Source organism: Hippopotamus amphibius, chromosome 4 (assembly GCF_030028045.1).
Source record: "Hippopotamus amphibius kiboko isolate mHipAmp2 chromosome 4, mHipAmp2.hap2, whole genome shotgun sequence".
Lineage (NCBI taxonomy): Eukaryota > Metazoa > Chordata > Mammalia > Artiodactyla > Hippopotamidae > Hippopotamus > Hippopotamus amphibius.
Genome location: NC_080189.1, coordinates 92,864,206 through 92,936,294, shown reverse-complemented (window position 1 = coordinate 92,936,294; position 72,089 = coordinate 92,864,206).

Sequence of the window (72,089 nt, the reverse complement as noted above, 5' to 3'; positions counted from 1 at the left end):
TTTTTTTTTAACTTTTTAAAAATATTCTTTTAACTTTTATTTTTCTTCATGAAACACTGATGAAAGATCAAGGAATATGACCAAAAAAGCTGGTATAAACATTAATTTTAAACCCCCCACCCCCTAATAAAATCGAAGCCTGCCATTTTGTATATCTGACTACTTTGGCTATTTATCTGTGGTGATTTAATAAACCAATGACAAATATCAGGCAAGTTTATTAATTTACATACATCATAAGCATTAAAATGTGTGAAACATGCCACAAGGGAACAACAAAGCACTACTGAGTTTTTGAGAAGGAACCATCACATCCTCATGAAATGATCTATGGTTTCAGGAGGTTAATTTGAGTCGGTCGCACAATCTTGAGTAGTATTTTGGTATCTTGTTTTTGCTTTTGTTTGCGTTTCAAAATCTAAAATAATGCTTGTTTTTAGCAACCATGAGAATGCGCCTCACAGACCTCCAACTGTGGAGCATAATTGACCAGGGGCCCAGTGAATGTACTCTGGAATCTGTCAGTGAGTATGTGTGTGCCCAGCCAATGACTGAAGGCAGCAGGGATCCCGAGAGACCCACTCCTTGAGGGACTCACTGGACCAGCAACTTGGCTCATTCCTTTCCAAAGGCCTTGCTGAACTTTCCTTCAACTGCATACCATTTTACTTTATAATTTAGTGAGAGTATTTTTTCCTTCAATTTATGATTTTAGTCAATCAATATTTACTGATATGGTTAAATATATTTAGGTTTAGTCAAATTTTACATAATGTTTTTTCATTTTACTTCCCCCTCTTTTTTGTATAATCCTTGCATGTATGTTTTGATAACTGAATGGTTTGTATATTCATTTTAGTAGTTATATTTACAGCTATAAGGTATAATGCACTTAAATTTCTATTTATTTATACATTATTGATTAACTCCCTACTATGAACAATGATGAAATTAACACATTCTACTTTCCCTTCTCTTTCCCCTCATCCGTACCTTCCCATTTTAGTTAATTCTGTTCATTTTATTGGTGGTTACCTTTATAACCTGTTATTTGATATATAATATAAATGTTATTTACCCCTTGCAATAAAACATAAGGGAAACAGCTTTCTTATAATACTTCTATTTTCCCTTCCTTCTTTTCTTATTTATGTCATTTCTACATGACTGGGGCTTATAATATTTATAGTTTGCTCTGTTTTGGAACCCTCAGTTATGTTAAGCTAATTACTATAGTTAAAATATATCAGTTCTCAACTCACTTCTGTTCAAGATATAGTAGCCAGGACTGGTTTTACATACCTGACTTTTAAAAAAAACTAAAAGAACAAGACAAAATACATGATGCAATTGTTTCCTGACACAATGGGCAACAGGCAGCATAGAATAGTGATGCCTGAACGAAGGGAAACAAACAAGCTCAGTCCTTGATCGACTGTCAAGGCTTATTGTCTGAAATTTCAGGCCACAGCACCAAGTGGTAGAACCTAAACAAAGCCTGGTGATCTGCCTGAGTTAAAGGGATGAGACAGAGTTGAGAATTCGCGAAGGTCAACAGGGAAGAGAATCAGAAAGAAGAGAACAGCAAGAAAAAGACAGAGCTGAAAACCCCTTTCTAAGATTAATTCAATATGAAATAATATGTTCAGTTGAAGAATCCTTCAAGCTCATTAAACTACTGCATAATTTTATTAGAATGTAATATAATGATAGTTTGAAAATGCCAGAGCATTTTAATCAGACTTAAATTTTAATTTTCTTCCTTTTCTTTATTTAATGTTTTATTGAAGGTCTCTAATAAGACAGACAGCTGCAGCCATAGAAAGGGACTGTCTTTTCTAGGAAAATATAAAGATAGAAACAAGACATGTTGTCTTGACAGGTAAGGGTAGAAAGAGGAAAGAGCACATGATGGCCAAACGTGGCTGGGTTGTGTTAAAAAGTCATATTATCAGTATTAACAGCCTTCTGTTTTAGAGCAGAAGATTGTTTAAGGTTAGATTATGTAAGGAAGTTTGTTCAAAACCATGAAGCTAATGAAAAATGGCTTACATATTACCACTTCACTAGTGTACACATTTGGACAGCCTCATTTTGACAAAAGAAAGGACACCAATAGAAAGATTCTGATACAAGTAAACCATGCAGATTTCTCTTACAAAGCATTTGTAGTAAGATCATTTTTTAAAAAATGAATGCTCAAGATCTTAGTCATATTTAGTTTCTTTTGTACATTATTCCAATCTCAAGATTCTTTAAAAGTCTTAATTGATTAAATAAAGATGTTCTCAAAACAGTTCAAAGCTATTCAGGTAATAATAATTATCACATAAATATTCCAACATAAAAATAATTTGCATTCCATATCGTAGGTTGGAATTTGTAAGAAATTCAAATTATGTTTAGTTTATCTTTCTAATTTACATTTAGTTTGGAATACTTTATTTAATTATTCTCTAAATCGGATGTGAGAAGAAGAAAAACAAATAATGAAAAGAGTCTTCTTTAAATGCCACTAGATACTTCATGTACATTGCCAGTTAATTTTCTCAACAGCTATGAGAAATAGGTATCATTATCTACATTTTTACATGAAAAAACCCTGAATTTTAGAAAGATCAAGTAGCTTACTTGTCTAAAACTGCAAAGTGAGTAAAGATTAGAAGCAAGATACAAATCTAGATTTGAAATGTAGGATGATTAGCAGAAATGAGAAAAGCTAATTGAAAGATTTGAGAGTTCAAAGGAGTGAAGGATCAGCCACTGCAAAAGAAGAGAGCCAGAGTGGTAATGACTGAACAACATCTACTGGATTAGATGTTGGTGATATGCCAAAGCAATATGTGTAGAGTCTGATGACAGAAGCAGAAGCGCACGTGGAAGTAAAAAGTAAAGTGAAAAAAATTGAGAGTAGATAGCTGCTTTAAAAACCTGGGTTCAAAACGGGAGAAAAAAATATATGACTGGCAGTCAAGGCATGAGTGGGTTCAAAGAAGAGTTATTCTAGGTTTGGTTTTGGATTATTTATTTATTTCTTAAAATTAAGATAGGAGGGACTTAAACATGTCCATACACCACTTTGGAAAAGACTAATCAATATGCAGAATTTAAAGGAAAGCTCTGGATTAACACTGTACAATAAGAAAAGTTTATTAAAAATTCAAAGTAAAGTGTTTGCAGGGAGTCCAGCTTTCAGGTCAACAGGCTCACTGGAAAAGAGAAAAATAAATATTGATAGTTTAAATTTTTATATGGCAGTTGAAATTCTTATTAGATAATGATTAGGTCAGCTAAGATAAAAATCAGTTATTCGTGTTTTTGTAAACATGGTGTGCTGGCCTTGCCATAAGCTTGGAAATATTTAGGTAAGAGAAAAATATGTAAGAGATAGTATAAGAAAGAGGAGTACAAAAAAGAGAAGGAATGATTGGCGCAGGTGAAGGAAGAGAATGTGCAGCATTTCTGAGGAATGAGTTAACCTTCAACTGGAAATGCTGAGCCCATCCTGACATGGGGGTTGGCGAAAACAGGGAGGTCTGGGAGCCCTAAATTAGAGGAGGAGGTGTAGGGAGATGGTGGAGAGTTAAATCTTCTGTGGACAAGATCAATGGGGAGTTTAGGTATGTGAGGAAACCTGTGAAACAATTACCCATGCACAAGAAAAGAAAAGATAAATACTCAGGAAAGTCAGAGAACACACTCAAGTTATATCTAGGATTCAAATTCAGGTCTACTTAGCTCCAATAAACTTGTTCCTTCAGTCACAGCATGTCACCTGCCATCATGGAAGATGTAATGCTTTGCATGTGTGTGATAACCTGTATGTAAGATGCATTACTTCATTTTCTCTGCAGCCACACTGAGAGTCAAAGTCTGCTAACTGTTCTGCCTCCAGAAATACTATTCCCAATAATATTACACATACGTGTAATCCATTTTCCCACTTGAAAACTTTGACGAGTACTTTTTTTCATGTAAAAGTGAACAAACTGCTTGGTTACATACTTAGGATTCGTTAGATACATACTGTCACTTCTTTTCTGCTTTTTTCCTCCCTACTTTCTAACACCAACACCGTGCTTCAGCTTATCTGAATTTCTTGCTGAAATCATATTATATATAAACATCTGTCCATATCTTGCTTAATCAGTTCTTTTTTCTCCTATTTCTGCCTCTGAGGCTATTTTTTTGTTCTCTGAAAAGGTTTAGAGCATTTAATACTAGAATCCCTCTCCATTCTTTCTTTAAGCTATTCTTTTACTTGGAAAGCATGACTTAAAATGTAATGAAAAACAAGCAAAATATATATTGACCTAGGAAAGAAAAGTATGCATGTATCTGTGTAAACTTATGTAATAAATATATAATCTTGCTATATCTTTAAAAATACATTTTATACTTAAGGGTGCTCTGATAAACAGAGTGCCAACTTTCTCGATCTACCCTTAATTTTTTGGATTAAAAAATCTTTTAAAAATATGTAGATTTAAGCTTATATATGCTATTGAGAATATTTATTTAATTACACAATACTACAATGCTATTAAACTTACAATGGTGCATTTAGTAAGATTCTGACTTTTTTCCTTCAAAGATTAAAATCTTATTAAATTTATAGAATTTATAAAAAGCAGCATGCAATAAGAAGACAAAGAAGCAGATGGAGCTCTAGAATGTACTTGTGCTTACTACACTGCCTTCTCCTGTCACTTTTATTGCTGAATCTAAAGTAATTGAGGATTCTAGATACACACATAGACACGTTTTTCTTATTCCCTGAGACTTCTACTTTTATAAGTATATTAGGCACTCACTGATGGGTTCTGGCATTTCCAAAATTAATGGATAGGTTATATTTATCCAATATTTAAGAAAATAATGATATAGTAATAGGTTGTTAGTAATTACATTTCAGCATTTATGCTTTTATGACATTAGTGTTCTCTGCTATACATTTTAAAATGAAATGCATTGAAAACACATGCAATGGTTGTTTTACCTTTACATGTTCCTTTTTTAATGCTACAACCTAATAGTTACCTCATAGGTATCACTCAAGACAAAGTCAAGGGCTTCCTAGGTGGCACAGTGGTTGAGAATCCACCTGCTAATGCAGGGGACACAGGTTCGAGCCGTGGGCCGGGAAGATCCCACATGTCACGGAGCAACTAACCCATGCACCATAACTACTGAGCCTGGGCTCTAGAGCCTGTGAGCCACAGCTACTGAGCCTGCGAGCCACAAGTGCTGAAGCCCACGTCCTAGAGCCCATGCTCTGCAACAAGAGAAGCCACTGCGCTGAGAAGCCCATGCACTGCAATGAAGAGCAGCCCCTGCTCTCCACTAGAGAAAGCCTGCACGCAGCAACAAAGACCCAGTGCAGCCAAAATAAATAAAACAAAATAAAATAAAATTAAAAATAAATAAAAATTAAAAAATAAAATAAATAAAAATGTGTAACAAATATATAAATATATATTTCACTGCTTTATGGATCGTTTAGTCCTTTTCTTGATGTAAATGCTTTTTTTCTTACAGTTTTGAGATATAATTGACATACAATACTATGCTAGTTTCTGTTACATAACACAGTGATTCAATATTTCTATACATTTCAAAATTAAGTCTGGATGTGACATGTTACTATACAAAGATATTACATAGTTACTGACTGTATTTCCCACACTGTACATTTCATATCCCAGACTTATTTATGTTACAACTGGAAGCTTATACCTCTTAATCTCCTCAACTATTTCTTTTCTCCCCATGACCCCCTCCTCTCTCTGGCAACCACTTGTTTACTCTCTGTGTCTATAACTCTGTTTCTGTTTTGTTATGTTTGTTCATTAGCTTTGTTTTTTGGATGCCACATATAAATAAAAGTGAAATCACACAGTATTTGTCTTTCGTTGTCTGGCTTATTTCACTTAGCATAATAGCCTCTAGGTCCATTCATGTTGATGCAAATTACAAGATTTCATTCTTTTTTATGGCTGAGTAATATTCCATTGTGTGTGTGTGTGTGTGTGTGTGTGTGTTTGTGTGTGTGTGTGTGTGTGTGTGTACTGACATATAAAAACATACCTAAATGGTGAATAAATTGGTTTCAGAAATAAAGCACTTTAATTAAATGGCAGTGAAGTTAGCCTGTGTAAAAATAAAGCTACGTTTTAGTCTAAAAAAATCCTAAAAATAAAGATGTGTTTAAAATGTTAGCAGGCAAAATAAACAGAGAAATGAGTATAATTTTTTTAAATTGCTAAATATCCATATTTAAATTGATCTGATTAAAAATTTTCTTCAAAGTGGTGTACAAGTAAAGTGTTCCAAATAACTCAAATCCTAATTGACTATTGACATTTATCCTGATATTCTGATGCCCACTTCCTTCCTACCACCATTAAATAGCAGATAAAAGTAAACTAGAATCCCTCACAGGAAAAAGGCAACAAAGAATGTATAAAACATGGTGACCACTAGGAGGCATATTTTGCTTTCTTATGAGAGAGATTGCACTAAATTCTCTCATTTTCAATTTTAAGCAGCTCTGGTAACAGGTGATGAATTTAGAAATCAATAGCAATTACAAAAATAGCTAAAAGGTTTATTTTTATTATTGTAAGAGTAATACATGATTTTTATAGACAACAATGTAGTAGAAATGATAGAGACAAAAACTGAAAGCAATTTTTGTTAATACTTGGCATACAAAATTATTTTCATATTGCACATATATTTTTCCAGTACGAGCATTTTTTTAAGCTCTTTATTGAAATATAATTGCTTTACACACTTGTACCAGTTTTTGAGGTACACCAAAGTGAATCACTGTATTTATACATATATCCCCATATCCCCTCCTTCCCACAACTTCCTCCCACCCTCCCTGTCCTGGCCCTCTAAAGCATCACCCATCATTGAGTTGATCTCCCTTTGTTATACAGCAACTTCCCACTAGCTATCCATTTTACATTTGGTAGTGTATCTATGTCTATGCTACTCTCTCACTTCGTCCCAGCTTACCTTTTGCCCCCTGCCCCCCACCCCAGCCCCGTGTCCTCAAGTCTGTTCTCTACATCTGCATCTCCACTCTTGCCCTGTCACTGGGTTCATCAGTTCCATTTCTTCAGATTCCATATATATGAGTTAGCATACAGTATTTATTTTTCTCTTTCTGGCTTACTTCACTCTGTATGACAGTCTCTAGGTGTATCCACCTCATTACATATAGTTCAATTTTGTTCCTTTTTATGGCGGAGTAATATCCCATTGCATATATGTGCCACATCTTCTTTATCCATTCATCTGTTGGTGGGCATTTAGGTTGTTTCCATGTCCTGGCTATTGTAAATAGAGCTGCAATGAACATTACAGTACATGTTTCTTTTTGGATTATGGTTTTCTCTGGGTAGATGCCCAGGAGTGGGATTACTGGGTCACATGGTAGTTCCATTTTTAGTTTTTTAAGGAACCTCCAAACTGTTTTCCTAGTGGCTGTACCATTACATTCCCACAAACAGTGCAGGAGAGTTCCCTTTTCTACACACCTTCTCCAACATTTATTGTTTCTAGATTTTTTGATGATGGCTATTCTGACTGGAGTGAAGTGATACCTCACTGTGGCTTTGACTTGCATTTCTCTGATGATTAGTGATGTTGAGCATCTTTTCATGTGTTTGTTAGCCATCTGCATGTCTTCTTTGGAGAAATGTCTATTTAGGTCTTCCATCCATTTGTGGATTGAGTTATTTGCTTTTTTGATATTAAGGTACATGAGCTGCTTGTATATTTTGGAGGTTAATCCTTTGTCCATTGCTTCATTGGCAAGTATCTTCTCCCACTCTGAGGGTTGTCTTCTTGTCTTGTTTATGGTTTCTTTTGCTGTGCTAAAGCTTTTAAGTTTCATGAGGTCCCATTTGTTTATTCTTGATTTTATTTCCATGATTCTAGGAGGTGGGTCAAAAAGGATCTTGCTTTGATGGATGCCATAGAGTGTTCTGCCTATGTTTTCCTCTAGGAGTTTTATAGTGTCTGGCCTTACATGTAGGTCTTTAATCCATTTGGAGTTTCTTTTTGTGTATGGTGTTAGGAAGTGTTCTAATTTCATTCTTTCACACGTAGCTGTCCAATTTTCCCAGCACCATTTATTGAAGAGGCTGTCTATTTTCCATTGTATATTCGTGCCTCCTTTGTCAAAGATAAGGTGCCCATATATGTGTGGGTTTACCTCTGGGTTCTCCATTCTGTTCCACTGACCTACCTTTCTATATTTGTGCCAGTACCATACTGTCTTGATCACTGTGGCCTTGAGTATAGTTTGAAGTCAGGAAGCCTAATTTCACTAACTCCATCTTTCCTTCACAAGATTGCTTTGGCTATTCCGGGTCTTTTGTGTTTCCATACGAATCGTAAGATTTCTTGTTCTAGTTTTGTGGAAAATGCCGTTGGTAATTTGATAGGGATTGCGTTGAATCTGTAAATTGCTTTGGGTAAGATAGTCATTTTCACAATGTTGATTCTTCCAATCCAAGAATATGGTATGTCCCTCCATCTGTTTGTATCATCTTTGATTCTTTTCATCAGTGTCTTATAGTTTTCTACATACAGATCTTTTGCCTCCTTAGGCAGGTTTATTCCTAGGTATTTTATTCTTTTGGTTGCAATGGTAAATGGGAGAGTTTCCTTCATTTCTCTTTCTGCTCTTTCATTGTTAGTGTACAGGAATGCAAGAGATTTCTGCGCATTAATTTTGTCTCCTGCTACTTTACTAAACTCATCGATTAGTGCTGGCAGTTTTCTGGTAGAGTCTTTATGGTTTTCTATGTATAATATCATGTCATCTGCAAAGAGTGACAATTTTACTTCTTCTTTTCCAATTTGGATTCCTTTTATTTCATGTTCTTCTCTGATTGCTGTGGCTAAAACTTCCAAAACTATGTTGAATAATAATGGTGAGAATGGAAACCCTTGTCTTGTTCCTGTTCTTAGAGGGAATTCTTTCAGTTTTTCACCATTTAGAACGATGTTGGCTTTTGGTTTCTCATATATGGCTTTGATTATGTTGAGGTAATTTCCTTCTATCCTTCTATGCCCATTTTCTGGAGAGTTTTTATCATAAATGGATGTTGAATTTTGTCAAAAGCTTCTTCCTCATCTATTGAGATTATCATATAGTTTTTATCCTTCAATTTGTTGATATGATGTATCACATTGATTGATTTGCATATATTGAAGAATCCTTGCATTCCAGGGATAAACCCCACTTGATCATGGTGTATGATCCAGTACAAGTATTTTTGATGTTACTTTCATACACTTAATTTCCTATTCTAAGTATTTCCATCACATTACCATATTTGATTAAATTAAATTTTTGTCTGTCTTATATTCCATCTTAATTATGTGATGCTTAAACTTTCCTTTATTATTAGACATTTAGGCTGCCTCTGATTTTCCATTAATATAATCCATACCATGAAAAATGCACTAGTAAAAGCATAAGTGCAGGAAGACCTGGATCATGTCTCAGGTATGCCATTTACTACTTGAAATGTGGGGTTAGTTATTAATACTTTAAACCTGCAAGGTTTTTATTCCTTTTTCATTCTTAAAATGATGGATAATACATCGTATCTAATGGCAATTGCTGTTAGGTCTAAATGACTTAAAACCCATAGAAAAGCATGAGGTTTTTAAAGAAAGTATTAAATACATGCTTGCTTGTATTATAATGTAATATTGTTATAATTTTTGTACATGAATCTGCACTTCGGATTATTTCTTGAAGTAAATTCATTCATCCAAAAGTCAGTGATCCTTACTTCCAAACTGCTTTCCAAAGTAGTCCAATTTTTAATCTTTAAAGTTATTTTAAATGTTGTTTCTTTTCTTTATCAATACTAAAATAATAAACAACTTTTTCAGAAAATAATATGGGTTTGAGAGCCACTGAAATTCACATCCTTTTTAGATGTAAAAACTACACATGTGCATTATGTGCATTTGATTTTGATTTCACCTTTTTTCAAAATCAGATAATCTGAGTTTCATAAGGTCGGTCAGTATTTCATGCGTACATAAATATGTCCTATTTTCTTAAGTAGGGGGAACAATAGTCCTTGTAAATCTCAGGAAGCTCTGTATCTCAATAAAGGTAAAGAACCACAAGTCTAGGGACTTCCCTGGTGGCACAGTGGTTAAGAATCTGCCTGCCAGTGCAGGGGACACGGGCTCAATCCCTGGGCTGGGAAGATTCCACATGCTGCAGAGCAACTAAGCCCATGCACCACAACTACTGAGCCTGTGCCCTAGAGCCCATGAGCCACAACTACTGAGCCCGTGTGCCACAACTACTGAAGCCTGTGTGCCTAGAGACTGTGCTCCACAACAAGAGAAACCACTGCAGTGAGAAGCCCGTGCTCCCAACGAAGAGTAGCCCCCACTTGAGGCAGCTAGAGAAAGTCCACACACAGCAACGAAGACCTAATGCAGCCAATAAATAAGTAAAACTATTAAAAAAAAAAAAAAAAAGAACCACAAGTCTAAACATAACTCTTCTAAAATATGGGACCTGCTGATCTGCTTAAAGAACCTCAAGCAGATCTTGTCTTGTTTCTCTGGACCAAGTATGTTATTCAGCATAAACGTGGTATTAACTTCTTTTATCCTATTTACTTTGGCTTATATTGTCTATAATCTTTTTTAAAAACTCAAAGAATTAAAGAATCTACTAGTAATATGTTGAATAATGACTACATTATCATTCTGAAGTTCACTTTAAATATAACTAATTGGAAGCTTTAAAAATAAGTTCCTGCTATACACTTCTGCTGCAATGCATTCACTAATAAATGTAATAAAAATTCATTCAGTTAAGAGACATGTCTGAAATTTATTTTTGCCTTTTGACTAATTGCATTTAATTAGAAGACATATTGAAATAAAGAGCATGACAGAGTTTACATTTATCTTCCCCTTTTGTGGGGGGCTGCCAACTACATATTTGTAAAGTGTTAATCAAGAACCAATTACTTTTAGATGCCAATATATTTAATATTCTATTTCTCTGTGCATCCATATGTCCAGAAAGCAGAAAGCCTTGAAAGATGAATGTACTGGGGACACTTGGAATACTAATGGTAAACTAGTAAATAAAAACAAATAAATCAAATGAAGTTAATCTCACCTTTGGGTCTGAGATTAAACAAACAAACACACAAACAAACACAATCCTCAAATAGGTGAGCTTTTCACTAAGTTACTTGTATTAAAGCCTTCAAAGATTTGATTACTTTCAAGAGAAAGATGTGGTTTCCTTAAAATGACTTTCCTTAACCTTCACTCTCCCAGGGGCTTTCTGGATTTTAGATGAGAATGTCACCTATGCTAATGTGAAAGCTGCTTATAAAAGGATCAGATTAAAGGTCTGAAATACAAATAACTATTGAAACGTAAGTTGCTGGACATTTACCCTGCTTATCTGTTTCAACTTTGAGTTGGGCAAACACTGTTAGTAAGAGAAAGTAGACTCTTATCTATTTAGAGTTCTTGTTGAATTTGATTACTTATTTCCAATCTTATTTAGTTGATATTATAAAGATACAGTCCAAGGAAAAAGACTGTGAGTGGAAAGCAGAACATGCAAATCAGCAGAGACTTAAGGAAAGCTAGATGAAGAGACCATACACAGGTCCCAAATTTTTATTCACTAGCAATTTGAAAAGAAAATCATGAAATAATAGAACCAAAGATGTTTCCAGGAAATCAGCGACAAGTTGCTCATTTCTTGAATCTCCTCCACCAAGCCAAGAAATTGGAGCAAATACTGTGACTCACCAGACAGTGACTCAGGAGTGAACTTCTGAATACAAATTTAACATAATCTGGAACACTAAAAAGTAAAAAAAGTTCTGCCCCAACTTATCTAATAAGATATAATTTAAATAAAAATGGGCCACCATATTACTAGTGAATCACAGAGTGAGAGACTTGCCAGTGTCTCAGATTCCTTCTACCTCTTTCCATTTATAACTGAAGGACATGTCTTATGAAAGGTGCTCAGTAAATCAGGTTTCCTGCCCTTTGGACAATATCAGAGTACCTCCTTGGAAGTGATCCCAAGAGAAGGTGAAAGAAGACTTCCACTCAGGATTATACCACAGCTTCTCCTATTTTGAAAGTAAGATTATTATTACTTTTTTTTCCAAAGAGGTGTTCTTTTACTAATGAACAGAGGTTACCACAGGGTCTTGGAAATGAATCACCTAAATGTAAGCAAGTAACTTGCTCAAAATGATATTATTAAACTAGCCCTACAGCAGTTCTATGGTAGTCCTAAACTCTAAGCTCTTCTGCATAAAGATCACTACTGTCTTGTTTATTTTTTCTCAGTGCTAGGGATATTCAACAAATATTTGTTAAATGAATGACTAAATCTTCACAAATATAAAATACATAGACCCTGTCCTAGGTGAGTAACCACATTTGTCTCTTAATTTTAATTCGTTAAAAACTAGTGACCAAATGCTCTTATTAAATTATTCCTATCATGCTTACATGCTTCCATAGTTTATATCTTCATATCATCATAATAGCTTGGTAAATTTTCTCTCTTCCCACTTGGTCCAAGAATAATACTTTTTAAAGAATATTTGTAAATTTTTAATTATTCATGTTCTAGGTAACACAGAGAATATCCTTTCTCAACATAATTCAACTATTTAATTTTTCCTTTATTTTCTGCATTAGAACAATGTGTTAACACAAACCCCCTACCCCCATGCACACACACACATACACAAAGAGGCACACACAAATTTAGAAGAAATATGCCCCTTATTTGAGAAAATTTTTAAGATTAAGCCTACCCTACATTCAGGGAAACAGAAACCATGAGTTTGAACATTTGTATACATTGACCTAAGGCTTTCTAATCAACGTGAAGTCCCTTAGGATACCTCCACTGATCCAGAGAAGGTTGAAGAGATCTAATACAGGCTAAAGAGAGAGACGAAAAAAAAAAAAGCAGAAACTGTTCTCTGAAGAGGAAACAGAAAGAAGGATTATAAATCCCACATTGGGGGTCTCTGAGGAAGGGCCAACATTCATACTCAGACAATTCTTGTCTTCGGAGTTTTATGGGATGGTGAAGCATGAGTCAATAGGATTAGGGTACATTATCAGCACATAGTAAAGCTTATGATTACAAGGATGGAATTGGACAAGGTTAGGAACATAAGTACTAAGCCACATTTACTTGAAGAATGTAAAATATTATATGCAGCCATAACACTAATTACAATTTAAATAATTTTCAGTCTTTCATTCTGTAGTGGAGAAAAGTTAAATATAAAGTAGAAAGTTTTCAATTGCTGAGAGACTTATAAGGTCTTTCAGGGTTATAATTAAAGCAGAATTTAAGTGTAGAATATTTAAAAATATAAAACCTTCTTTAACTCAACAGTTAAACATACATGAGGCATTCTAATTCGGATACTGATTTCAGAGATGCAAAGTTATTTTTCCATATTTGCAAAAACCATTGTGTGTATGGTTTATCTTATCCGTCATAGTTGTATGTCAGGGTCCAATTCTAAGTTTAAGAACAAAAAAACTTTTTAGTTGTAGATGTCGGAGACATTTATTTTCTGTAGGGAGGCCAGACCTACTGTTTTGTTGGAACAATCTTGAGTTTCATTTGATTCTCCCATCATTATTGTCACAAAATCACCATGAAGTCCTCATAATGTACTTCCACACATTCCAACAAGAATTAGCCCCAGTAAAGAGGTTTCTTTTCTTTGAGGATTTAATCATTGTGTAGTTGAGAAAAATGCATGTCTTTGTACATGTCATTCTCAGAGGCTCTAAATTATGATTTACCCCCCCGAGTTAGATTGCTTTTCTCAGTCTTTAACATCTTAAGAAGGTTATTTTATATTCAGGCAAAGATTAAATATACTTTTCATATCTCATAAATCTCTTTTTAAAGTTATTTTTGTTTATTTTTTGAGCTGTTTTAGATTCACAGCAAAATTAAGAAAAAAGTATAGCGATTTTCCACACATTCCCTTCCCCCATGCAGGCCTAATTCCCCCATTATCAATAACCCCCACAAGAGTGGTGCAATTGTTACAGCTGATGAACCTACATGAAGATATCATAATCACAAAGTCAGTAGTTTACCTTAGGGTTAACTTTTGATGCTGAACATTCTATGAGTTTGAACAAATGTAGTGATATGTATCCACCATTATAGCATCACACAGAATAGTTTCACTGACCTAAAAATCCTCTGCGCTCTGCCTATTCATCCCATTCACCTACCAACCCCCACACCTGGCAACTACTGATCTTTTTATTGTCTCCATAGTTTTGCCTTTTCCAGAATGTCATATAGTTGGAATTGTACAGCATGTATCCTTTCCAGATTGGCTTCTTTCACTTATTAATATGCATTTAAATTTCCTCCATGTCTTTCTATGGTTTGATAGCTCATTTATATTGTATTTAGCACTGAATAATATTCCATTCACAGTTTATTCATCCATTCACCTACTTTACGACATGTTGGTTGCTTCCAAGTTTTGGCAATTAATGAATAAAGTTGCTATAACATCTGTGTGCAGATTCTGGGTTTTTTTGTTTTGTTTTAACAGAAATATTTGTACTCATCCTTAAGAAGATAACAAACTAATACATATTAATAATAAATTCAATCAATCTTTAAGTATAAAGGGTAAAATATGAGACTCTTTCCACCCTCCATCTGTCCCTTAGCCTTAGTTCCACAGCACTACAGTTAACTATTCTTAACATTTGCATTTTATATGAGCCAAACATAAGATATTTTTGAGTGGCAGGGCAATTCAAGAACAAATGAGAAAAAGATATTGAGATCTTAAGAATTTCTTTCAATGTGGAAAATAAACGTATTTAAACTGAATTAAAGAACAATATATAAGATGTCCAGGTATATTGTGTAGATATATCTACTTTGTCTAGTAGATATATCCTAGAAAATGTGTTAGTTTTCATGATATATTGTCTGGACATATGTAGTTTGTATTGTCCCTAGATATGTTCTCAAAGAATACTTAATGAGAAAATAAGATCAGAAAACTTTCATAAATAGATTTTCTTAGCAAAAACTAATTGGGGTCGGCTTTATTTTTTAAGTAACCAATTTACATATTTAAAATAGCTAGACTAACATATTATTTAAAAAAAAAAGTATCATTCCTCCTACCTTTTTAAATAACAAAACATGTTTTATAACCCAAGATAATGTTTTTAGGAAACTAAGGGCCATCAACAAAATATATATATTTTTTAAATATTGTAATCACCTTCTATAATTTAGCAATATTGTGGACTAAAGCTCATTTTTAAAGTTAGGTTTTAAAACACTTATTTTCAGTAATGTTTTAAAAGAACAGGAGGTGAAAAGAATGGTATGTTTTTGATATTCAACGATTGAATAGATTTACAATTTTCCTTTTCTCTTAGAATCTATTTATTTTACTTTAACTGAAACATTCCCTCCCTGACTTATCAGTTCATGGGTTCTTAACTCCAACAACTTCCCAAGCCTGAAGAGAATTCTTAGTTCTTATTCTACAGTTCACCTCATCATTTGCTAACCATATTTCAACAAGCTACTATGTTTACTTTTCATCTCCTGCTTCAAAATTTTCTGTGGTTTCCCTTCTTTCCTTGTAGAAGTTTTACAAATAAATCTTCAGGATATTAGAGCATAATGTCTTCTTTTGAAACCTCAGAAAAATAGTTATATACAGTAAAGGATTGGCTTTCTTACTACATTTGGGAAGAAAATATCAAATAAAGAACATTTTAGCCACAGAAAAGTAAATTTAGCCTAAGAAAAAATATTTAAAGTGGAGAGTCTATTTAATTTCAGAAGTCAAGAAAAACACGTCAAAAATAAAAGTCTGACAAGAAAACATTAATTATACCTGTTTCATAATGACTCCAAGTGTATTATTAAACATATACAGTTGACCAAATAAAGTGTTTTAAGTTGTTCTTTTTCATAAATCCAAAAAAATGATTATCCAAAATTAATTAGATGTCTACCATGATGCCCATAACCCCAGCTGTGATTACCTCTTGACCCCATGCCATGCCCCACTCTCTTCCACAGGCATTCTCTTTGTACCTCAAATAAGCCAGCTACTCTCAGGACCTTTGAGCATTGCTCCTTTTCTGCTGTGACTTTCTTTCCCCACTTATCTGCACTGGTAACATCTCACTATTCAGGATTTAGTTCTAATTTCATTTCCTGACTACATTCTCTAATTAGCTTCATCAACGTTGATTTGCTCTCTATCATCTTACTCTGTTTCACTCTTTTAATAGTGATTAAACCTCCCTAAAATTTTCATACTCATTTAATTGTCTTTTGCCTGCATTCTCCCTAGATTTAACCTGCATGTCAGTGGGATCTTTTTGTCTTGTTTCCTTCCAAAGCCCAGTTCCAGAAGACTGAACATCACATAAGTTATTGAATAAATCTTTTAATAATTATTTAATTCCATTAATGCTTACAGTATCTTAACAACATCAACTCTCCTTGACTGGACATAGAGGAGTGGGCATTTTACAAATGGAAGGACTTTATGTTCCTGGAGCACAATTATCCTTTCAATGTGAGCATTGCCAGTAAGTATCTAATTTGAATAAACTGCCTAGGTTGAATTTCTTATTATAGGAACCTAATGCCTTCTAATGAATGTCTTTTCTATATTATTGTAAAGTTATTTCACAGGGTAAACCTAAATTAACTCAACAAATTTATTTATTTATCTAATACCTATTATAAGCCTAGGAAGCTCTGGGGTTTGAGATATATCATTGAACAGAATAACAGCAATAAAATTGTCTTGTTTTCATGGACCTAACATTTTAGCAGGAAGAGATAAATAATTAAATTAAAAATAATAAATTTATAAATGTCAGAGTGTATGGAAAGGTGATATGTAGAACCAGATGACTGTGATAGTTACAGGGTCGGGGCAGGTTGAAATTTTAAAGAGGATGTTCAAAGCAGGCCTTATAAAGGTGAGAGAGATATGCAGATAAATGTGGGAGTCATTCCAGGCAGAGAGAATTGCCAGCATAAAGGTCTTAAAGTAGGAAATAGGCCTGGACCTGTGGAGGAGCAGCAAGGTTAGTATGACTAGAGTCGCATCAGTGAGGTGAAAAGATGAGTAGGAGGCAACAGGTGTGTGTGGGGGGGGGGAGGGGGGTGTGATTAGATGATATAGCATGTTGTTGGCTATTGTAAGAACTCTAGATTTCACTGTGAGTAAACTGGAATGCCTTCGCACTATGCAAAGTAGTCACGTTATTTATGATTTTAAAAGATCTGGCTGTTGTGTTAAGAATATATTGTGGCAATCAAAGGTTAAAAAATTCTCAGGAAATAAAAATAGAATCTGGGTAATAAAGTCCAACCTTTATTTTTTCCTTTGTGCTTAGTATAGTTTCACTTGCCCGAATGCAAAGGCCTTGCACCTGGCTGGCACTGCAGACCAGAGTGACTACTGAGAAATGACCACACCTGACACTTCAGCTTGACGGGCCATGTGCTGAGGTGCACACAACACCTCAGTTCAAGGTGGCGACAGTGTACCATGGGTAGAAATGCTGCACTTGGTACTGTGACCTGGAGCACCATGGGCAGCACTGCTGCAACCAACCTGTGAGACCTCTGTCCCCCTCCCTGCTGACAAGAACCCTATAAAGTAGCTCTACCCATGACCTGTCAGGGAGAGTGTAAACTCTAGAGTGCCAGCTTGTGCCTTTCCATTCTTTGATCAAAGAACAAAGCTTTCCTTCGCTTATGAACCAAACTCAGTCTTGTTCTATTGGCTCAAACAACACTTGGCAGAAGGACTCTTGGGGACCAACCCAGGAGTGTAGGTAACAAAATTTTGGTGACCCAGATGGGCCTTTTCTCCCGCACCTATTCACTAGGCTCTGAGCTCACCCAAGCTCCAGTGGGAGGACAGCGGAGGCTTTGTGTGGCTCATATGAGAATGACTGACTCTGATCTTTGAATATATTCTCACACGGTGGAAAAGCAGTAGCCTTTGGCAGCTTTAGCAACTCTGCCCAGCAACCTGAACCCAGGTGTGGTACGCACACATCACAGCCCCCAGAGTAATCTGAACTGAACCTCCTCGAGAGGATTATACTGTGGCATCCTTGGGGATCAGAGATTGAAACGCACACTGCCTCTGGCTGGCCTTCCTGCAATACCAGATGCCGCAGGGACAGGGGCCTCTGTGGACAAGAGGGAGCCACAGCAGTCTTAACCCCTGTCTCACCAGTAGTGCTGTCCTCTTGACCCAGTACAATGAATAGTGGCTGCATCAGGGCTTTTTGCCCTCCTTGACAACCTCCAGGGGTCAACACAGCATTCTCCATAGTTACTTTTGGTTTAGTAAAGTGTCCAGCCCAGTAAGCTAAGACGTGAGACTGGGAAAATGCCCAGGTAATAAGGATTGCCTGACAAAATGGAACAAGGACGCTTGATCCAAGTTCACAGAAAGGCACCGGGGACGCCCGAGTGCAAAAGTGTCCCAAGGTTAGTATGTGGCCATTGCCCTCCAATGGCAACCAGTCAGCATGGGAATCTGGACTGGCCACCCACAGAGACTCCTGACTGTGGTGAGTGACACCCTCCCACCACCAAGGGATAGCAAGCCGAGGAAACCAGGGCCCAATCAGTGCACCATACGTAAATAAGAGGGACACTGGAAGAGAGAATGTCCTAGCCACACCGGAAGGGGGATAGAAATGGCAGGTCCTGGCCACTACCCTCAAAGGCAGATGGTTCACACAGATAAAGAACAATAGGGCTAGTCGGCTCCCTCTGACCCTCAGCTGGCACTCCAACTGACCCCCGAGACGCCCCAGCTGACACTGGACATGGGGGAAAGCCTGCTGAATTTCTAGCCGATACCAGTGCCACTTGGTTCTGAACACCAGATCAGGCAAACCTGGTCACAAGAGTTGTAAAACTACTGGGGTATCAGGGAAGGCCCAAGAACAGGCATTCATAGAGCCATCAGGCTTAATTAACCAGGGTGTTATTAGGTCATGTCAATCAGCCTATAATAACCTCATTTCCCCTGTAAAGAAACACAATGGGGAATACCCAAACACACAACAAAAACAATACTGCTGGATAGTCCTGCCCAAAGGGTTTAAAAATTCGCCCATCATGTTTGGAGAAACTTTAGCTAAAGATCTAACCCTCCTCCAGGATGCAGAAAACATTCTGATAACCAGCCCTACTAAGAAGGCTTCTGACAAAAATACTGTAACCACCCTTAACCACCTAGCTAATAAAGGATATAAGGTATCCAAGAAAAAGGCTCAAATATCACAAACTAGAGTGACCTACCTAGGCTTCATTTTCACATAAAGTCAGAGAAGCCTGCCCCAGGAAAGGAAAGAAGCCACTTACAGCCTTGCCTTCCTAAAACTAGAAGACTGCTTAGGGGTTTCTTGGGGATGGCCAGGTTTTGCCGCATCTGGATTCCTAGCTATGATCTAATAGCTAGGCTTCTATATGAAAAGTTGAGAGGACAGAATGATGATCCTTTTGAATGAAATTCAGAAGGTGAAAGGGCCTTTCAAGCATTGGAAAAGCAATTTCTTCAGGGCCCTCCCAGATTTAGCTAAACCCTTTGACCTTTGCATTCGTGAGAGAAGGGAAATCAGCCTTGGTATATTATTAGCTCAAAAACTTGGACCCCTTACTCAGTGGTTGCTTCTTTCTCTAAACAATTAGAACAAATTGCTAAGGGATGGCCTCCTTGCCTACAGGCAGTAGTAGCTACTACAACCCTGCTAAAGGAAGTTGAAAAGTTACTGTTTGGTCAGCCAATAATTATATGGATTCCACAACAGGTTCAGGTTCAGTAAGTTCTAAATGAATGGCTATCGCCCAGAAGGTCTATTCAAGTTCAGGCTATGCTTTTAGACAACCCAGTGGCTGCCATAAAAACCTGCCACACACTAAATGCTGCCACCCTACGACCCAGAGAAACAGGGGCCCTGAAGCATCATTGTACAGAAACCACAGACATGATCTATTCCAGATATCCCAACCTGACCTAGGAAGTGAGCCTTTCCCAAATGCTGAAGAGGAATAGTTCACAGATGGGAGTAGTTTTATGACAGAGGAAAAAAGCCTGGTGGGATACACAGTGACCTCCCAGACACAAGTCATAGAAGCAAGAACTCTATTCTCAGGAACTTCTGCATAAAAGGTGGAGCTGATAGCCATCACCTGAGCCTTAGAGCTTGGGACAGGGAAGATCTTAAATGTTTACACAGATTCTCTGTACGCATATGACATCCTACAGGCACATGGGTTTATCTGGAAGGAAAGAAGTATGCTTACTATGGAGAATTAACAGGTGAAACATGGCTTAAGGTATATTGAAGCTCTTAGTAGTACAGCTTCCAAAAAAAGGTGGCAGTGATTCACTGCAGAGCTCACCAAAAAGGAGATGCAGAGGTAACAAAGGGAAACAACAAGGCAGACGGAACTGCTAAAAGGGCGGTTCTAGAGCCAGAAACTTGGCAACTACCCCTTCTCACACCGCAAAGGCCAGATCCATCCAATTTTTCCCCAATCTGCACAAAGGGAGAATTAGATAAAGCCCCGAAAATAGTTCTTCAATAGAGTTCTAGGAGGCCATGGATGGCGAGCTAATAAACATGGACAATACTTCTTTCCCCAAACTGCAGCTTGTCAAGCCAGCAGGGAGCTCATCAAGGAACTCACAACAGGAGGGAAGCGCTAAAGAACTGGTTAATTGAGGTCATGATAACTTCTGTCATGAAAAAGTATAATCAATCAGATAGTTGACACGTGCCCCATCTGCACAATGAACAACCCCAACACCAGACCCCCCAGAGGCTCCCAGATAAGGTTTATCAGAGCAGAGGGACATATCCTGGAGAAAACTGGCAGATGGACTTCACTGTCATGCCGAGAGTACTGGGCAATTTCAGGGATCTCTTGGTGCTAGTGGACACATTTTCTGGGTGGACAGAAGCATTCCCACTAGAACTGAAACTGAAGCTGAAGTGGCTAAGGCATTACTAAAAGAAATGATCCCCATGTTTGAACTCCCAGGATCCCTACAAAGCGATAATGGCCCAGCATTCGTTTCTCAAGTGATGAAGGGGATAACTAGTGCCCTGGGCATAAAATGGACCTTGCACTCAGTCTGGAGACCCCAATCAGTGGGAAAAGTAGAGCAATCCAATCAGACCTTGAAATGGGCCTTAGCCAAGCTATGTTAGGAAACTCAAGAAAACTGGACTGAGTCCGATTGCCCAGTTCCACGTGCAGTTAGCTCCAAGGGATAAGTTGAAGTTAAGTGCATTTGGATTCTTGTTATGGTAGACCCATTCCCCAAGTCTGAGAGAAAGGACACCTTAACCCCCTTGAGATGGAATAACTTGAGCGTGCCCTCCAGGTAAGGAGACACCATGAAAGTTTTCACAGAATATGGTGACCAGGTGCTGCCCATGCCCGTCAACCTGGCCCGCCACCCTTCCGGCCAGGAGATGGGGTGCACCTAAAAACCTGGAAAACAGGCAGCCCACAAAGTCAGCTCACTCCTAAGTGGAACAGATCCCACTTAGTGATCCTAACCACCCATGCTCCTTTGAAGCTGCAGGGGAGCTCACGCTGGAGTGAACAGGACCCCCAAGCCCCAATCTCCAGGAGACAACCTGGGGCGACGAACCCCCTTCACTACTCATGTGAATGTCTCTCTGACTTGAAGCTTCTCTTTCGGAAAACAACCAAAGTGTAACCAGGGATATTTAGGCCACGGCAGTGACGTCAACATCAGGGCACACTTGCCTACTGATGAAAAACCTAGATATCTTTATTCTCAGAAAAAATCTGACACGTGACCATTATTCTCTTGCTAATAGTTGGGCATGCATCTTAAATTGTCTGGTGTCCTTTGTCTCCAAAAGGTTAGACAAATGGTGGTCGCTCAGGGTTACAAACAGGGCTGAGGCCTGGTGACCATCAAACGTATCTACAGGCAGCTAGAAAAAGTTCTGCTCCTCCACCTGGGGTTAGGACGACGCCCGCACTCAGGAAGAAGTAGTTACAGAAGACAAAACACTCAGCGCCCCTCAAGAATGAAGAGCAGGACAAAAGGCAGAGGAGGGATTTGTCACCCGCAAAGCGCATTAACAATTCCTGAGGAACAAAAACAGAATCCGGGTAGTAGAATAAAGTCTCACCTTTTTTCCTTTGTGCTTAGTCTAGTTTGACTTGCTCACAGGCTGCGCCGCGTACAGACCTTGAACCTGGTACTCCAGACCAGAGCTCCTGGTGCGAAACGGCTGTGCCAGGGACACTTCAGCTTCTCGGGCCGTGTGAGGAAGCCCTGTGCGTGGCACAGTTCAAGATGGCGACGGCGGGATGAGCCCGCCCTGTGATCTGGAGCCTGAACAGACAGCAGAGCGGCGCCCGCCAGCCCCCGCGAGAACTCTGGCCCCTCCCCACTGACGAGATCCCTTGAAAGCAGCCAGCCCTGCCCCCGCCTCTCTGGACAGCGTGTGCTCTAGAGCAGGGCTCCCAACCCTGGGGCCGCCGACCTAGCAGTCTGGCCTGTTAAGATCTCAGGTGCACAGCAGGAGGTAAGCAGTGCGTGACCTAGTGAAGCTTCATCTGCTGGTCTCCTTGGCTCACATTACTGCCTGAGCAATCCCCCCATATCACTCCCTGTCCATGGAAAAATTGTCTTCCACGAAACTGGTCCCTAGTGCCAAAAATGTTGGAGACTGCTGCTCTAGAGCACTGTCCGCACCTCTTCATTCTTTGATCTAAGAATAAAGCTTTCCTTTGCTTCAGAACTGAACTGGGTCTTGTTCTATGGTTTGAAAGACACAGGGCTGAAGGTTCCTTGTTGGGGGGGGTGGGGCGACTCAGGAGAGTCCGTAACGGAAACAGGGAGACCAATTAGGAGCATGTTACAGTAATCCTGGAGAAAGATGGTTATGGCTCAGATCACAGTGGTTGTGGTTAATCCTAACATACTTAATATAAGCGAGGTACTACCTGAGACAGTTCATTCATAAAAAGAAATGCCAAGAATTGGTAATAAATATGGTGCGTGCTTCTGAGTATGTGTAGTAGGAGACGGAGGTGGTGGTATCGACTGATTAGTAGCAGTCCTATGAAGAAAATTTTGGAGTAGCAGTATGTTAAAAGTAAAAAGAGAGAGAGAGAGCAAGTGCAAGGGCAAGCAAGAGAGAAAGTTACATATCCACTGTCTGGGCAATTCTACTCATCTTAGCACTATCAGATAAATTTTCCTCAATTATAACTCTGCTTATATCTACCTTCTCCTCAAGAAACTTGTAGGACCTTTCATCACCCATAGGACAAAGGTCAATCTTGTTAAACTAGAACCCACAGCGTTGGATTAGACAATCTATTTTATTTCCTCTACTCTTTTTCTCATATCTCATGATTCTGTGAAAAGCAAAAATCTCTTTCCTTTTACAAATCCCAATATTTACTATTTTGATACATTTTTGTCTAAATAGAAAGCTCATTTCTTGTGACCTTGCTCCTTAGTATTTATCCTGCTTTCAGGCCCAGCCTAAGTGACACCTCCTTCTTGAAGCCCTCTCTGATTACCCTCATGTCTTTGATCTATCACTCTATTTCAAGTAAATTTGTTTTATGGCTCCTTATTTTTCAGATTGTATTATCAATGTTCACTCAGAGTGCCTACTTTAAGTATTTGTAGGAACTTTCAACAAGCAAAAGGAAGCAATGTGTATTCTAACTAGAAGAAGTCTTATGAACTTAAACATACGATAAAAATGAAATTCTATGAAATGAAACTAAGGTGCAACATGTTCCATATTTAAGATCGCACAGCTAGTATGTGATGGAGTGGGTATTTTATCCTTATACTACCATCTCACTATATTATACTATAACATTCCTTGATGATCTGAAAACAGTTCTTCGTGACTGAAATTTTCTTTGAATGTAGGAGTAGCAGGGGATGAGGTTGTGGATGCAGGGACCAAATGGTCAAGTAACTTAAATGCCAAAAACTGTTTATAGATTTTATCCTAAAGTAGAATAGGGAAAAGTGGAAGGGTAACATAAAAGCTCTTTCTGTGTCTCTTTGACTCGTGTCCTGCACAAGGGCCTCACAAGTCCACGGATGTCATTTTCTCAGGCATGTTCACACCCTAGACATGTTCTGCCTGTGTGAGAGCTTAAGAGTAAGTAGGAATAGTACTAGCCCTCACAACTAACTCAGTGAGGGAGAACCCTGCACTGTATAACCCTATGGCTGTATGTGTGGCCAGGAAGGCATGGACACACAGACTTATTGGTACTATCAAGTGATCTCAGCGGTTCCCTGTCTGGATCATGCTTTGAATATCCCCCAGGTCACTTTTATTTCTCCCTGTTGTAAATATGATACTACATGGGGTGGGGACAGGATGCAGAGTGTGCTTGCTGCTGGTAACGTGGGATCCTGCAGGGGAACAGCATCATGAGTGGGCAGGTCTGGGCACATGTAGACGTATGGGCTCTGAAAATCTCACCAGCATCAGTATATTACACTGTGTAATAAAATTGTAATTTAATTACTTAAAAATACATATGTTTGCATTTATTTACCTATACTTGAGAAAGGAGAGATTTTTTCTAATTTTCACAAAGGCACCAAATAGACTAGAAGTTATTTCAGGTAGCATAATAAGAGGTTAACTTTATTTGGGTCTTTAAAACCCTCCACAAGTATGTATTAAGTGCCTGTTTTAAGTCCAAACAATAAATTTGGAGATGGTGTGAAAGATGGAGTATGTGTAGTTTACAAAATATAGGGAGAGAAGTTAAAAGTATATCACAGAGTCTAGGCATACAGGAGAGAAAAAAATGGGAATAAAGAAGAGGATCAGATTCCCCAGATATCTCAGAGTTAAATTTGACAGAACTTGATAGTGATTTGAATGAATATGTGGTTAGGAAGGGGTAAAGGGAAAGCAAGGGAAGAAAAACAGAAATAAAGGATCTCTAAGATTCTAATTTCCTGTTTGCAGTCCTTGGGGAGATGATGGCAAAATCAAGAAAAAGCAGGTTTAGTGGACAAAAGGATACCATAATTCACTTTTAGACATACTGGGCTTATACCTATGTATAATGTATGCATGGGAATATAAGTATGTTTTTGTATATAGTCAAAGCAGGAGCTTTCTCTGAATTAAACATTATACTTTGTATATAAAAACTATTAAATAAATACTTTTTATGTTATATGTTGTTATGAGTATTTTCTGAACACTTGTTTAAACAGGGGACAAATTTGACTCTGTGGGGCTATAGAAAATCATCAAATTTCATTTGAGAAGAAAGTGAAAAGTTAAACAACAAAATAGTGGTAATGATAACAATAATAATTCTAACAATATTGAGCAATCATCATGTTCAAGATACTTGGTAAACAATATGTAAAATTATATAAATTTTCAGCTTTGATTTTCACAAGTCATTTTACAGATGAAGAAACTCAGGCACAAAGATGTTTTAAAAATTTATCAAAGTCATCAATTAGAAATAGAACTGAGTAGTTTTAAATTTAGGAAATTAACTTCTGAGGCCTGGCTCTTAAACTTTAACATATAACACTGTACATATAATAAAAATAAAGTTGGAATATTTGTCAAATCAATGATAAATAACATAAAGTTATTTACTTTTTTATTTTTTAATTTTTAATCTTTTAAAAAATTTTTTATTTTATATTGGAGTAGAGTTGATTAATAATATTGTGTGTTTCAGGTGAACAGCAAAGTGATTCACCTATACATATACATGTATCTATTCTTTTTCAAATTATTTTCTCATTTAGGTTATTACAGAGTATTGAGCAGAGTACCCTGTGCTGTACAGTAGGTTCTTGTTGGTTATCTTTACATGTCAATCCCAAACTCCCAATCTGTCCCTCCCCCTCCCCCTTTCCCCCGGTAACCATAAGTTCATTCTCTAAGTTCGTGAGTCTGTTTCTGTCTTGTATATATTTTGTATAATCTTTTTTATTTATTTAAGATTCCACATATAAGCTATGTCACATGATATCTGTCTTTCTCTGTCTGACGTACTTCACTTAGTCATCTCTAGGTTCATCCATGTTACTGCAAATGGCATTATTTCATTCTTTTTAATGGCTGAGTAATATTCCATTGTATATATGTACCATATCTTCTTTATCCATTCATCCATCGATGGACATTTAGGTTGCTTCCATGTCTTGGCTATCATAAACAATGCAACAATGAACATTGGGGTGCATGAACAAGTTTGACGATGCTTTTTTCTGAATATATGCCCAGGAGTGGGACTGCTGGATAATATGATAGCACTATTTTTAGTTTCTTAAGGAACCTCCATACTGTTCTCCATGGTGGCTGCACAAATTTACATTCCCACAAACAGGTAGGAGGGTTCCCTTTTCTCCACACCCTCTCCAGCATTTATTGTTTGTAGACTTTTTGATGATGGCCGTTCTGACTGGTGTGACTACTTCATTATAGTTTAGATTTGCATTTCTCTAATAATTATTGATGGTGAGGATCTTTTCATGTGCCTCTTGCCCATCTGTATGTCTTCAACATAAATATTATTTAAATTAGAGGAAGGATATGGATGGAAGATAGTCTAGGTAGTTTTCTCAGAATACAAGCTACAGTAAGTCCCCAACATACGAACCTTTAAGTTGCGAACTTTCAAAGATGCAAATGTGTGCTCGCACATCTAATCACGTAAGTTATTTCATGTGTTTAGCGTACATTGTCAAGTGTGTGCATCCTCTACAAGTGGTTGTGCTTTTGTGTACTTTATTGTACAGTACTGTATAGAGTACAGTAGTACAGTATCTTTATTTCAAGCCCAAGATGTCCGGAAGCAAGCATAAAAGCAGCAGTGATGTAGCTGGTATGGATAAGAAGTGCCAAGTGATACAATGGAAACAAAAATGAAAATAATTGAGAGTGGAGGGAGGCAAAAAGATGGTAGACGGTCCTTGTTCTTATAACATGAATCGTTCAAACCTATCGGCATGATTCTAAAGAACAAGGACAAGATCATGGAACATGTGAGGTCTGCTGTACTGTTGATGCTGACAATAATACCAAAGAAGAGTGGAAAAGTGATGGAGGAGATGGAGAAACTTCTCGATGTGTGGATGCGGGATCAACAACAGTGTCGAGTCCCGCTCGGCTTAATGCTGATTCAAGAGAAAGCTAAAAGCCTTTATGAAGACTTGAAGAAGAAATGGTGAAGACTCAGAGGGCGCAACTTTTAATGCCAGCCATGGCTGGTTTCATCGGTTCAAGGCTAGAGCCAATCTTCATAACGTAAAAGTAAGCGGCGAGGCAGCGAGTGTAGATACGGTATCTGCCTGGGAATTTCCTGAAACACTTCAAGAAATTACTGACGAAGGTACGTATTTACCGGAGCAAGTTTTTAATGTGGATGAGACAGGACTGTACTGGAAGAGGATGCCAGACCGAAGTTACATCAATAAGGAGGAAAAGTTGATTCCAAGCTATAAAGCAGCAAAGGATAGGCTAACTCTGTTGTTTGGTGGCAATGCTTCAGGTGATATGAAGCTGAAGCCTCTCTTAGTTTATTGTTCAGAGAATCCAAGAGCATTTGAAAACATACAAGGGCTCTCCTCCTGTTGTGTAGAAGTGTAACCCCAAAGCCTGGGTTACACAGGCAGTTTTCAAGGACTGATTTTTCCACAACTTTATCCCGGAGGTAGAGACATATTGCTTTGAGAAGAACATCCCATTCAATGTTATTTTACTGCTCGACATGATCTTCCCCTCCCACCCCCCACATTCATGGATGACTTTTATCCCAATGTCAAAGTAGTGCATCTGCCACCGAATATTACTTACATCGCTCTCCAACCTATGGACCAGGGAGTTACAGTGACTTTCAAGAAATATTATTTATGCTACACTTTTAGTCAGAGAGTAAAGGTGAGCAATGAATCAGGAGCAACCTTGCGACAGTTTTGGAAGGACTATAACATGTACAGGGCCATAAAAGCATTGACTTCGCTTGCCGTGAGGTTAAGGCCGTCACCATGAATGGGGTTTGGAAGAACCTTTGCCCGCAGTTTGTTCACGATTTTCATGGATTTGAGAAGGTGGATGAGGAGTCCAAAGAGGTTTTCAGCAACTTAGTGACCCTCAGCAAAAAGCTGGAGCTAGATCTGCATGAGAATGATTTCACTGAACTCCTTGCTGTGCAACATGAGAAGCTTACTAATGAAGACCTGATGGAACTGGGGGCGCAGAGAAAGGATGAAGAGAGACAAGAGGCAGAAGAAGTAACTGAATAACCATAAAGATTCATGATGCAGGAAATGGCAAGGGGATTTTCTTTATCTGAGGAGGCACTGCCAGTTTTTGAGGCACAGGATTGGAACGTAGAATGGTACATGAAGGTTGCAGCAGCTGTTCAGAATGCAATCCAGTGCTACCTTGTCATCTATAATGAGAAGAAAAGAGCTACTACCCAGACATCACTGGATCGTTTGTTCAAGACAGTAGATAGAATTGAATCCAGCAAGGAATCAGAACCTGAGCCATCAACCTCAGGTGTGAGTGAAATTGCAGCCTGCCCTCCATCTCCTATTGCTGACGATCCTTCAGCTCTACCATCTCCCACCTCCTCTCCCTCCTCCAGTCAGTAACTCTTCTTGCCTGTTCAATTGATGCCAGTCCCTGTATGCCAGCTGTTGTACTGTACTATTGTACTTTTGAAGGTACTGCACTGTAAGATTAAAAATGTTTTCTCTTTTTGTTTGTTTTATGTATTATTTGAATGAAAAGTATTATAAACATATTACAGTACTGTACTATATAGCTGATTATGTTATAAATCCAACAAAGTTACCTAGGCTAACTTTGTTGGATTTACAAACATGCTCTTGGAATGGAACTCATTTGTATGTAGAGGACATACCATAGTTGAACGGTCAGCTTTTTATAGAACTGGTCATTTGAGACTGCATTCAAAACTGAAGAAAAGTATGACAAAAGCAGTGTTATGAATTCTCAAATGAGATAGGGATAAAAAGAACAGATTTTTTTGTTGTTGAAGTTGCCAATCTGGTTGGCATTACTTGAACATAAATTGTTACAGATAGTTTTAGGCCCATAATAAAGAGCTTTGTATTTCATGATAAGAGACTGGATTTTTATCCTGTCAGCGCAGGGGAAACAATGAAAATTTTAGCAAGGGAATGACAAGTTGATGCAGTGTTTTAGTAATCTGTCAATAATGCAGTAAATACTGGGAAAAGAAGGGGAGCTGCCAATACCGGGAATACTATACCAATGACACAAGAATTTATCGATTATAAATGTAATACCAATATGGTTAAAGAATAATGAACAATGCAATGCAAGACACTGGGCAGAAAGAAATGATGAGATTGGTGACTTCTTGGATGAGTTAAAAGTATACAGGAATAGACTGAAAGTGAGAGAAAGGAGTCTAAAAGAGCTAGAAAACCTAGAGTCTCAAAGAGCTAGAAAACCTCTCATTTCAACAATCCCTCACCTCATTCTCAGAAAATAGCTATACCTCTTTATTTACAGACTTAAAAATCATCAAAAGGAACCCTCTTAACAGCTTGGCACCAATCTTGCAAACTGATATGCAAGTGTAACTCTCCTTTTCTCCTTGTCTGGAGAAGTTTCATTTTCCTCAGAGATTCTACTCCATAGATTTTCTTTACTTTCTGGGATTTTCAGTCTCTCCTTTTCCTTTGGCTATCTCCTATTGGTATTTCAACAGACACAAACCCTTTCCACATTAGAATGAAAAACATAAAATAAATCCAAATACCCAACCTTGATCTACCTACCACCCATTAATGAAAAGCCTCCCCTTTCAGTTACAGGTCTATTGGATTCTTTTATTTAAATCTAAACACTTATGTCCAAGGTGAACACACTTCACTCACCCTCAGCCCACTGCTATCTATATTGCTCTCTCATAACTCCACTGAAACTGCTCTCCACAAAATGTCACATTATTGCCTCACTCCCAATTCTCTAGAAGACTTTTAGATCATATCTTATTTGATATCTTAGTAAGATCTGATACTATTGACTGGATTTTCTTTTGTGAAGGGCTTTATTTTCAATCTTGTGAAATCAGAATTGCCTGCATCCTATCCTGTGTCGCTGGCCCCTAAGTCACTTTTTACATCTGTGCCTTAAAGAACTGTGATATTCAGGTCACAGTTCTTTACACCCATTTTTGATATTGAGCTGCATGAACTGTTTATATATTTTGGGGATTAATCCTTTGTCTGTTGATTTGTTTGCAAATATTTTCTCCCATTCTGAGGGTTGTCTTTTTGTCTTGCTTATAGTTTCCTTTGCTTTGCAGAAGCTGTGAAGTTTCATTAGGTCTCACTTATTTATTTTTGTTTTTATTTCCATTACTCTAGGGGGTGGATCAAAAAAGATCTTGCTGTGGTTTATGCTGAAGAGTGTTCTTCCTATGTTTTACTCTAGGAGTTTTATAGTGTCTGGCTTTACATTTAGGTCTTTAATCTTCTGAGTTTATTTTTGTGTATGGTGTTAGGGAGTGTTCTAATTTCATTCTTTTCCATGTAGCTGTCCAATTTCCCCAGCACCACTTATTGAAGAGGCTGCCTTTTCTCTAGAATTATTCTTTATATTATATAAAGAAATTTCTCATCCTTGTTGGAAAAAAACTGTGAAATTTCTACTGATCTTCTACTTAAGCAATGACTATGACTTAAAACTTACTGAAATAGTGATTATATTCAAACACTGGGGTGGTTATTTAGCAGAACTGCTTCCTTGCAGAGTGAGAGAAATATTTATTGTTTTGGGTTTATGCGATTTTCCCCCTTTATTCTAAATATATATGATGATGGTACTATCTCTGCAGAGTATTATTTACGGAAGAATTCAAGCGGTGGGTGGCTGTGTATGTGTGTTTGTATGCATGCGTGATTGGGAGTGAATGCACATGTAAGTGCATATGAGTGTGTATATAATAGTTAAGAGTTACTTAGAGGAGATAGGAAGCAGAGATGTAAAGACAGCAGGAAAAAGGTGGATAAATATCTTCATCCCATGTAGTTGGTGTGATCTTGAACAAAAGAGCCATGTCCCCTTTCTAGACTGAGACTCCTCATGTCTCTTTCTTCTACATGGAGTAGAGCTAAGGTTCTTTGCTTTAGAGGTCCCACACTCTTGTGATTTTATCAATATTTTCTTTTCCTGTCTTAGTTTGACTGCTATAACAGAATAACACAGACTGAGTGGTTTAAATAAGAAACATTTATTTCTCACAGTTTCAAAGCCTGGAAGTCTGAGATCAGGGTGTCAGAATGATTATGTTCTTGGTGAGGGCCTACCTTCTGATTCACAGCTAACTACCTTCTCTCTGTATCCTCACATGGCAGAGAGAAAAAGTTCTGCTCTCTTCATCTCCTTATAAGGGCACTAATCCCATCATGGGGGCTCTACCTTCATGACATAACTAACAGTAATCACATCTCAATGGCCCTATCTCCAAATACCAACACACTGGGGATTAAGGCTTTAGTATACAAATTTTGAAAAGAAACATTCAGTCCATAGGATCTACTATTTTTAATGGCTGTACTATAGTCAGGGAAAAAAAAACTTTAATTAGGACATCTTCTCCTTAAGCATTTTTTTAAAATTTTTTTAAATTTATTTTTTATTTATTTATTTATTTATTTGGGGGGGGGGTACACCAAGTTCAATCATCTGTTTTTTTTTGTTTTTTTTTATTTTTTATTTTTTTGGGGGTACACCAGGTTCAATCATCTGTTTTTATACACATATCCCCGTATTCCCTCCCTCCCTCGACTCCCCCGCCACCCTCCCTCGAGTCCCTCACATCCTCCCCCTCCCAGTCCTCTAAGGCATCTTCCATCCTCGAGTTGAACTCCCTTTGTTATACAACAACTTCCCACTGGCTATCTATTTTACAGTTGGTAGTATATATATATGTCTGTGCTACTCTCTCGCTTCATCTCAGCTTCCTCTTCACCCCCCGCCCCCTCCCAAACCTCGAGTTTGCAGTCCATTCTCTGCATCTGCATCCTTATTCTTGTCACTGAGTTCATCAGTACAATTTTTAGATTCCGTATATGTGAGTTAGCATACAATATTTGTCTTTCTCTTCCTGACTTACTTCACTCTGTATGACAGTCTCTAGGTCTATCCACCTCATTACATATAGCTCCATCTCATCCCTTTTTATAGCTGAATAATATTCCATTGTATATATATGCCACAACTTCTTTATCCATTCATTTGTTGATGGGCATTTCGGTTGCTTCCATGTCCTGGCTATTGTAAATAGTGCTGCAATAAACATTATGGTACATGTTTCTTTGGGGATTATGGTTTTCTTTGGGTATATGCCCAGGAGTGGGATGACTGGATCATATGGTAGTTCTATTTGTAGTTTTTTAAGGAACCTCCAAATTGTTTTCCATAGTGGCTGTACCAACTTACAGTCCCACCAACAGTGCAGGAGAGTTCCCTTTCCTCCACACCCTCTCCAACATGTGTTGTTTCCAGATTTTGTGATGATGGCCATTCTGATTGGTGTGAGGGGATACCTCATTGTGGCTTTGACTTGCGTTTCTCTGATGATTAATGATGTTGAGCATCTTTTCATGTGCTTGTTGGCCATCTGTATGTCTTTGGAGAGATGTCTATTTAGGTCTTCATCCCATTTGTGGATTGGGTTATTTGCTTTTTTGGTATTAAGCTTCATGAGCTGCTTGTATATTTTGGAGGTTAATCCTTTGTCCGTTGTTTCATAGGCAACTATTTTTTCCCATTCTGAGGGTTGCCTTCTAGTCTTGTTTATGGTTTCTTTCACTGTGCAAAAGCTTTTAAGTTTCATGAGGTCCCATTTGTTTATTCTTGATTTTATTTCCATGATTCTAGGAGGTGGGTCAAAAAAGATTCTTGCTTTGATGGATGTCATAGAGTGTTCTGCCTATGTTTTCCTCTAGGAGTTTTATAGTGTCTGGCCTTACATGTAGGTCTTTAATCCATTTGGAGTTTCTTTTTGGGTATGGTGTTAGGAAGTGTTCTAATTTCATTCTTTTACATGTTGCTGTCCAATTTTCCCAGCACCACTTCTTGAAGAGGCTGTCTTTTTTCCATTGTATATTTGTGCCTCCTTTGTCAAAGATAAGGTGCCCATATGTGTTTGGGTTTACTTCTGAGTTCTCTATTCTATTCCATTGATCTTCCTTTCTATTTTTGTGCCAGTACCATACTGTCATGATCACTATGGCCTTGTAGTATAGTTTGAAATCAGGAAGCCTGATTCCACCCACTCCATTTTTCCTTCTCAAGATTGCTTTGGCTATTCGGGGTCTTTTGCATTTCCATACAAATTGTAAGATTTCTTGCTCTAGTTCTGTGAAAAATGCCATTGGTAATTTGATCGGGATTGCATTGAATCTGTAAATTGCTTTGGGTAGTATAGTCATTTTCACAATTGTTGATTCTTCCAATCCAGGAACATGGTATGTCCCTCCATCTGTTTGTGTCGTCTTTGATTTCTTTCATCAATGTCTTAAAGTTTTCTGCATACAGATCTTTTGCCTCCTTAGGCAGGTTTATTCCTAGGTATTTGATTCTTTTGGTTGCAATGGTGAATGGGAGAGTTTCCTTAATTTCTCTTTCTGCTCTTCGGTTGTTAGTGTATAGGCATGCAAGAGATTTCTGTGCATTAATTTTGTATCCTGCTACTTTACTGAACTCATCAATTAGTGCTAGCAGTTTTCTGGTAGAGTCTTTAGGGTTTTCTATGTATAATATCATGTCATCTGCAAAGAGTGACAATTTTACTTCTTCTTTTCCAGTTTGTATTCCTTTGATTTCTTTTTCTTCTCTGATGGCTGTGGCTAAAACTTCCAAAACTATGTTGAATAATAATGGTGAGAGTGGACACCCTTGTCTTGTTCCTGTTCTTAGAGGGAATTCTTCCTGTTTTTCCCCATTGAGAACGATGTTGGCTTTTGGTTTCTCATATATGGCTTTTAATATGTTGAGGTAATTTCCTTCTATGCCCATTTTCTGGAGAGCTTTTATCATAAATGGATGTTGAACTTTGTCAAAAGTTTTTTCTACATTTGTTGACATGATCATATGGTTTTTATCCTTCAATTTGTTGATATGATGTATCACGTTGATTGATTTGTGTATATTGAAGAATCCTTGCATCCCAGGGATAAACCCCACTTGATCATGGTGTATGATTTTTTTAATGTGCTGTTGGAGTCTGTCTTTTAGCTAGTATTTTGTTGAGGATTTTTGCATCTATATTCATCAGGGATATTGGCCTGTAATTTTCTTTTTTTGTGACATCTTTGCCTGGTTTTGGTATCAGGGTGATGGTGGCCTCGTAGAATGAGTTTGGGAGTGTTCCGCCTTCTGCGATATTTTGGAAGAGTTTGAGAAGGATAGGTGTTAGCTCTTCTCTAAATGTTTGATAGAATTCGCCCGTGTATCCATCTCCTTAAGCATTTTTATCGTTGATGAAGTTATACTGAAATTTCCACTCAATAGTCCAGGAAATGCAATCAATGCACTTTGTAGTTATAAACAGGAGCTCTCAGTTCCAATACAGGTTCTGTCACTAAGTATATATGAGCCATTGAATAAGTCATTTAGTTTTTCGATGCTTTAGCTTCCTCTTCTACAAAATAAGGATATTTAGCTGGATGACTTCTAAGAAATTATTCATTTACAAAGTTCTGATTATATGATTCAAAAATGTAGCACATACCATGCAGTGGTCAGTAAAATATTTTATCAGTGCAGTTACTTCACTGTAAAGCTCCACAAAAATAGGAAGTTTTAGCAATAAGTATTTTAAAAAACATTTTTAAGACAACGGTATTCTTAGAGGATTTTTTTTTTTAAGGATCTTAAAGAGTAGAGATAAAGTTTTGTTTTTTTTATTTTTTTACTTGTACTACTTGCTCTGCAATATACTGGAAACTCTCCTCATGCCAAGAAGCCAGGAGTCCTGCAGGCTATAATATTAGTCCAATCTGTGCTGTGAAATAATCCCATAAGCACAGTGCTGGTAGGGGGTTTGTATGCCTCTTTGTAATGTGGCTCTGGAAATCTTATAGGACTCTAAGAATGAGAAATAATTGCCTTTTAATGCCAGTGCAGTCTTTGGCAGGAATGCCAAGGAGAGAAAACAGCATACAGCAATTTGTTAAGGATGAATATCCTCTCAGATGGGGACGTATGATCACTTGAGCTTTTCTTTCCCTGAGATTACTTCCAGCCAAAGCATAAAATCTCCTCTAAATATTACTGAATGCTGGTAAGTCAGCAATTCAGACTCATACCAAAAATATATGAAATCTAAGTTAACAATATATTTTTCTACTGCATGTATTTTCATACTGTGCTTCAAAGAAAAAAAGTTTCCTGATTGAAAGGCTATATGTTATAGGCATATAGTCTATAAACTTAACAGTAAGCAAATCCATATACTTTCTTTTCATAAGCCAACTTTTCCCCCCTAAGACACCACAGACATGCTTTCCAAAACACATTTTATAAACATTTCACAATCAAAACTGACAAAGATATTAAAATGCCTTAGTGGCTTTGCTCAAGGCTTTCACATGAATAAACAGACTACACAAAAAATCAAGTGAAAGCTGAGATGTTATCATTAATCTAAACTGTCTACTTTGTCAGTAAAAATCTAATTTGCTCTGTGGGTTGGTGGAGTATAGCAGTTCATAAAAGGCAAGGAACATTTTTTTTCAATACAAACTTCATGTTTACATATACAATTTTTAAAAAAAATAGGAAGTCCTTGATGATATGCAAGGTATAAAAGGGAAAAGGGCATTTAACGTAAGTACACAGGGCTGGGACTAGGGTGAGGCACTCACCTTGGGTGCAAAATTTAAGAGAATGCCAAAACCTTCAATAATCAAGATAAGTAATATTTAATGTGATATTTTTAAAATAACAATTAATGCCAAAATTCCATGAAAAAATCTAAAAAATTAAACAAAAACAGGGTTATTACAGATTTTTTCCTTTTGCCTCAGTCTCTAGTATGGCTCTAATATGGCTTAGCCTTTTATCATGTTATGCTTTGAAGCTTAGAAGAAAGGCAGAATTTAAGATAAAAGAGTCTAGCTTCAACGTAACATTCTAATATTGTTCTATTTTGGCACTAAACACATTTTGCAGATATAGATTAGAGTCTACCTCACTTATGTTCTAAACATATTAGTTGTGTCTCTCCAATTGTACACTAAGATCTTCAGGGCAGGAATCATCTCTTCTATTTCTCTTACTTCCTATGTTTTGTTATACATGTAATGATTGCTTGATTAATACTTATTAATAAACTGGTTGAATTAAATGGATGCTGATAATATACATGGCTTTCTCCATTAATCCTCAAGCTCTCTTTTCATCTAGTAACATACTAAAATAAATACAGAACAAAAGAGATGTACTTTGAGGGACAAAAATTTATTTTTTTTGATATGTGTCTTGAATGTAGTGAAATGTGTATGTTTCATCTTTTTTCAAAAGAATTTGAGCTGGCTTTCAAATTATACTGTGCTTCTTTGGAAATAACAGTGAAAAGGACTCTATATTTCCAATTTATCGATGTAAGCAAGGTAGATTATTCTTTTAGTTTAATGTGAAAGATAGGATAAGGAGAGAGATAACAGAAAAATAAAATCATGGAGTGTTTCACTTAAATACTTCAAATGGTAATTTCCTTTTAATAGGAAATAAAAATATGGTCAGCATAAAAATATAGGTTAAATGTGTTTTAATTTTTATCAAATGCAAATCAATGTAAGAGAACAAAGAAACCTCTAAAAATCACAAATATGGATGCTGTCATTCAGTCAGTCAATCAGTCAGTTTATCATCTATCCTTTTCATTTTCTTTTGCCAATTGCTTCCTCTCATGTTTTTCTTATATGTAGCTATAACTGTTATTGAATCAGTAAGACTTTAATTTGTTTGCAAAAAAATTCTAATGTTTTTTCAACATGCAGGAGAAAACCTGTACTTGCAACTTTGTACCATTTGGATATACTGAGCTTGTCATCTATACTTTTTTCACCTAGCCTCTGTCAAACAGGCACTATGTCTTTTCTCTGACATTCATAAATTACCTTTTTAAGCCAATTGTGTGTGTGTGGGGGGGGGGGTATATAGTCTTCTATTGCACTTATTCTAGTTTTTCCATATGGTGACTGTTATGAGTTGAATTGTGTCTCCAAAATTTGTATGTTGAAGTGCTAACCCTCAGTATCTCAGAATGTGGCCTTGGTTAGAGATAGGGTTTTCACAGAGGTGATTCAGCTAAAATGAGGTCATTGGGGTGGGCTCTAATCCAATATAACATGTCCTCATAAAAAGGGGAAATGTGAAGATGGACACACACAGGGAGAATGTCATGTGGCGGTGAAGGCAGAGATAAGAGTAATGCTTCTACAAGCCAGGGAATCCCAAAGATTGAAATCACTTAAAACTTCTCAGGGAGTGAGTTTCTTGAAGGCAGGGTCAATGCATTTCATCTTTGGATGAGTTCTTCAAAGGCTAAAATGACTTCACCTATAGCACATACTCACCAATTTATTTGAAATAAGTCATTCATATACTAAAAGCTTAACACAGAAAGTTTCTTTTGAAGGAAAAGTTCTGCCAGCGAACCAGCAGAAACCAGAGGAGAGGCATGGAACAGATTCCCCCTCACAGATCTCATAGGGAGTCAGCTCTGCTGACGCTTTGCTCTTGGACTTCTAGCCTCCAGAACTGTGAGACAATAAATAATTGTTGTTTAAGCCACCCAGTGTGTGATACTTTGTTACAACAGCATAGCAAACTAATACAATGGTGAAATCAACATTTAATTTAGATTTAAAACAAATGAAATTTTAAGAATTACTTTATCAATTTGCTTGGCAAATTTCATAACTATTGAAAAAGATTACTTCGTATGTTGTCTTTATCTCTTACCTCTTCACACAACAGATACACATCTATATATCACTGATTTAATAGTCAGGGAGAGGGAATAATTTCAGAAGCAATAATTTAACTTATGTTTATTATATGCAACACAGGCTCACTGCATTCAAATAAATTTTCCTTAATCTTGAAACAGACATTATGAGGAAACAAAAAGCTCAGCAGTATAATTTTACAAAGAAACTTTTCCTTCAAAAGAAACTTTCTGTGTTATGATTTTATTACATGAATGACTTATTTCAAATAAATTGGTGAGTATGTGCTATAGGTGAAGTCATTTTAGCCTTCGAAGAACTCATCCAAATGCATTTGCCCTGCCGTCAAGAAACTCACACCCTGGTAAGTTTTAAGTGATTTCAATACAGTGTAGTGGAATTATTAGTAACATATGCTCAAGCAGCAGACTAAGCATAGTGGAAAGAGTGACATTATATTTATTGTGGAATCAGGAAAGCAAAGCCTTAATGAGGATGGAAACTGAGTAAAGGTTTGAAGAATGAACTGTATTTTTTGGTTGGACAAGAGTGCAATTGGTATTTCAGACAAAGTAACACGGCCTAATAGAGGCAAGAAACGTGTTTAGAGGACTCAGAGTAGTTTGGTAAGGCCACAGCAAATAATGCATTCATGGATTAAGCTGGTTAATCTATATAGGTGGTGACAAGAATTACCCTGCACAAGAAGTCACTAAGAGACAGATACTAGGGTTGTTATCAATCCAATTTTCACTTAAAAAATAAACTCTAATGGAGGATTAGAGGACAGCTGCATAGGGTGGAGGCACCAGTAATTACTGTTGTAATTATGATCGTCCCATATGTCCACCTAGGTCGCACACTATACAGCTCTAGAGGCACTATTCTCAAACTCCAGTGGCACTGCTGCATCCTGCAGGCAATATTTATGAGGAGAGAAAATGAGGCCCTAAACTGATGCTAAGGATGCAGTGTGAAATGCTAGGAAATAAAACAGAAATAAATGGAGAACTAATGCATATTGGGGGTAAGGTAGAAGGAGGAGTCTAATGATTTTTGATATTTTTAATTGCTAAGAATATTCCAGTAAGATAGGAAATGTGGTAGAAAAAGGAGTTTGGGTTGAATTCTGCAGAAGACAAGCATATTCTGCTGGTTTCTCCCCTCCCCCCCATACTCACAGATTAATATTTAAATGGCTATGTTTAAAAAACAACATTGTGTTCAAAATGATTTTGAATTTAAATACTGTTCCATTTGTAAAAGAATCCTGGCATATGGCATACAACTGTCAACTCTAAAATGTTTTCACCATTGGCCCTCATCTCTTCCCCAAATGTTGGACTGTTTAACTGTTTAGAACAAAGGAAGATGGAGTTCAGCAGTCCAGTTAACAAATTTCTAATTTCAAACATTGCATAAATCAAAGTTAATACATTTCACTATAAAGGTCCATTCCACAGCTAACTGACCTTCTACCACTGGTGAAACTTTAGTTGCTGATATTTTAAAAAAATATTTTATTCAATTAATCTATCCTAAGTGCTCTTTTATTGAAAGAATAAATAAAAGGGATAGTTGGATATACGGCAATACTATAGTTATAAATAAATGCCAATGCAATAACCAAGAGCTTCTTAAAAAGAAGTGTATATATACTAAGTCAGTGAGACTGCAATGTCTGGCCACATTTTTAAAAAGGTATTGTTAAAATGTATTCAGATTAGAATTTAGCATCCCATGTATGAAGTATTTAAATAATTATACAGAGAAGAAAACAAAAAGATAGAACATGCAGGCAGGCAGAAGTGAGTTTAATACAACACTGAAGATTTTAAGTAGATACAAATAAGAACATGAAGCTGTCCTGATGGCAAACCTATTGATATAATGTCTGGCTCCTCTCTCATTCACGAGAACCATTTAGAGAGTGCGGTTTTCGAAAAGTTGGTGGGCCGGTGGGATTGAGTGCTACTCTTGGAACACATTTCTGACCACAATGCCTGACGAGAAAATGGCCCCGAGGTTTCAGAAACCTATCCTGTTTGGTGGTAATATTTTCCAACTTAACATGAAATACTTTACTCAGTCTTATTTTTATTGGATCAGATCTGAATGAGTTTACTTTGCTGTCTCATTCGGTTGGTTTGAGCCTTCTTGATATGGCACATAAACAAAATATTTCTTTCCCTTGTATAGGAAAAGAGATTAAAAGCATAAAATTTTAATTTGAAAAACAGCCCCACTGCTGTTACTCTTTTCCTTTCCCTCTCCTCCATGACAGGTTTCACTGTAAAAGTATACATACCTTTTTCCAGGGTCAAAATTTAGCCCAAGATTATCATTATTTACACGAAAATAACAACCACAAGTGTGACCTGGGCTCTCCATTAGAGTAGTTCCTTAGTTTATAGTGTCAAAGAAAACTCATTTAGATCCATATTAGGTTTTGCATTTAAATTTCAGTTGACACCAAACAATATAAACATTAGACACTGAATTTTTTTAAAGATTTAACTTGAATATTATTCAACATTTTTGTCTTTCTAAATCTCTTTAAAGTTTACCTCATCGTACAGAATATTCTCATAGCTGCTTGACCAACATAGAATGGAGAATTTAAAATGTTGGTAAAAGTATTTTTTAAAAAGCCTAGATTCATAAAAGGCAATATTCTACATATCTGGAAATTAATCCCTTTAGTCTTGCTGCTTCTTAACAGCAGGGTTTTTTTTTGTTTTTTGTTTTTTTTGGGGGGGTTACACCAAGTTCAATCATCTGTTTTTATACACATATCCCCATATTCCCTCCCTCCCTCGAGTCCCCCCCATCCTCCCCATCCCAGTCCTCTAAGGCATCTTCCATCCTCGAGTTGAACTCCCTTTGTTATACAACAACTTCCCACTGGCTATCTATTTTACACTTGGTAGTATATATATGTCTGTGCTACTCTCTCACTTCGTCTCATCTTCCCCTTCACCCCCAGCCCCCTCCCAAACCTCGAGTACAGCAGGGTTTTTTGTTTTTTCGTTTTTTGTTTTTTTTAAGCTTATATGATGTTGAACCAACTGACTTATCTGAGCACTATCTGTACTGCCCTTATCACTACTGTGGATGAGAGGAGATTGACTGTACATTTTTTCACATGTGTAACAACTCATGACAAAACAAATGAAAGAAGACTTACTTCATGCCTCTCTTTCAATGTCTTACCACAGTATGACATTACATAATAAAAAAATATTTGATTAGTAATTTTGTTTTCACTGATGAGTTTAAAGTTTACTTTTTTCCTGTCAGGCCAAGAAATCAGATATATTCACTAAATTTAAAGTTTTGCAGATATCATATCAGCTCTACTACTCCCTGGCCTAAAGACATATTGCAACTTTAAGAGCATGTGGTTGACAATGTTGTATAGCAGCTGGTACAGAAGAAAGCTGGCAGAGTACATCGCAGGGAGTAAAACAAGACTTTGCTAGTTGCCATTGTAAGCTATTTTGTCCTGAATATAAATTGTTACTAGAGCTGTCTTGTTAGCAACTGTATTATAGTTTTTGAATATCTATATTTTTGAAATAAAAAAGCAAAGTTTCTACAAATAATTATATATCCTCATTTGAATAAATAGTCCTTCCATTTGACCCCAGTCTCCCATCTAACCACTTCCTATATACCTTATAGGAAGTGCTACCAAACCATTTTAGGCATGGTGTTGAAACTTCTAGAAAAAATAAATCAATTACAATAAAAAAAATTACTATTGCAACCATCCAACACAGAACTTAATTCTGACAGATTTTAATTTTCAAATAAATTCATATTTAAATTGAATTTAGTTAATTGTAGTTATTCAGAGATATATGCAAAAATATATTTGTGAAGTTGAAAATTCAGGTACCTTGGAGTAATGCTTTCAAAGGAGGATTTTAACTAATACCAATATGGTCTTCCTATTTATTTCACACCATTTATGTGTTGCATTGCGACTAGCAAAGAAATAAGATATTTCATTTTGTTTATAATTAAGCAACTTTATCAGGTGTTGAATAGTCTCTAATTTTTTATCCTATTAATTCTACTAAAAATTCTTTGCCACTGATTAATCTGCGTTGACAAGACTTGCTTTTGAGACTGTCCATCCTTTTCCTAGCTTTTGCTGAACTTGTTATATCCCGAGCAATATCTTGTTTCTTTTATAGACTGTGTTTTATTGCATTTTTATTATCTGTGCAGTTACCCCTATTACTTATTAAATATAAAATTATTTTATAGGGAAGACCATAACTTTTTTAAAAAATTTATTTCCCAGTGCCTAGTATGGCAGGGATTAGTGTTGCTGAATGGCCATTTATTAAAATACTGCTTGCTTAAAATACTGATTTAAAAAAGAATATTCTTTTGTGAATGAATGAATGAATTCTTTTGTGAATGAAATCACAAATTCATACACCTCTCAGACTACACCTCTTATTCTATCAGTGATTACTAAGTGCATATTGTCTGACTTTATCAGGATACTCATTAACCCTTAAACTCCTTATTTCAAATATAACTCTTCCTGTTTTTATACCCTGCTTGGAGGCCTGCTATTAGCATTTCATTATTATTTTACCAATATCATTCACACTGTTGACTTAACAAAATGCACAACATGAGAGTTGTAAGTCAAGTTTTATTTGGGGCAAAATGAGGACCGCAGCCCAGGAGACAGCATTTCAGATAGCTCTGAGAAACTGCTCCAAAGATGTAGGGTGGGAGAGGTCAGTGTGTATGTGATTTTGGTGAGGGGGGAGTACATGCAATCAAGCACATATTTGCTGAAGAAGGTTTCTGCCAGTCACGAGGGGCCATTGTCACCATGAAGGATTTTAGTGCTTTTCTAGACATGAGGAGACACAAGAATTGGGCTCACAAAATCGGCTCCTGAAAATATCTAACTGTCTGAAGACCTGTTCTGTCAGTTTTTACCAGAGCACAGAGTGCCTCATTTCTGCTCTCCACCCTGAACTCCTTTAAGGGGGTGTTGAAAATCAGCAGCTGCAGCAACACATGATTTAATCCTTGTAGAGGTAGATGGCAAGAGCCAATTTGTAGTCGACAACAACTTGGCCATTAACACTTATCACACATTGATCGCAATTACTGTTGCAATTACTATTGTCCATTTTTCTTAATATTACACCAACCAATCATTTGGCCTTTCCTCTTACTTCACAGAGAAAATTCTACAAGTTTCTGCCTCTAAACCTCAAATCTTATCCATGTCCTCTCCCTGTGTTGGAAAAATACTGAAAGGAACAAGGGCAGAAGCAGGGGAATGGGTCTAGCAGCTATTGTCATCCATGTAAGAACAACAATGGCTTGGACTAGAGCAGCGGCAGAGGCAGTGAGACACTGCTGAGATCTGGAAATATGAAGACACAACTACCAATGATGTGCAGTAAAGGGAAAGAGGATTCAAGAATGATCCTAAGATATTTAACACACAGAATTATCAATTGCTTTGTGGGGGACACTGTGAGAAGTAAGTTCTGGGAAGAGTTTAGGTTTGGGGTAGGTTTGGGGTTGTTAATTATTAGATGCCTATGCATTGTCTAAGTGAACCTATCAACCAGGATGTAGAAGATATGACATTGGAGTTCAGAGCACTGTTCTGAAGTCCAATTTCAGTATGAAAAAAGAGCCTGAATCTGATGAATGAAATTTGCATGGATAATTAGGGTAGTTTTCCTAGAGGAAATGCTTTTGAAATCACTTACAAGAATTAATAAGTGAGGATTAATTAAATGAAGAACAACTTGGGGATGGTTGAGATAATTCTAGGCAGAAAGAATTAACGGGAACATGTGATAACCTGAAGTAAAAAAGAGATTGGTGTAATTGAGAAACTAAAACACAACTGAGAAATTGAGAACTAACCTTACAGAGTTATGACACAACCTAGGAAATTATTAACTTATAAACCCTAATACAAATTTTGCTCATCTTAAGGCTAGTGAGAAAACTTGAAGAGTTTTACACAAGCTCATATACACTCCAGTCATAAAAGTAAACCTGCTTGCATTTTTGGAAATGGACTGGAGGAAAACAAGACTAGAAGAGTTTAAATACCAAACAACAACAACAAAAAAGACCAGAAGCAAAGAGGTTACTTAGAAGATTCATGAAAGAGTCTAAGAGATGATAGGGCAGGCATTACTAATATAGAGAAATGGATGAACCTGAGAGATTTTTGAAGGTTTTTGTTGTTGTTGTTGTTGTTGTTATTGTAGAACCAATAAATTATTGAAATGGTTTGGTGGTGAGGAAAAGGGAAGAAAGAATATTTACGCCAAGATATTCAACCTGGACAACTATTTAAAAGTTGGTTTTATTTATTCAGCTGGCACATACTTTTGTTGGTTGGAAAGATGAGTTCAGTGCTGGACTGCCTGCCTTCTGAGAGTATTGTAAACGATCTACATTCCTCGTCTAGAGATCAAAGGGGTTGTTTAGGAAACTGTCCAGGGGAAATTTATAAACAGTTGGGTCTATAAGTGACATTTTAAAGTATGAGAGAAAATTGAAAGTGAGGAAGAAAAGGGCCTAAAATAGAAGTCCGAGGAAATTCAATATTAAATAGCATATAGAAGAAACACAGTGCAAAGGAGATTAACAAAGAGCATCCCACTAGATGGGAAGAAAAGCAAAGACCCATGGTGGTAGAGAAGCCAAGGGAAAAGACCAACTCAAGAGAAAAGCAGGGATAATCAGTCCACAAGCTGCTGAGTGGCCAAGTTATATAAATACTGAAGGGAACCTTGGCACTTCCGTACAGGCAAGCCACGGGTTATTTCGGCAACTACAGTTCTCAGTGGAATGGTGGACATAGTGGGTAGTCAGTCTCAGGCTGAAAAATGAAAAGTAGGTGAGGACATAGAGAAAGTGAACAGAGCTGTCTGTCAAGAAGTTTGTCTGACTTGTGCACAGGAGCTACAGGATGGTAGCTAGAAGATATGAAATGAAGGGAGTAGGTCAATAAATTTTAGTATGATAAAGAAACATAATTAAATGCTGTTAATAAGACAGTACTGGGGAGAAGTAAAGATCTAGGAGATAAAGGTCATCTTTCTAGAAAAAGGTTTCTGAGAAGAAAGGAAATAGGGACCCTTGTTAGAGAAACATTGTTATAACAGGTTATAACCTTGTTATCACTATAACACTAGGGATACCAGTAGATTTTTAGATTTTGAGGTAGAAAGCAATGAACACTCTGTAAGGGAAGAGGTGATTTCAAGAGCTAAGAAAGGTGAAATTATTGGAAGGTTGTTAGACTTGAGGTGAATGGAGAACTTCTCAGACAGTAGTTAAGGAGAATGGGAGCGAGAGAGCTAATTATATAAGCGTGATAGGATTGCTGGGCATGTTAAGGACCCAGCTGATGTTGGTAGGCACGGATTTATCAATCTGCCTGAAGGCTGGTTTGGAAGCTGCATTCTCTTTTCATCCTATGTTTAGAGAACTGTCTAAATATAAAAGTTACTGTAAAATATCACCAACTTAATTTGTTTGCTAGGAAGTATAATAATAAATAGCGTTAAAGTTTTCTACAGAAACTCAAACTTCTGAGATTATAGCATACCACCATGGTATCTTGTTTGAATTACTAATTCAGATTAAAATATTGGACAAAATAATATTTAAAATTTTTTGAAGGTCTTTGATTTTCTTTTTGATATTTTGGTCACTGGAAGTAGAATTTTCATAGTTAAGATTAGAAAAGTAAAATTCTTTATTTAAAAAAGTATTTATGAGATAAATATCTAAAATTAAGGAAACAATCAAATAGTTTTCACTCTTGGAATTTTTTATAACTCTCTTTGCGAGGGTATATTCAGGCAAGTAATGATCATTTCCTTTCATAATAGGAAACCTTATATTCTTGATTGTTCCCTTCCTATCATTCACATTTGAAAGAAATAAGGCTATCTGTTTGGCAGGATTTCATCCATAAAAATTTTACAAATATGTTATATGCACATGCATGCACTCAGGTGCGCGCACACACACACACTGTATGAAAGTCTTTAATCCTATAAATTATGCAAAATATCTTCTTTATAATTTAAGAATAATAATTATAACCTGCATATAGTCTTGCTTGTAACCTATTACATGTGCTAACCATGATCTTGAAAGTGAAGAATTTTCTATATAAACATGAAACAATGTAAATGGTGCCCTGGAGCTGAGCAAGGGGGTGACCCTGATTCCACTGTATGAATGTAACATAATTATTATTTTTCTCATTTTCATGTGTAATGATGAACAGTATTGCTATTAGCATTACTTTAATGTCTCTTGAATATATATTAAATAATTTCTCTGGCGTTTCTAAGAGGGGAAATCTGGTCATAGTGTGTACAGATACTTTACTAAGTAATGCTATATTGTTTATCTCAGTGATTTTGCCAATTTCTTTGCCCACTAGCCATGTGTGAGAATTGCTATTGGTCTTTGCCAAGACTTGGTTTTGACAGACATTTTGTTTTTAACCTAGAGGCTATAAAAATCTCATTTTGATTTTAATTTGATTTCTTTTATTATTAATGAGATTGAGCATTTAAAAAAATTTTGGCCTTTTGTGTTAAGTAGTCATTCATATCTTTTGCCTATTTTTCTATTGGGTTGTTTGCATTTTTCTTACAAATTATTTCATGGACTATTTTACATCATTTCGGATACGTACCCTTTAATAATTGTGTTGCAATTGTTAAAAAAAAAAAGTGGAGAAAACCGAAAGCCTTTGAGTTTTTTCTACAGTAAAGGATTACACCAATATCAGCACACTTAGAAATTCTTGCTGATGTTACAGGTTACTAATAACTGCGATCTGAATATCTTTTTTGACTTTATAATACATTTATTAATTTTTCTGATTATAGTAGGAAATCTTATGCAGAAAATTCAAGGCATACAGAGCACTATGAAAAAAATTTAAAAGAACAAAATACTAACCCCTAGAAGTAACCAATGCTAATATTTTGTTGGAAATCATCTCCTAACTAACACTATACACAAAAAATCAACTTGAATTAAAGACAAACCTAAGAGCTAAAACAAACTCCCCAAAGAAAACATAGGGGAAATGTAAAATTTATTTTAAGTGTCTACTGTATGAAGGTTTACATTATTTTAATCATCAGAAATAATACCTCTAATTAAACCTCATTTAAAAAAATCTGTAGGATTTTCATCTTCTTTGTATTAACCTAATGATAATATATCTCCCTAATGGAATAAAAAATATCTCCTAAATATTAACAGTTACATACTAACATCACATCATATTGATAAATATGTTATGCAACTTGAAAACATATATTACTTGGCAATGAATCAATTCACACTTTTTTTCCTTCATATTTTGGTTAATAATGGAAAATATTCATAAAAAATTGGGACTTTATGATTTGAAGTAACTAGCTTTAGAATTATGCCTTTTAGGCTAAAGTATAAGAAATCTGAAATTTTTTTATCATTTAGATAACAAGCCATACACTATGCCAACTAGCCTAATATAACCTACCATTTAATGCTGTTCCCTGAAGTCTATCAAGATTAACATGTCCTGATTTGATTATATATTTTGTAGATCTCATATGAGTTGAATGTTTCTTCATTAATGTTTCTAGCTAAAATTATAAAAATAATGGGACGAATGCTTAGTATAATTGTTAAACCATGATATATTTTGAAAGCTACCTAAATTGTTTTTAATGATAGCAAACTGACATTCAATATCAAAATAATTATCATAAAATTTTATAATAACATTTTGATCACATCATGATAGAGGCATTGCATTAAGAGCTTTACTTACATAATTTATTTGTTACTTAGAAGTCTCTGAGGTATTCTGGTATCATAAATTATCTCTATTTTCAATATGTAAATTCTGAGATTTGTAGAGATTAAGTAATTTGTAGAGTATACAGCAATAAATATTAGACATTACTTAAAGACTCAAATCTTAAGAAATTCCTTATTAAATTATTAAAAATTTCAAATGTCACTTTTCTAAAAAATATTTTTAATTTTTGGTGATAATATGAGGAAAAATAAACATGATTCTCTGTGAATTTTGTAAACTAGTATGTCTATTAGACCTTGAATCACCTATCTCCAAATGTTTTAATAAAAACTAAATTTTATTATTCACAAACGTAGGTTTTCTGCATAAATAAATGCACACATCTTTTGAAAATAAGATTTATTACCATATAACAATAAAGCTGAGTTATAGCTAATGAAATTACATTGGAAACAAAATGTTTATTGCATTATGTAAAATTTAAACTTGGAGAAATGCCTATTTGGGTCTTCCGCCCATTTGTGGATTCGGTTATTTGCTTTTTTGGTATTAAGCTGCATGAGCTACTTGTATATTTTGGAGATTAATCCTTTGTCCGTTGCTTCATTGGCAAGTATTTTTTCCCACTCTGAGGGTTGCCTTCTTGTCTTGTTTATGGTTTCTTTGGATGTGCAAAAGCTTTTAAGTTTCATGAGGTCCCATTTGCTTATTCTTGATTTTATTTCCATGATTCTAGGAGGTGGGTCAAAAAAGGATCTTGCTTTGATGGATGTCATAGAGTGTTCTGCCTATTTTTTCCTCTAGGAGTTTTATAGTGTCTGGCCTTACATTGAGGTCTTTAATCCACTTGGAGTTTATTTTTATGTATGGTGTTAGGAAGTGTTCTAATTTCATTCTTTTACATGTTGCTGTCCAATTTTCCCAGCACTGCTTATTGAAGAAGCTGTCTTTTTTTCTGTTGTATATTCTTGCCTCCTTTGTCAAAGATAAGGTGCTCATGCGTGCTTGGGCTTACCTCTGAGTTCTCTATTCTGTACCATTGATCTTCCTTTCTATTTTTGTGCCAGTACCATACTGTCTTGATCACTGTGGCCTTGTAGTATAGTTTGAAGTCAGGAAGCCTAATTCCACCAACTCCATCTTTCCTTCTCAAGACTGCTTTGGCTATTCGGGGTCTTCTGCGTTTCCATACAAATCGTAAGATTTCTTGGTCATCATCAAAAAATCTAGAAACAACAAATGTTGGAGAGGGTGTGGAGAAAAGGGAACTCTCCTGCACTGTTGGTGGGAATGTAAGTTGGTACAGCCACTATGAAAAACAGTTTGGAGGTTCCTTAAAAAACTAAAATTAGAACTACCATATGATCCTGTAATCCCACTCCTGGGCATATACCCAGAGAAAACCATAATTCATAAAGAAACATGTACCGTAATGTTTGTTGCAGCACTATTTACAATAGCCAGGACATGGAAGCAACCTAAATGCCCATCAACAAATGAATGGACAAAGAAGATGTGCCATATATATACAATGGAATATTATTCAGCTATAAAAAGGAATGAAATGGAGCTATATGTAATGATGTGGATAGACCTAGAGTCTGTCATACAGAGTGAAGTAAGCCAGAAAGAGTAAAACGAATATTGTATGCTAACTTATATATACGGAATCTAAAAAAAAAAGGTTCTGATGAATCCAGTGACAGGACAAGATTAAGGATACAGATGCAGAGAATGGACTAGAGGACATGGGGTTGCGGGGTGGGGGGCGAAGGGGAAGCTGGGACGAAGTGAGAGAGTAGCACAGACATATATATACTACCAACTGTAAAATAGAGAGCTAGTGGGAAATTGCTGATTAATGAAGGGAGATCAACTCGATAATGGGTGATGCCTTAGAGGGCCAGCACCGGGAGGGTGAGGGGCAGTCATGGGAGGGAGGGGATTTGGGGATATGTGTATAAATACAGCTGATTCACTTTGGTGTACCTCATAAGCTGGTACAAGAGTTTAAAGCAATTATATTCCAATAAAGAGCTTTAAAAAAAATAAACTTGGAAAAACAATTTTAAAATCTATTTCAGATATATTTTCTCACAATTTACCTAAATGAATTCTTCCTTTCTAAGTTATTTTTTAAAACGTGAACAGCATAGTTTCATACCTTATTAAATCATTAAATTGAAGTTTTATATTTTATAAACCAAAAAGTCATTAGAATGATTCAGTTATCATATTGATAAATTTAAAAGAACACATATTTTCCTGTTTTTTTAAAAAATAAAATTCCACATATTGAACTGAAGCCCTGCTGATAAAAGTCTGGAATTAAAGTAATAGTTTAAGTTACACATATGTGCTTCATTTATGAAATCAAAGTATAGAATATGCATTTCAATAAGTTTTTATATATTACTGCATACATTGATTATTCAACAAATATTTATTGAACCACTCTATTGAGCCAAAAACTGTGCAAACGACTGGGGTCACAATGGAGGAGAAAAATAAAAATTGTCTCTCTTTCCCACCAGACTTTAAACTCTGAGACCAGTGGAAAAGATGGGCAATCATTTAAAATATAATGCGAAAAAGGCCGTGAAAACAGAAATGTATGATACTACGGGAATAAACTAAAATATAATAAACAGGGAAGGAAAAGGACAGGAACATTATCCTGAAAGGAATGCTGACTAAGCTGGGACTTGATATTTGCAGTGAAAAGTAAATTGTAGGAAGAGAGAACAATGTGAACAAAAATCTAGACCTATACCAAGAGAGTGGAGAATAACCATGGAAATGAAAGTAATTCTGTACATATTTTTTAATGAAGTGAATGAAGTTTTGGAAATCCTAACTTTAACCTTTTATCTCCTTCAGGATTTCTACTGAGGGAGAAATGAGATGAGGTATTATATTAATGATATCTCAGTTTTCTAATAACTGGCCATGTCACAAATAGTACTGGATACAGAGCTAAAACAAATTAACATAAACATGACATAACATGGACGGTTAAAGTGTAACTTACTATGCCTTTTCCAATTAACTTAAAAGGACTACGTTCATAGACTAAATCCTTTCTAATATGATCCACAGACTCAGGTAGAGAACCTGGACACAGTAAGAACAAGCGGACCATGGTAAGAGACAGGTTGCCCAAACATGCTCATGATATGGGAGGCATGAAGCACAAAACAGGTCAACACGTGGACAAAGAAAGCAGAGAAAAGGAAGTGGATCCTGGGCAGGAAATGGCATCATGGAACAACCACATTATTGGAATGTAATAATTCAACAAAAGGAGCAAATATCTCCATTTTCAGTAAGTTGCACAGTTTCTACTAAAGCCAATAAATCTTATTTTTCTCATATGATAAAATATACAATATTGTACATTTTAAAGGACCAAAATCTTATTGTTCAATATAAGCTCCATCACATGCTTAACACTTTAACATCAAAGTTCTAGTTTCTTACATTTCAGGTTGAGATTGTGATAACTCTGTGCCTTTAGAGTTCAAGTGTTCCTTTACTTGTGTTTTTATCTAAAATAATAACCATGAAGTTCATGTGTTCCTATCCTTACATCTTTTATTGTCATTAAAAGAGCTCAATTGGTTAATAAACATGTTTAGTAAGGACCCACCATATCCCCATTACTGTATTGGTCCCATGAACTGTGGTCAAGAAAAAAAAAAAAAAACTAATAGAAATGTTTAAGAAAAACCTAAACTTGTGGCATTGATTTCATGGGACATCAGAATTCAGTGAAAGAGATATCTGTATTTGCTAGAAACAGAGCAAGCTTCATGCAAAATACAGATACAGATAGGAATAAAGATATGAGGGTAATTGCATGGACCACTGTGAAGAACAACATAAAACAGGTTAAAAATAGGTTTAAACATGACCAAATAAAGAAAACATAAACTCAACATTTGTGTGTCCCCCTGAGAGAAGTAGTACAGAGCTCTTCCTTTGTATATTAGACATACTATGGAGTATATATAGTGTATATGCATATACATATGTCATATATATATATATACAGATATATATATATACACACACTACATAATACAAACACACACTGATCCAAAATATTTTGAAAACATAATTGACTGTTTAGACCAACAAACTGAGACCTTTCAAACTATCTAGGAAAATAGATGACTCCCTTTAGAGAAGCTCTTGCTCCTACTCCTTCCCCCACGCCCCACTCTCTGCCTTGCACCACCCTCCATATTTCCCATGGGAAAAACTGAAAAGTGTGATGCCAGGATTGTATTATAAAACAATGTCCCATCCTTCTTGGTGCTGCATTGGAACTGCTATGAAAGAACTTATTTCAAAGGGTAGTGAAAGATTACAACAGGCAGCATTTCTAAGGGCCTATAAATTCACACTGTGAGTATCACAGTGAATTAAGTAAGCCTTTCCAATGGTCATTCTGAAATATTTATATATGTGTTATTGTTCCTTGGAAGTAGACATAGATCTGCTTTGGCTGCTTTTCATTTTGTTGCCTTCATGTTAAAAAGTGCAATATTAAAAATTAGGTAAAAACAGGTTTAAACTTGAGGCTACCCTTGATGTTGATGGATGGATAGAATTTATAGTCCCAAAGACTCAGACTCATTGAACATCAAACATAATACTGAAATATCTGAGGTAAATGGAAAAGGCAGTGTCTTTCTCAGTCTCAGAAGGCATGAAAGAGAGAGAGAGAGATGGATTTCATAAGGACAATAGATAGTTTGAATGGTTATTTTCATACACAAATGTTTTCAAATTATTGCAAGTAATGTGAAACTCCCTGATCAGCAGACCAGTGTTTTGTGTTTCCTGAAACAATTGGAACCACAGTCATAAACAGTATTTCACCTCTTGCCTGGCTTGTTTCCATTTGGAGATACAGACAGGTATTCATAAGGCTCTGAGATCTGGAAACGCTGAGCAGCAAATCTGCTTGGCAGAACCTCAAATTCTCTTTTTATTGTTTTTTGAAGAACTGAACCTTGATTTTAATGCCATATTTGTGGCAAAGAGAGTTTAATCCATACCATACAGAATTGTTTATTCTAATCTAATCCAAATATCATTTTGTAGTAAAATTTTTATGTCTAAAATGTCAAACATTTCATTTTCATAATAGTGATTTGTTTTTGTGAATGGCAAAATGATTTCTTCAAAAAAATTTTTGCAAGAACTCCTGATATTTGGTTTTCTGAAACAAGCAAATATTTCTCAAACATACATTTAAAATGTTTGTCTTAGACATTCTACTTAATATATCTTGTGAAAGTCATGGCATATGCAAACAAGAACATATAAATATCACCTAGTAACTATTAATGTAGTAAAATATATATATATGTATATTATTCAGCCATAGAAACATACCAAAGTTACTTCTTTCTTTGCATAAAAAAACAAACTTTGTAATTTCCCCACATTTTCCCCTATATTTATAAAATTAAAATATATTGACTATTTAAAAAAAAAGAAAAGTTCAGAAACCCCTTTCAGAAGATATAAATGAATCTGAAGCTTCAAAGTTTCCTGTAGTTTCCTTTGTTATTGTTGGGGGGAAGGGGATAATAAATATCCTGCACATTAACAAAAAAAGATACAAATTACTTCAACTTTAATCATTTTGATTTAAAGTTTACGATCTCTATCCTTTTCTAAGGTGGATATTTTGAAACTACTAAGACAATTAGCTCTTTTTTTAATATTGTCACTTTCCTTTGTGCCACTTTCTTAGTAAATGCTTTTGGAGACTCACTGAAACTTTTTTGTCATTTGACTTTTCCATTTCCCTCTAATTATTTTATAAGTGTCAGCTGGCTCTTCCACTTGGTAAGGAAATAATAAAATTCTGGAAGCTTTTTTAGCCACATTCATCTCAGTCATTCATTAGCACTTGGAAATGTTTAGGCACAAAAATAAAATTAGTAGGAAAGTGTTTCTAATGTTACAGGTTTTAAACACTTGATCATAAACAAATAGTTGCTAATATCTGAGTCAGATGATGATAAAGAAAATCTGATTAATGCATAGAAAAATCAAATTTTTGTATAAAATATTTTTGAATATGCTATTCAATTTAGCTTTAAGTGCTAATTTTGGGGCTCCATTGAATTAACTTTTTTTTTAATTGGAATATACAGATTGGCCCAAGTTTTAATCACAAGAAGGTCTTTGCATGCCATTTTCCCTTTAGCAGCACCATTAGAATATGCTTTCCATAGCCAAACTTCAAATAGTGGGGATTTAGTCAATTTCACTATGTCCTTATTATGATTTGTATTTCTCCTCTCCATTTTCTTTCTGCCTATTTATTACTCAATTCTTTGACTGATCGTCCTTAGACCCTTTGCTTGCTCTCTTTCTTGTGCCTATAATAAAGAGTTAGCCTTAACCTTGCTTAGCCTGCTTTTTTTCCTCTATGTACTTTTCCTAGACCACATTGTCCATACACTTGGTTCTCTCTACTACCTATAGGTCCTAAAGTTCCAATCCCAACTTCCAGTATAAACTGGAGATCTCATAAGTTCCAAGGTCTCTCTGTACTTTCTTAAAGCTACCTACCGTATGATCCAGCAATTCCATTCCTGGGCATATATCTGGAGAAAATCATAATTCGAGAAGATACATGCACCCCAATATCCGTTACAGTGTTATTTACAATAGCCAGGAAATGGAAGTAACCTAAATGTCCCATCAACGGATGAACGGATAAAGAAGATGTGGTACATATATACAATGGAATATTACTCAGCCATAAAAAGAATGAAATAATGCCATTTGCAGCGACATGGATGGACCTAGAGATTGTCATACTGAATGAGGTAATAAGTCCACAGAGAAAGTCAAATATCATATGATATTGCTTATATGTGGAATCTAAAAAAAATGGTACAAATGAACTTATTTACAAAACAGAGTCACAGATATAGAAAACAAACTTATGGTTACCAGGGGGGAAGAGCAGAGGGACAAACTGGGAGATTGGGATTGACATATACACACTACTATGTATAAAACAGATAATTAATGGAGACCTATTGTATAGCAAAGGGAACTTTTCTCAATACTCTGTATGACCTATGTGGGAAAATAATCTAAAAAAAAGTGGATATATGTATAACTGATTCACTTTGCTGCACAGCAGAAAACTAACAAAACTGTAAATCAACTACACTCCAACAAAAATTAATTAAAAAAAAGAAATTAGCTCTTATTGAAGGTAAAAGTTTTTTGTTTTTGTTTTCTTTTTGGTCTCATTTTCTTTCTTTGAATGTTGTCAGAAGTTTTATATCATATTGATAACCAAGATACAAAGAATGCTTTAATAAGCATTCACTGCTTTTCTAGTCTTCTTTCAAAATCTAACAAACACGTTTTCAATAAGTAAAGGATAAATGACAAATAACTTCATATTTTTTGTTTTGAAAAGTGAATTCAGACTGGATATCTTCTCTGAAATAATCAATCATACATAACATTGTCATATTAAAACTAAGCATTTAAAATAAATCTTTCCAATTCATCTATTTTTTATATTAAGTGAACTGAAAAAAAAAACTTAGCAGTGATTTATCTGTAGAAACAGACAAGACAATTTTGGTGAGATATAAAATTTTGAAATAGTATTCAAATTCCATACTTTAACATTTTTGTTAGTACACTGTCATAAATAAAACACATCAGTTCATTAGGTCACACAAAAAGTATTTATGGAACATCATCTAGTTGGCAACATTCATGTACAAATCTATTGATGCATACATTATGCAATTCTGTTAGGTATATACTTGGGAATACAATTTCTGAGTCAGAACATATACATATCCAGCTTTAGTAGATTCTGTCAAACAATTTTACCAAAATAAAATGCTGAGCAAATACAATCCCTGCATATGGTTGTCTAGAATCCACGGAGGAAACAGAAATGTAAACAACAATTTTGAAGTATGTTGATAAGCACTGCAATAGAGGTTTACAACAGAGTGTTAAACACTACAATGTGCTTTTGTATACATGTATACACATAAATATATGCTGAAACTTGTAAAATAATATATTAGTATTACTATCATCTTAGAATATCCCTACTTCTGTGTTATAAAATAATCGAAATTGCAAACTTAAACAATTTACTCCCATGAGAAAAAGTAATATTTTAGTTTTATTTAGGAATTTGCTGAGCAATGCCCTACATGCTATTAGCTTGAAGTCTACAATAGTAAAGTTCAGTCCAAGTTGATTCCAGATGTTCAGCGCTATTGAATTATTTTCAGGTTTCTTAAAGTGCTAAGCTTTTTCTTGCCCTTCTGTCTGATTTAGATACCAGTTCTCTGGGCATCTCTGATTATAGAAATTAACACACTCTACTTGTCAAGAGAACAAATTGTGTTAGGAGTCAGCATGTGCTAATTAGAGAAAATTCTCCTGATCCAGCCATCTGTCTGTCCCTGACACACCTTGGGAAAAATGGTTTTGCATGTGAATATTGAAAGGTGGATTACTAAAACTATAATTTTGGGGATAAAGGAAATTTTTTGCTGTATGATAAACCTTAAAGAAAGTTACACTTTAAAAAATCACCTCAGTCATATTGTAACAAGCCACCAAGACTTGGAAAATAAGCACTACCTGGAGGATGAGTAGGACACTCTGGACAGCAAGGAACAGCCACAGTGGTTGCAAACCATATTTCTCTGAGCTGCCTCAACTGTCTGGATCCCAGCCAAGGACATCAGGTCTCTATTTTAGCACCTGTAACAAGGAGAGACTAGATACCTCCCAGTCTAAGAAGAGGGGTTGCTCACGGGTCAGCAGTTAGAGAGATATGCTGTGAGGGAAACATCTGAGTATTACCAGCAAGAAGCCATAAGCGAACTGAAGATTACTGGTCCAAGGAACAATGTAAGGACCCCTAGTTGGGAAGGGAGGGACCATGTTTTACTTGCCATCGTATTCCTAACACCTTTTAATGAAGGGAACAGCTGTAGTTACTTGACACATATTTGATGAATAGTAAATGAATTTCCTAGTGAAAGAAAAAGAAATCTGTGATAGAATAAATATCAAGTTGAATGAGTTAAAATGGGGTCAAGATAAATATATTGGAGTATGTGTAGGAATGTGTGTGTGGCTGTAGGTATGCATATAACCACTTTGCAAAAAAAAGCCTCATAATGTATTAGGGCTGGAAGGCCCTTCTGAAGCCATCTAGTATAGTTCATTTCATGGATCTAAGACTCAAAAAGGAACATTCCTGGCTGCAGTCACACATCTAATAAGTAATGAGTGCTGGGATGGTAAGTTGAGTTCAGAATTTTGGCTTCTAGTTTGGTTATTTTTTTCAACTAGACAATGATATTTCCCTGGGCATTATAACTAAGTATTGGGGAATGTAAAATCCTGGTCTCTTTATATTATGTCTACACCTTGACATATTATGATAGAAATTGAGGGCAAAATAAAAAAAAATACTTAGAGATAAAAGTAAAGATTCATTAAAATAGTAAGAATTCAATTATGACAGCAATTAAGGGATGTTTAAATTATTGGACATAAAAATGGATACACTGAATATGAATATATTCTCTTTATGAATAGACTAAGAAATTTGTAAATTATTACATATGGATTTTCAATGAAATCTTATACCTAAGTAAAGTATATTTACTATCTCATACCATATGTTCACCACTTTCTTATGTGCACTATTAAAAATATAATTTGCATTCTTTTATAAGGCAATAATTTTTTTAAGTAAAGACATCTTTCTAAGTACTTAGTTCTAACATTAACTCTGAGTAATGGAAACAAATTGATCTGTGGACTCCTCCTGCATCTTATCTGTCACTGGTCAAATTTCTCTCCATAGGATGTTAAAGCCCCAGCTCTTCAAGATGAAGCTCATACCACAAGGCAGCTCTTCATCTGAGTCTGAAAGTTGTGGGAGAAGCTTGAACCTTTTCCATTGCTCTGTCATGGATGACTCAGTGTTGGGTAAGCTATTCAAATACAACTGAAATAAGGGAGGCTGTACTGAAGTTCCTTTGGTTACCCAGGGGAAGAAGAGACAGCCAGCAGTGTTAAGAGATGAGGTGATTCTCAGACAGTAAGGGAAAATAAAAATAGAGGGAAAATAGGGAAGTACTATTTTAATCAGAATAGGTACCATTTTATAAGGATGAGGACACAATGGCACCCATAATAAGTTAAGTAACTTGCCCAAGATCATATAGCTAGAAAAAGGCAGAACCAGGGCCTGAACCCAGATACCAGTGCTCTTAATTTTACAGTGAATTGGCTCTAGCTCAGCTTAAATGGCATGCAGCATAAAACAATAAATATTTATGGAGCACTTTCCATATGTCCAACAAATTATGAGAAGTCATAAAGAAAGTTACAAGGGGAATAAATATTAAAATAATTATTATCTAGACCATAATGTATAGGAGATCAAAGAAACATTCAAATCACTTCACATCATTTGGTGTGGTGGATGTGGTCTGAATAAAGTGGACTGAATTTTTAAAATATTTGAGTCATTATGGAATGGGCAAAAGCATATGCATGCATGTAAAAAATACGATCTCGATGCTTTCAAAATGAGAAATGCAACTTGCAGAACAATATATTTAGTAATACCATCTATTTAAGGAAGAAATATTATGTGGCACAAAAACCAGTCAGACTGAATCACACATGGGAGTGAGAAGTGGTTACTTCTGCATCAGGAAGCGTGAGGGAAGAGCTTCACTTTTTATATTATACACCTTTATATTCATTTTTTAAATAAATATTTCAAATGGTTTAAAATAACATTTTATGTATTTAGGTTTTGATTTTAAAACTTAATATACACTACTTGTAGGTAAAAAGCTATTTTCACTTTGAAAAAAAATCAAATCTGGGTTATTTGTGGGTCTGTTTACTAGGTGATTTATGAAAGTACGATATCTCTTTTCTCTCTTATGCTTCTGAAATAGTTTGTTTGTTTTTTTTTTTTAATGTGAGTAATGACCTAGATGTCTTATCTTTCTTCAATTTAACCTTTCTCAACTTTATTCAGCAAGTCACCATTGCATTTATCTTTCCTAAGTATAGAAAATCTAAACATATTGGAGAAATCTAGAGGATTCTAAAGGTCAGAGAGCTCTTGGAAATGTTTAGGTTACCCATGAGGGGTGTTAAAACAATTACTTACAACTAATCTTTTTCTCCATAACACAAAAAAATACAACATTCTATTCAGAGGAAAATCTGATTTTTGCAACATCTGAATTTGTATTTCCTAGCTTAAATCAAATTGAGTAGCACAACAAGGCAAACTATCCTTAAGAAGACAAAATATTGTGAAGCCCCCACTGGCCAAATTTGCAAAATCTCATACTCCTCAAGTCCCTCCAGGCTCCTGAGAAGTTCAGTTTCCTGGAATTTCTCAAACAAGCTTGTACACTCAATGCTGTTGGAGACTATAGGTATTGCCCTCCTTTACCATAAGAACTGGCTGCCCAGGTCCTAGTTGGCTATAATGAGACCTGTGTGGTTGTAGCAACTGTGCCAGCTGGATTTCACAAGTGCTACTGGCCAACAGATTCCTTATGTGCCTCCCTCCTTCTTTCTGATCAGGACTGTCTTGTATAGTTCTGCTATGCCTGTCCCACAGTTCTATGTTCAGTATATGGGGAGGTAACTAGGCCGTTTTTGTTCACAGGTCTTCAGATCAGGAGGCCATGGATCCGAGGACCAAGGGGACACCTGGCACTGTTATGGAAGATAAGATCCTTGAATTTGAGTTGACAATTTGCAGGGTGGAGATCTGGGGGCCTTTGGATGGGGTGAGTGTTTTTTCTAAGAAAGACACATGAATATTTGAAGGAAAGAGGGTGGACTGTGGCAGTCAGTCCCATGGTCAGAGCTTGGCTGGGGATGTAGTCTAGCTCTAGTCAAACCTTTTGATAACTGCATCCTCAGCCAACATCTGACTATAAACCTCATGAGAAACCCTCAGGCAGAGCTACTGAATTGGCTGCTTTGAATCCTTATGAACAGAAACCATGAGAGGTTATAAATGACCATCATCATTTGAAAATAGGAGTCAGCAAAACTTTTTTCTGTAAATGGCCGCACAGTATAAACTTTGGGCTTTGTAGAACATATGGTGTCTGTTTCAAATACTCAATTCTGCTCTTTCAATGTAAAAGTAGCCTTAATAGACAATAATTAAATAAATAAGCTTGGATATATTCCAGTAAAAATTTATTTATGGACACTGAAATTTGAACTTTATATAAATTTTACATGTCATAAAATGTTACACTTATTTCTATTTTTTCAAAGACATAAAAATATAAGTACCATTATTGGTCACAGGCTATATAAAAAACCAGGTGGCAGGCTGGTTTGTAAGAGGAATATAGTTTGCTGACCCCTGTGTTAAGTCACTATGTTTTAGGGGGATTTGTTAGGCAGCATTAGATGATTAATAGAAGGACCATCAAACGTCCTAAAGAAGAAAAACCCCAGACACGCATAAGAAAAAAGACATGCATTTCACTTCCTTGAGATGAGTATCTGTGAGGGCTTTAATGTACGAGTACAGAGCAAAACAAAAGAATCTGTTACCCTCAAATAGTCCCTCCTCTCTGTTATTAATTCAATCAAGCTTTACCACTGAAATTCTTACACATAACACTCCCTTTAAGGCATGTCAGAACTGAAAAAGTCTATTCAGCTTTCCTCAATTTAAGAAACCCAACACTCCTTCCCCATTAACTTAGGCTCTCAAATTGTAAATGTGAATGATTACTTTTATAATTTGTTTCCTAATTTATCAGTTGTAAATACAAAACATTGGCAGTTTGGTGCCTGATTTTGTCTGTCAAGGAAGCAGTGGGGTAATGGAGGTACACTAACACCAGCAAAACAGGAGATTGAACAGTTTGGGTAGAAGAGGTACAGGTACAGTTTTTACCAGTGTTACCAGCAGCTATGGTTGTTCTCAGGCCCAAGGGCACTAGGGCTCCTACTATCCTCACTCTTTTTGATTATACAAATAGTTTTTTCTTCACAACACTGTCACATGATCAGGGCCAGGTGGCATGATCAGAAGATATTCCAGGATTAGGTCCTTAGAGTCATCAGAGCTATGTCTCCTTTACCTCCAAGCTCTGATCTTAACAGCCCTGAAAATTGGTTCAGTCACCTTCCCTGAAAGTGAGATTCTCCTCAGGGTCTTACTTTCCTTCCAGTTTGATTTGCCAGGATCAAGTCATCATGGTAGAAATAAGTAATTAAGTGGAAACTCAAAGGGAAAGGGTGGAGATCCTCAGCCACTTTATACTGAGGTCCTCTTGGCCTCTATGTAAAACTTCTCACTACTTTTCCAGAATTCTTAAAATGGTATCAAGACTATATTCTTGTACCTAGCCTGAGATCCAGGTGTTATCCTTGCCAAAACAAAATACAGTAACAATAAAATGTGTCTTGTAACATGTATCACCAAGGACCATTTTTTACCTTAACATTGCATAATTAAGGGATCACTAAAGTTTTTCTTCTTAGAAAATAAGTCTGTACCAAGGTAATTTCTAGAAATTCCCCTGGAAATAGATTCAACTAGGGACTATTATATGTCTATTTGCCTAGCTAAATCAATTTAAGAAACCAAGTATTAACCATTAATTCATTAACAAATATTTATGGAGCATCTAGTATTTGACAGACATTACACAGGTATTAAAGAAGAATACACTATTAAATATTCAAGTGTACTAAAGAGTACACTATTAAAGAAGAATATGACACAATTTAAAAGTGATATAAAAATATTTGTTTGTTTTCTGACACCAAGATAGTATGATTAGATTTTTCACTTGAAAATATGTCAACTAAACAAGGCAGGGATGTCCACTTTGAACTCTGACTTTACTGAGAATAAAAGACAAATTAGGTTAGAGGAATTAGAAAACTGTAAAATAAGAAGCTGTCTGGATTTATCAGAATATGTGTCTACTTCTGTGGTCTCATGACTCATTTCTAGAAAAAAAAAAAAAGAATAAAAGGAGTGTTGTCAAGTTAATTCACAATTCACCTCTCCCTCTCCCTCAGTGCTTACGTATCTGAATGAGGTGCATTTGAGAATAGCAGCATATTATTAAGGAACTAAAGAATATATTTAAAAATATCTTTTTAGCTACATGCAAATAACTTAACTAATGCTTTAAACACTCTTTCTTGGCAGACTTACCATCTATAAAAGGAGCCATTCAAATCAAGAATCAAAAGTGTTTCAATACTGACAAATGATTCCACACAGGAGACAGAAAGAAGTTGCTGAATTTACTAATTTAATGTAAAACTACCTGTGTGAATTTGGAAATTCTCAGTATGACTGTGGTGATTCTTGGTATGCAGGACAATTTTAAAGTATCTTTGATACTTTCAATTCCCACCATTCTGTATATCTTGGCATAACCTTATAAGCAATTGAGACTTGTAAATCTGAAAGGAAACAAAACGACTCCAGAGGTAAAAACATAAATTAGAGAGCAACCTATTAGATGATTCAAGTAAGTCTTCATTAGTCAATTCTTCATTGGTGAAGTGAAAAACCTTAGAAGCAGATTAGTAAATCTGTTTCTAAGACCCTTTCTGACACTAAATAGGTCATCTTGGGCAAATCACGGAAACATTCTTTGTGTATACTCTCACTAGGGAGATGCTCATGTTGACCAATACACTACAATCACCTTTATCCACCTTGGAGTCTTTCACTTTTGCATGGGGGTGCCAAGCAAATTTTTGTCAGGGAGTTGGCTGCTCTTATGTGGCTTCATGAGATGTTTTTGAAACTTTGCAAACGTCAAGGCATTCATTATGATTTTTTTTGGCAAAATCTATGACAGTATATTAAATTCAACAATGAGAGTTACTCTTTGTCTCTATTTCTATCTCAGAATGTCTCCCTCCCTCCACACGTAAATATTGTACTTTTGCATATTTCCATGTATGTATATACATATGTTCTGTATATATATACTATATGCATACATACATACAATTATTGAATTTTTTAAACTACAAATATGAGATGCTCACTGTAAAAAGCCAGTGAATAGAGCTAAAGAAAACAGTTACATTGAGACCTCAGATATCCTCCCTTTTTCTATTCCCACCCTTACCCCTCCAAAGTAATCAAGGTTAATTACTTGATTTATACCCTTCCATATATTTTTATGTTCATAAGCTTATAGAGCTTTTATTTGTATTTAAAGAGGTACTTTTCTTCCTTTCTTCTTTCCTTCTCTCCCTGCCTTTCTTTCTCCTTCTTCCATTATTTCTTCTTTTATTTTCACATAAATTATATAATTTTCACTAGCATTTTACTAATTGTGGGTTACAACCCATTAGCAATTTGTGAAATCAATTTAATGATCATTAACAGCCTTAAAAAAGTACACATTGAAAACAAACAAAAAGAACAGAATGGGATATAAAATAATCATGAATAACAAATTACAGTAAGAGTATTTCATTTCATCAATTTTTATTTCCATTTACATATTTTTAAATGTGTGTATGAGTGTGTGCGTGAGTTTATATACACATGCAGAAGTGTATGTACTTGAAACGAGTGTACCTGTAAATAAGTACTAAGTTTGAATCACTATAAGATGAATTTTTCATGGTGTGTAATAACATAAAAAAATGGTTAAAAGCTTTCTTTGGTAAATTTTGTTTTTCTTCTGGTTTGCACACTAATTAAAATAAAGTTGTTTACAAAATAAGCATTTATTATTTAAATTCATAAAGCGCAAATAAATGAGCTATATAGAGCCCAGCAGTAGACTTGTTTCTTGCACAGCAGTACATCATATTAATTAAATTTTTTGTAAAGTGGCTTTCATCCCTGGAATGTAAATATTTCTAGTATATGCTAAATACTTGTCTTGAGAGTATTATTAACCATGGACCTGATGAGTGTTAGATCACAGAAAAGAGAAAAGGGCAGAAGAAATAGCAGAATAATGAAGGAAAAGTAATATTATTCACGTAATATCAACATGATTTTTAATTTTGCTTTGTCCTCATCAGAGTACAGTCATATTAAATAATTTTATGTCTTAAATTTTAGTAGGAATTCAGATCCAAAGAAGCAAAACTTCTAACACTTTAAGTAACTCACTGATAAACTTCAACAAAGATGAAATAGAGAAATTTTCATGAAAGTTATTTGGTGAGAATCAAAGATTTGAATTCATCTATCCATCTGATTCCATCTATAAATATATATAAATATATATATAATATAATGTATATACATATACACACATATGCTTACTATACATGTTGCTTAACCCCACCAATAATAAAATGAACACAAACTTAAATTTAGCTGTAATTGTTCTTTATTCACCTTAAATCACCAAATGTGTAGCAGGGACAAAAATATTACAGCAAAGGTTTGTTTTTCTTCATTCATAGCCAAAACCTTTGAAAATTTCAGAGCTTTGACAAGATATTTTTGAAAATCTGAACAAATCCCTAGAGGAAGAAACTAGCAGTGTGCTTGTGGTCTTAATGTAAGACTAAGTTAGGCTCACACCTGTATGGTGGTGATTGGGAGAGATGAGAAATGATTAATACCCTGACTCCTTATTTTAGAGATTCAACATTCTTGGAATACAAGAAATGATTACCCACCTCTGGGGATCATGATTTGGAAAAAAATGTGTCTAGAACAGCATGCGAAGTTTGGAAAAGGAAGTTACCAGCAATACTGTAACAGAAAGCATAAGAGAGCCTGCCAGCTGCACCAGTTTCAAAACTTGGCTTAACGAGTGATGAAGAGTAGCTCCCCAGTTGCACTGTAACAAAAAAAGAAGAGAAAAAGGAACATTAAGACACACATGCAAGTTGGAATCAGCCCCAAAGTCAAGGATATGAATACAACTAGGCCAAAGGTAATAGAAATACCATTCATTCGTATCCTCACTTCTCTCTAGTCTTGGCTCAGATGTCACGTTTTCAGTGAGCCATCCTCCTTCCCGTCTGCAAATAAACTCACTCTTATATCCGTTTCCTTCACTTCTGTCTCGTTGTCAAACTTCATCTTTGTTTATAAAGCAGTTTTTTGCTTATTTGACTATAATTGGTCTCTATCACTAGAATCAAATTTCTAAGAAGATAGAGACTTGGCTTATGTACTTTATTGCAGTATCACCAACATCTGAAACAGTCTTGGCACACAGTAGATGCTCAGCAAAATAAATGGCACCACTCCTTTTAATTCCAAAATCAGAAACTTGACAGTTATTTGGACTTCTACACTGCTCCTTCCTTACTTTCCATATCAAATCAATCACTTTTTATTTTTTCAGCTGAACAATGCCTCCCTATCTTTGCATGCCTCTCCTTACTTTACCTTGATTCTAAATCTTCATCTGAAGCAGCACAAGTTTTTCTACTAATTTGCTGTAGCAGTCAACTTTAGCAGTCAACACAGTAATGTTAAAATATGAGGGTATTGGTTTGTTGTTTTAAAATCATCAAATAGGCTGTACAGATCTCCCTGACACTACCTCTTCTACAAGCATAAGCTTTGTCTATTCCTCTCTCCCCTTCCTTGGTGCCTTTCTCTAACCACACATTAAATCAAAAGCTACAGTCTGTCATACAGAGTGAAGTAAGTCAGAAAGAGAAAGACAATATTGTATGCTAACTCACATATACGGAATCTAAAAATGGTACTGATGAACTCAGTGACAAGAACAAGGAAGCAGATACAGAGAATGGACTGGAGAACTCGAGGTTTGGGAGGGGGCGGGGGGTGAAGGGGAAGCTGAGACGAAGCAAGAGAGTAGCACAGACATATATATACTACCAACTGTAAAATAGATAGTCAGTGGGAAGTTGTATAACAAAGGGAGTCCAATTTGAGGATGGAAGATGACTTAGAGGACTGGGGTGGGGAGGGTGGGGGGGACTCGAGGGGGGGAGTCAAGGAAGGGAGGGAATACGGGCATATGTGTATGAAAACAGTTGATTGAACTTGGTGTACCCCCCAAAAAATAATAAATAAATAAATAAAATTTAAAAAAAGAAAAAAAAAGTAAACAGGAAAAAAAGAAAAGCTAATTATTTAAAACTAAATCAGCACTAATCTGTTAAAATTCATCATTCTCTTTTAAACCAAGATTTTTTTCTCACATATTTGAAAACTTCTGAGGTGGCTGTCACATTTTTATGTAAGTTCCTTATCTTCCAGAATAAATTTGTAGAGCCCAATCATTAAATTTGCAAGTATCCCAATAGTCAGAATTCAGGATTCTATCCTTATCAATGGCTAACTAAATCATGGTTTGTTTATTTTTTTGGCCAATGTAAATAACTGTTCTTTCATAATCTCCTAAATATAAGATGGTAATAAAGGACTTTGGCTGTGATCTTATGATCTCAATCATTTGTTTGAGTCAGATATACTTAAATGTCTTTCAATTGTTCATAACTATTTTACTTAAGGCCTAAAACTTGCAAGTTATTTGGCAGTAAAAACCAGGTTTTGTTTTCTTATATTTTAACATAGAAACATAGATGTTAAATGAAGGGGTGGACTTGAGCATTGTCAGATGTGGTCATAAAAATCATTTCTGATCAATGAGATAGAACAAGAAATAAGGAGTGTAAGTTAAGACTTCTTATCTGTCTATCTATCTAGCCATCTATATATGTGTATGTGTATATATCTATATATATCCAGAAAGATCAATCAATCAATCCATTATTCAATCAATTGCAGCCTAATCCAAAAGCTCCAGCATTAAATATACTGTATCAAGAATGCCTCACCAAAATCTCAGAGTAGCAGGTACTCAGAGTAGTTTCTAACTTACCTCTATTTCTGTCACCTTTTTTAAACTAATTACTCCCCTACCAGAGTGATATGGCTAAAAGCAAAATCTGAAAACATGGCTCTTCTGTTGGAAACCTTTCAGTATGTCTGCACCATCTACTGTGGATAAGACATAAATGTTTAGCAGATATGTCAGAGTAGATGATCGCAAAGCCTGTATTTTCCTTTCTAGCTTTGTCTCCTACTGTTTCCCCACTCAGATGGTCTAGCCATACAAATGTCCCCTCTGTTTCCTGAATGGACCATGCTGTTTTATGCTTTCAAATCTGTGGTGAAGTCAGCCCACTCAGTGGATTTAGAAGGTTGAACAATAAAATTTCAAGCTTCTGCGGAAACAGAGGCTATTAATATTAGGCAACACAATTGTATCCACATTTCTTTACAGTTAGAGATCTGTTTTCAGCTCAATATCTGGAAATTACTGTTTTATCACAAAAAGCCAGCAGCCCTCACCCAACTTTAGCAAAGCATAAAGCACACAAAAGAGGGAATCAGTTAACAGACACTGTTCAAAGGAAACATAAAGCTACAGGTCCATATAAAGAGACAGAAACAATTTCTGGGGTAATGAATACCAGGTGAGGGCATTTAATGGAATGTATTTGAAGAAAACAGTATATTTTAAATGCATTAGGTAATGTTTCTGTATCTAAAGTCCAAATATTTAATAAAGTTCCACAAAAAAGAACAAGAGTTTTCTAAAATTAGGAATAAGTTTTCTAATAGGACAAATTGACTATTCCAGTAGAGAACAGAATGGACTGAGAAAGGAATGGAAATCAGGGAAATAGGACGGTAACATGGAAATAATACAGTATGAGAAATTAGAATATGAGAAGTGGGAAATTCTTATGGTTGGACTTGGCGATCTGTTTTTATTACTTCTAGTAGAGAAAAAATTTGAAGACCATGCTATACTATACAACAACTATTAGTTGTTGAATATATCTATGTTAGTAAATTGTCTTATAATTATATTTTTTATTCTTGAGGCTAGGGATATTGTTTTTCCATTAATTTTTCTTTATTGTTAGTCTTTAACAACTATTTTTTCTTTAATTTTTTAATTATTTTTTTTTGGCTGCGTTGGGTCTTCGTTGCTGCACGAAGGCTTTCTCTAGTTGTGGTGAGCGGGGGCTACTCTTCATTGCGGTGCATGGGCTTCTCATCGCAGTGGCTTCTCTTGTTGTGGAGCGCAGGCTCTAGGGAGTGCGGGCTCAGTAGTTATGGCTCGTGGACTCCAGAACACAGGCTCAGGAGTTGTGGTGCATGAGCTTAGTTGCTCAGTGGCATGTGGGATCTTCCCAGACCAGGGATCAAACTCATGTCCCCTGCATTGGCAGGTGGATTCTTAACAACTGTGCCACCAGGGAAGTCCCTAGTCTTTAAAATTTCTTAGCTAAAGAATTAACTCCAAGTCTACTCCAGATATTTTTCCATGAATTATTCTAGTACTCTGAGTCATTAACAAGGAAGCGAAAATCCCTCTTACAAAATGTCTTAGCAAAGTTCACTCTTACCTATGCTACTAAGCACGTATCACATGTGGTATTTATTGGTATTTACTGGAAATTTACTGATATTTGCCTCTTGTTCTTTGCTTAGTGAATTGCTATTTCTTCTTTCAAACCATATTAAGCAGCATATCCTTCTCTGTGAAGTCACTATCCACCACCCTCAACCTTTGTCAGAATGGCCACATGTATACTTTGTTCACACACAGATTATAGAAGATAATTATGTTGTAGATAAAGATTATTATGTTACATGTACTTTCTCTCCAATAGAGCACACTCAAGTCAGAACAGTGATTTACTCATCGTAAGCATGACACACAAGTATATAAAATGTTAGTGAAAGGAAGAAAGAAAGGAAGGAAAGAAACAAGAGAAAGAAAAGAAAGAAGAAAAAAGGAGAAAAAGGGGAGGAAAGTGGAGAAAAAGGAGGAGAGGAGAGCGACAAAAGAGAATTCAGTGTTTCAATTCATAACATACCTCAAAAGTCTTCCTTTTAATTGTTATGCACAAAGTTAGTACCATGGTGAAAGTAAAGGTGAAAAATGGAAATACAGTAATTTGCCATTCAAATCAACTTATTTTTTTCCAAATCAAACATGATACAAATGTATTCTATTCTTGTTTAAACTTGTTCTATTAGTTTGGAAATTCTATGATCTGAATACATAAAGTATTTAAAAACATTAAATGATTAGTTTATCATGGTTTAGTATACATTGTACCATGTCCAATGTCTTTTTAAAAACTTGATTACTGATAGTAATACTATGCCATAAATATTCTTCTTAATATCTCATCAAATCTTACTAACTTTAAATTAAAATTAGATAATATCTCTATAAACATGCTCTGTCATTCCTTTTCAAGTCTTACTGTATTCACATACAGAAACAAATTAATACATTTTCACAATGAAAATATTAACAATAATAAGAATCATGTGCCAACTGCTTTCTATTTATCCTCTAAAATGTAATTCTCTCTATTCTGTTACTATTAAGATGGACTATCTTAGTATAAATACCTTTTGCTTTTTAATTTTAAATTTAAAATATACAAAGTCACATTTTGCCATTTAAATTATTATTAGGAGGTTATAAAGCTCACTTCTTAATAAAATATAGATGATATATTAAAAGGGCTTGTAAAATTCATCACTGGGGCTAACATTATAGAAAACATATCAGAGGGAGAGAATACACTAATAATAACCTGTATTTTACCAGAATTATTTCATATAAAGCACAGATTTTAGAATCATGAATTGTATCTGGATGCTTTTAACCAAAACTCTGTGTGGCCCTCTTTGATAGTTTGCCAATGACCATATTAATTATCAGTCTGTTTTTGCTGAAGAAATCTATTGGACTGGCCATGGTAAAAATGTTTCCCAGTTTTTGTATACTCAACCTTTGAGCATTTATAATGTAAGCTCTTTTTAAAGTCCATCTTGGTTTTTTTGTTTGTTTTTCTTTTTCTTTTTGGACGTGTGGTACAGCCTGTGGGATCTTAGTTCCCTGACCAGGGATTGAACCCATGCCCCCTGCACTGGGAGCTGGAGTCTTAACCACTGGACTTCCAGGGAAGTCCCCAAGTATATCTGGTTAATGTGGTTTGGTGATTCACAAAAATGAATTGTAATGTCTTCTTTTTCTAGCACAAATATCACTGTAAAACTCTAAAGAATATTAATATAGAGTTTTTAAAATGTACACGAACTTTGAAATGATAAGATTTTATCTGGATGGAGTATGACTATGCTCAGAAAAGTAAAAACCATGAGAAGAAAGTTTCCAATGGTAAATGATGAGTTTGGCTCTGGACAGTTTGAGTTTGTTATTGTAAGAAGAACACAGAGATAAAAATATTCCAGAGTAAGTTGTGAAGCCAAACCTTGAAAGAGATTGGAACTAGAAATATAAATTACAGTATCAATATTAATGGAATTATTGTAGAAGCGTGAGAGGTATTAAGGTTGACCAAAGGAGGAACATAACAATGGAAGAGAAGTGAAAGAGAATACAAAAGAGAAAAGAGAGCAACTTGGAAGCATTATTTTTAGAATACAGGAATAAAAATGAAGAACTGGGGAAGGTGGGGTCAGAAATATAATAGTCAGACCTAGATAGCACACAACATAAGAGCCAAAGGGGTTGTTTTATAGTGAACTGTGTCCCTCTTAAATTCATATGTTGGAGTCTTAACTCTCAATTTGACTATATTTGGAGATAAGTCCTTTAGAGAGGTAATTCAGGTTAAATTAGGTCATCACGGTGGGTCTCTAATCCAATAGAACTGGTGTCCTGATAAGAAGAGGAAATGACACCAGTGATATGAGTGTATAGAAAAAAGACCTTGTGAGGACACAGGAAGAAGGCAGCCATCAGCAAGTCAAGGAGAGAGGTCCTGGGAGAAACCAAACCTGGCTGACATCTTGATGGTAGACTTTCAGCCCCCAGAACTGTGAGAAAATGAATTTCTGTTGTTTAACCCACCCAGTCAGTGGCATTTTGTTATAGCAGTCCTAGCAAACTAGCACAGAGGAAAAACACATTCTAGAGCAAAAATGCGACAGAGAAGTAAAGGAAGAAGAAAGATAAAGAAGAGTAATTCGTTAGAAGGCCACATCTCAAAGTCTGTAGAACTAAAGCTGTAGCCTGAGTGGATGGTGATACAACATAGATTGTAAATGGAAACTGATTTATAAAAGAACTTTGTTCAAGGGATACTTCCAGAATATTTGTACATAGATAAACTTCTGATTACTAATAATAGAGTTGACAAATGTCAGCATTTTTGAACTTTTAACTTATTTTTACAGGAATGTGAAGTGCACATACTACACAAATTTGAGTTCTTGTTAAGTCTCACTCAAATGCAGTCTTGTTAGATCCCCAAACCCTGATGAAACAGTTATTTTTCCTAGATAAAACATATTTAATTCACAATAAAAATGTTAAATTTAATATACGAAAGTGAATTTTTCCCACTCTAGTTATGTTAAAACTTCTATAAATTCTACAGCCAGAGTGCAGATAATTTTTAACTCACTGTCATAGTTATATTAATTTTTTTTAATTTCAGTAATTAATGCACATGTGAAATCATAAATTTTGTTTCTCTTTGATGTGTTTGAAAATGAATGTAAAATCTTTGTCAGTGTAAGAAAAAAAGCTAAAATAAAAATAATGAACTTTTGCAAATATAAGCGAATAAAATTTTCCCTTTTCCAGAATCACTAAATGAATATAATATCACTGAAAGCAGAATGCAGAATTTGGTAGCCATTATTCATAACCATTAGTCAGTTGTTTTACCCTTACATTTACAGTATTTAAACATAAAGTTTAGAGGAAGTTAGAGCCATGTTTAAATACTGTAAATGTAAGGGTAAAACAACTGACTAATGGTTATGAATAATGGCTACAAAATTCTGCATTCTGCTTTCAGTGATATGATTATATTCAATCCCTTTGTCCAGCTTATCCTACCCGTTAGTCACGTGGTAGCCTCTTCAGTTATCAGATCGACAGTGTAGGAATCACAGTGCTTGTGGTCAAGTAACCCTTATTTTACTTATCATGGTCTCA